Source organism: Mustela nigripes, chromosome 13, assembly GCF_022355385.1.
Source record: "Mustela nigripes isolate SB6536 chromosome 13, MUSNIG.SB6536, whole genome shotgun sequence".
Taxonomy (NCBI): domain Eukaryota; kingdom Metazoa; phylum Chordata; class Mammalia; order Carnivora; family Mustelidae; genus Mustela; species Mustela nigripes.
The window spans coordinates 140939534-141008791 of NC_081569.1; the positions used below are offsets into that span (position 1 = coordinate 140939534).

At 55.9% G+C, this 69258-nt stretch overlaps 1 protein-coding gene across 6 annotated transcripts; it reads left to right on the forward strand.

The window, feature by feature from the left end:
• Nucleotides 1–22865: 22865 nt before the first annotated feature.
• Nucleotides 22866–56260, forward strand: LOC132000264 (uncharacterized). Of its 6 annotated transcripts, none has more exons than XR_009399217.1 (8): nucleotides 22866–22963; nucleotides 25540–25643; nucleotides 25855–26431; nucleotides 26577–26618; nucleotides 28372–28485; nucleotides 32496–32634; nucleotides 41756–41831; nucleotides 55905–56260. XR_009399217.1 is itself a non-coding variant. In XM_059373989.1 (8 exons), the coding sequence occupies exons 3-8, from the start codon at nucleotides 26305–26307 to the stop codon at nucleotides 56054–56056; spliced, it is 645 nt and encodes a 214-aa protein (XP_059229972.1). In that variant the 5' UTR covers nucleotides 22866–22963; nucleotides 25540–25643; nucleotides 25855–26304; the 3' UTR covers nucleotides 56057–56260. The 6 variants fall into 6 exon arrangements, 5 of the variants coding, with proteins under 5 accessions (XP_059229972.1, XP_059229973.1, XP_059229976.1 ...); XM_059373989.1 differs by having other exon boundaries at nucleotides 32501–32634; XM_059373990.1 differs by lacking the exon at nucleotides 25540–25643 and having other exon boundaries at nucleotides 32501–32634.
• The last annotated feature ends 12998 nt before the right edge of the window (nucleotides 56261–69258 follow it).

Below are 69258 nucleotides of genomic sequence, written 5' to 3' on the forward strand. Positions count from 1 at the left end.
GAGTTGGAGGACCAAATAGCAAATAGTAAGACGATAGGCTTAAACTTAAGCAAAATTGATAATCATAGTAAATATCAGTGGTTTAAACTGTTAACAGACGAGCGGGAACTGATGCTCTTCATGACACACTGAAGTACAAAGACACACCCTGGGGAAAAGTAAAAACGGTAGAAAAAGCTATCCTGTGCTCACGCTCATCAGAAGAAAGGTGGGGGGGGGGCTCCATCAGTGTCAGACAAGGAGGGTTCAGAGTGAGGAATACCACGAGGGCTGAAAACAAGTTCGTTTTATAACGATAACAGAGTCATTAATCAAGAGGACCTAACAATCCTGAGCACGGTCTTCTAATAACAGAGCTTCAGAATACATAAAACAAAGACTAAGACTAAGAAGAGAGCCCCAGAGGAGATATAGCTGTATCTGTGATTATCGCTGGGTGTTTGGATAGCCCCCTTCTAGTAGTGGATAGAACAAGTGGGCAGGGAATCAGCACGGATCCTGCCGACGCGAACGGCGCGGGCGGCCAACTTGACGTGACTGACATTTATAGAACACTCCACCCAGCAACCGTAGAATCCACGTTCCTTTCAAGTGTGCGTGGAACATTTACAAAGATAGATCATACCCTGGCCGGTCAGACCAGTGTCCGTGTATTTAAAAGGATTCAAGTCATACAAAGTACGTTCTCTGACCACAGAGGAATTAAATTAGGAATCAATAACAGAAAGAGGTCGGGGGCGGCGGCGGGGGGGGGGGGGGATTCCCAAGCCCTTGGAAACTAAATAAGACGCTTGTAAATAACTCATGATTCAAAGAGAAATTAATAAGGAGAGTAGGAAGTGCCCTGAATTGAGTGCAAATGAAAGTACAGCATATCAGAATCAAGCGGTTGTCTCTCAAGCTGAAGTAAGGCAGAAATTTATAGCATCAGATGTCCCGGGGGTTAAAAGGAGGAACAATCTGAGATCGATGACCTCCACTTCCAAATTAATAAGCTAGAAAAGGAACAGCCAATTAAACTCCCAGTAAACAGAAGAAAGGAAATAATCAAGATCAAAACAGAAATCGGCGAACTATAAAACAGAAAAATGATAGAGCAAATCAATGAAACCAAAAGCTCGATTCTTTGGAAGATCCATAAAATTGATAAACCTCTAGCCGGGCTGACTAGGGAAAAAAGAGAGAAAATTGGGAAAATCGTTATGAGCCGTGAGAGAGGAGACAACACCTCACGGCTATCGCTATTAATAGGATAATAAGGCAATATTGTGAACAACTCTACGCCATCAATTCTGCGATTTGTATGATGCGGAAGAATTCTCTGTGAGAATCAAACTACGAAAGCTCGCTCGAAAACAAAAACAAAAACAAAACCCAGATACCCTAAATAGCTGAGTATGCATTCAAGAAATTTAATCTGTAGCTAAAAACTTTCCCACAGAGGCAGCTCCAGGCCCAGAGGACTTACCAGAGAATTCCAGCAAACATTTAGGGAAGAAATAATACCAATACTACAGAAGTGAAGAACTTCTGAAGAATCAGAGAATTTAAGGGGAAGGAATACATCCCAACTTACTCTATGAGGTCAGCATTAACCTGATATGAAAAGCCCATAAACATATTACAAAAAAGAGAAAACCACAGGCTAATCTCCCTCATTCCTATAGACGCAAAAACCCTTAGCAAAATTTTAGCACATTGAATCAAACAAATGCATAAAAAGGAAAATATTCATGAGCAAATGGAATGCTTTCCGTTAATGCAGGATTGGGTTAACATTTGAAAATCAATCAATGCAACTCACCATATTAATGCACTAAAAAAGGAAAAAAACCGTGAGAACATTTTAATGAACTCAGAAAAAGCATTTAATTAAAGCTCAACATCCATTTGTGATAAAAACTCTCTGCGAACGAGGAGTCGTCACTTCCTCAACGTGACAAAGAGCATCAATAAAAACCCTACAGTTAATATTGTACTTAATGGTGAAAGACTGAATGTTTTCCCCCTGAGAACCGTAACAAGACAAGGATGTCTGTTCTCAGCATTTATATTCCACACTGCGCTGGAGGTCCTAATCTCAGCCAGCTTCTCTATTTCAAAACATAAATAAGTAAATAAAAAATAAAAGGCATTCAGATTGGAAACAAAGGAGTAAAACTATATTTGTGGATGGCAGGATCATTTTTGTGGGAAATCTCATGGAATCCAGTACAATGAAGTCCCCAGAATTAATAGGTTAGTTTAGCAAGACGGCAGATTAAGAGATCAATATAAGAAATTGTTTTCCTATACACTAACAACAGATCATCATAAATTGAAATGAAAATGCCACTTACAATAATATCAAAATACATTCTTATAGCTAAATCTGACAAAACATGTGAAAGGTCTGCATCAGGAAAACTTCAAAACCGTTGAGAGAAATTCGAGATACAAATAAACGGAGAGCTACGCCTTGTCCCAGGTTGGAAGGCTCCGTGTTGGTAAGATGTTGTTTCTTCCCAAATTAATCAATATATCAACACAATCTCAGTCAAAATCTCAGCAGGGATTTTTAAAAACAGTAATGGATAAATTCATTCTAACAAGTTCCAAGGGGGCACCTGGCTGACTCCGTGGGTGGAGCGTCAAACTCTTGACCTCGGGGTTGTGGGTTCGAGCCCCACGCTGGGTGTAGAGATTACTTGCATAAATAAAATCTTTCCAAAAGTTAATAAAAAAAATAAAAATAAAAAGTTAATAAAAAATAGGGGCACCTGGGTGGCTCAGTGGAAGACTTCTGGATCCGCTGTAATTCTGTCCCCTGGAGATTGAGACAAATGAAAACACAGAGGGAGTGTGCCGTTTCCAGAACGCTCTTCCTTTCTCCCCCGGGTCCAGACCAATCCATATCCGTCCCCATGGGAACTCAGGGCTGGAGTCTTCTACTTTCCAGCTCTTTGCACTTTTTTCTCACAAATCTCTCCATTGGGGCGCCTGGGTGGCTCAGTTGGTTGGGCAACTGCCTCCGGTTCAGGTCATGACCTCGGAGTCCCAGGATCAAGTCCCACATCGGGCTCCCAGCTCCATGGGGAGCTGCTTCTCCCACTGACCTTCTCCCCTCTCGTGCTCTCTCTCTCTCTCTCAAATAAATAAATAAAATCTTAAAAAAAAAAAAATCTCTCCATCGTCCACCATTTTCATGGAGAAGGATGTTACCTTTGTCAACTGTGCGTTAAAACTACGGCCACCCTGCACCTAGAAAACCCCCAGTGAGCGCTGCCTCCTTTGTCTCTTTCCTTTATTCTCTGGAGATGCTGGGCCAGTGACGTCTGTGGGTCACGTCTCTGAGTGGCGACAGGGATTGCATTCCAGTGCCCAGCCCCTGCTGCCCGGGCCAACCCTGACTCCTGGGCGCTGACCCGACCTAAGGGCTCCATTCGAGAAGCGGACACATCTAGACCTCTGTGTCTGAAGAAGAAGGTCAGAGAGCGGTTCCTAAGATCACAGGGTGGTTCTGGATCCCGGCAAAGCACTTCCGTTCGGGGTGGTTTCCCCGGGGCCTTCTTATTCTCAAGCCCCTTCTGGGGGGGTTGCTGTTCTCCTGAACCGCTGGGGATCACCGTGGAGATCTGGGTGATAAGATCTGGGCATTTGGCGCAGCCCGCACCGCCCACCGCATCCTGCCTCCACGTCCCCCGGAGTCCCACCTGAGGCAGCAACCCCTTTGGCCCCTATGGACACCCTGGCAGGGAAATGAAAATGTCCTCAGATCCTGACGAACCTCCTCCCTGGGTTGGGGGCGGACACCTGGACAAGGAGAAAGGAACGGAGCTGGAAGTCAGCCCCCCAGGCCCCCCAGGCCCCGTATCTCTGTTTAGCAGAGTGGCTTGTACTAAACACAACTGCCTCTTATTTCCTCCCCTGTTAAAAGGGGGTCTGCGAAGCAGCCCCCTGGACGTCGCTGGTGCCCTGTGTGGGACCATCACATTTGGTCGCAGACCTAGGAGGGCCCAGAAAGTACTCTTGGGAGTAGGCAGGGAGAGAGGGGGAGAACAGCCTCCACAAAACACAGACAGGTTCTCTGTTGGCCAGCATCCTCTCTGGTCACAGGGAACCCCCTTCCCCCCCCAAATTGAACATGCCCCTACCCTCACCAAGCGGTGTCGGGGTGCTCTAGGGGAAGCAGCTCTTCCCTCCAAGACCACCTTCTATGCACGTCGCACCTGGAGACCCCACTGGCCCAGGACCCCTCGTGGGGCGCAGGCTGGCGGCCGTGGTTCAGAAGGGGAGTGAGGGTCACACCTTGCCCGGTCACACACCGCACATTCTTTGGCTCTGTGTTGTGTGGGCTTCTTTTTTCCCCCAACAAGAAACAAGAATTATTCCTGTAATTGTCTTAAATGTTAAAATATTATGACAGTTCCCTGATCAGGCCATTGGGAGAATTAAATGACGACACTCCAGGGAACGTCAGGACGGCTCTCGGGAGCTTCCAGACCATGCAGGAGGAGGGACAGCCCTTCTGCCGCCTGCCAGGCTCCTCTGCCTCAGTGGCCCGTGGGGAGCTGTTTGGTCCCGAAGCTTGTCATTCACCCATGCTTGCTCCTGGCATCTTCTACCCGACAGATTCCCTTCCGGGTTCTCCAGGGAGGCCTCGCGTCCTAAGGGCACACTTGCGTCTTTGAGTGGAATCTGCAGTCATAAAGGACTGGCAGGTGCCACCCTGGCTACAAGAGCCCATCGCTCTCAGCCTGCCGCACTCCCACCCCCAGCTCTCTTCCCCAGTCAGGCCCTGCACCCCTAACCCGTGGCCTCGACGTCAGTGGGTGAGGGCTCCTCACCATGGCCTGCCCCGGTCTGTGTGTCCGGGGTCCTGCGCTAGGGTGGTCTGTGCCCCCCGAGTCGGCCTGCTCGCCCGCACCGTGGGCTGGGGCCATCACAAGCCTGCGACCCAACCCTCGTGCTGCCACCGAGGGAGGCCCAGCGGCGTCCCTTTTCTTGTTTAGGCCATCACAATGTTGGAGAAGTGAAAATACATCTGGGGGACCATGGGGAGAATTCAGTGAGATAAATGCCAAGTAAAGACCCCTGCTATCCCAGGAAATCGAGGAGTTGGCCACGACCAGACGCCTGGGCCCCCCGAAGAGCTCGCCTCCCTTGTGGCTCCTTCCAGGCCCCCAGAAGGAGTGTGGAACGGGCGGGCTCTGGGGTTTGGCAATCTGCAGGCCCCTCTCCCGGCCCAGGGCGAGGGGTGGTAGCTCAGCCGGGAGGTGGAAGGAAGCAAAATGCCCCCAACAGAAGGTGGTGCTCAGGAGCTCGAGGCTCCTCCTTTAAGAGGGGGAAGTGTCACCTGTGCTCACGAGCTTGCCACAAACAGAAGGTAGGTTTTCCTTGCCTCTACCTGGTGGCCCGGTTAGCAGACATCAGAGGATGGCGGCTGGGAGGCTGGGGACGGGAGGGCTGGAGACCGCAGCGGACTGAAGCCTGGAGTATTGACCCTTAGGTGCCCGCAGGGGCCGCCCCAAGGCTGGCCCTCGCCCCTTGGCTGCTTTTTGCCCACCGTACTTACTCCTGGAGCAGAGAGATTGGGTTGAGATGCTCAAATGCGCGGGGGGCTGCCTGCTGACCCTGGGGATAAGAGGCACAGAAGGCCCCAGGCCCGCTTTCGGTGACTTCGGTCACTGGGACACCATGGAGAACGGCCAGCCAGCAGTGCCGAGGTGTGCCGGGTCCCGGTACCATGATGTGCTGGCTTCCCTGGTCACCGGTGGCACCTGCCCAGGTCACCTGGCACGGGTCGTCCGCCATTGTTCCTGGTGCTGCACTCACAGGCTGCCCATCACCAGCTGTGTGCTGGTGCCCACACATGCTCAAGGTCGGCCGGGGGCTCTGGGACCTTGAACCCCTGTGTGTCACGCTTCGGGGCGTGGGAGTCCCGCGTCCTCTACAAGTGTATTTGCCGCAAGGCTGGAGGGAGAGAAGGGGGTGGGGGACACAGAAATTGCTGCAGGTCTTTGCCCTGAAACTGTCCCCTGTGATCAGGGGGCCAGCGGTGCTTGAGATGGACCAGTTCAGGGGTTCTACAAAGCTGGAGACTAGCATTTCCATTCCCAGATCTGTTGTGTTAAGTAAATGCTACGGTTCAGGAGAGCATCATACGTTGTAAGGGTGTGCAGGAACCCACCCCTTTGGGACCCCCCCCCACACCTCTGATAGAGTGGGGTGTAGGGAGGGATACCACGCTACACCCCCCTCGGACATGAGGAACGGAGACTTTAGCCAGAATGACTTAACCCGTGTTACTCCAAAAATCTGTGGACCCCACTCTGTGGGCCCCCAACAGGGAGAGCATAGGATGAATACGTGTGCCCCCCCCAGGCTGCACTCGGTAAGTTCCAATCTTCAAGTGCCCCCTTTAAGGCCGTCTGGAGAGGGCCTACCGAGTTCGAGAAGACCCGCTGAAAGAAATACCGTATTCCTGCCGCCCTCCCACAGCTTTGTAAATGGCTCTGTCCGCCGGAGGCAAGAGTACTGGGACTAGCAAAGCACTCCCGAAGAAAGAACAGAACCACCCCTGGGTCCAAGAGTGCACAGTTCTCTTTTTCAGCCCTGGTTACTGTAAAATTGAGCTTGGGGAGTCCTGACAAGGTTTGGAACCTGCAGCATTCCCCCAAGACCTCCAAGAGCGCTGAGCCCAGTGCAGGGCAGGCTGCGGGGTGGCTAGGAAGTGAAGAGATTTTCATGCCCCGGGTCCTGAAGAGCGACTGCAGTCTGTTGGCCTATGCGAGGCAACTTCCCCTGGGCCGTGGCTCACCAGCGGCCCGCAGTCCAGCAGCAGCCAGCACTGTAACCCTGCATAAAGGCTGAGGTCCACCGCAGTTCCTCTGCTCTCCCTGCCCACCCTTACCAGACTAGGGTTTGTGCCACAGTTCACCACGATGTGCCAAGTTTCACTGGTGTTTGCTCAAATCTTGATACTTGGAGTGGCATGTGACCATTGTCCAGGTCCGGGGGACTGGTCTCCAGCTGCTCCACCTGGAGAGAGAGAGCGAGAATAATGGCAGCGGCAAAGCCTCCCTGGGTGACTTTGGTAAATTTCATCCTGAGGCAGCCCCCTAAATGCCCTGTTCCTTTAATTAAAGGAATTGCAAAAGCCAACTGAATTCCGGAGGCAGCTCCACACTCCCCTTACTGTTTTGCAAATGACTTTCTCTGCCTGAGGCAAGTCTGCCATTTCCTCTTGGAGTCCTGGGGTCCAAAGAATTGTCTCTGAGAGCTCTGGGGGAGACTTTGCACCTGAAGCATCTTCCCCAGACAATCATCTACCCCTGTGGGCAAAGAGAGCACAATCTGTTCCGGTAGGGGTCAGCGGGTTGCCTGCGGGCCGCCATTTACCCATGGTGCACCAGTTGCCCGCGGTCCGCAAGTGACCCGTAGCCCGTCGGTTCCCCGTGGTTCCAGTTGCCCACGGTCCCCCAGCTGCCTGCATTTCACCTTGTAGTCCACGGTCCATCAGTTGCCTATGGTCCCCCAGTTGTCCACATGGTCTGCCAGTAGCCCGCGGTCCCCCAGTTGCCCGCATGGTCCGCCAGTAGCCCGCGGTCCCCCAGTTGCCCGCATGGTCCGCCAGTTGCCCGCGGTCCCCCAGTTGCCCGCATGGTCCGCCAGTAGCCTGCGGTCCCCAGATGCCCGCGGTCCCCCAGTTACCCGCATGGTCCGTCAGTAGCCCGCGGTCCCCCAGTTGCCCGCATGGTCCGCCAGTAGCCCGTGGTCCCCCAGTTGCCCGCATGGTCCGCCGGTAGCCCGCGGTCCCCCAGCTGCCTGCATAGTCTGCCGGTAGCCCATGGTCCCCAGATGCCCGTGGTCCCCAGCTGCCCGCATGGTCCGCCAGTATCCCGCGGTTCCCTAGCTGCCCGCAGTCCCGCACTGCCTGTGGTCCCCCAGTTGCCCACATGATCTGCCAGTAGCCCATGGTCTCCCAGTTGCCCGCGGTCCCCAGTAGCCTGTGGTCCCCTTGTTGCCCGTGGTCTCAGTCACCCACGATCCCCCATTGCCTGCGGACTGCAATAGCCTGTGGTCCACCAGTAGTCCCTGGTCCCCCAGTTGTCTGCAGTATGCCATTGCCCGTGGCCCGTCAGTTGCCCGCGGTCCTCTGTGCCATCATCCCGCAGCACCATAACTGCCACACCAGATCTGCTCTGACCCCCCCTCCTGTCCCTTCTTTGCTTGGAGGCGGTTCTCTGTAGCACAGTTCACAGGGATTCACTACCATTCACCCTGGCTTGTGACTTTTTTTATGGGTCTCTTCCATTTGCAGGGGTGCAGGATCTCCCGGGGAGGGATCTGTATGTCATCATGTCCATCTCAGCAGTCCTTGGACAATTCTGTGCACCCTTTCGAGGACCTGCTGAAATTCTGCATTGCTGATGGCTCCTGACCTTCATCCTAACTTAGGAAAACTGTTCAGATCCTGTTCTCCTGCTGAGAGCCTATCTGAAGCCCCGATTCTCTTCCCTTATTGTTTGCATGATCCTGGCACTAGCCGGTTCCCGAGAGGGGCCAGTTCGGGACTCTCCAAAACCGGATGGCAGAGGACCGATTTCCCAGCATTGTGGTAATGAATAAATGAAATGAGTGACAGGGTACACTTACTGAAAACACTATGAACTGTGAATGTGGCAGCATCAACCCCACCAGGAACCACAAAATCCTTGACCCACAGGTGGGGCGCGGGTGGCCACACTAGCTTCTCCCCACGTCTGTGGAAGTTAGCGTAACCAGAATGGCTTTGCCTGCGCGGCTTCTGAACGTCTTGTGTCTGCTCTGTGGCCCTCCAGTGCCGGGTCCACATCAAGATAGACTCCATAAATTTTCTCCTTGGGGTCATTCCTTACCACCTGCTTGGGTCACCCCATTCCTTCCAGAAGAAAAAGACAGTCTAGAATTGAACAGACCAACTCATCGCCCAAACTCCGGGAGTGGAGCTGCCCACCCCACCCCCCTCTGCCGCCCCATAGTTTTGCAAATGGCTCTCCTCAGCAGGAGCCAGAGCCACTGGGGGCTGGCCAGATTGGCCGCAGGAATGAGATGTGTGTCACCCTTACCTTGGAGGCCAGGGATCTGAGTTACTGAATTTAGGGATCGGAGTCTGTTTGGCACCTGTAGCAAACTCTACCTTTTGAGCAAACAGAGCACAGCCCTCCCGTGCTGATGGTGGGCTTCCGGGCAGCATGGGGGCCCGCGGGATAGTCATGTCTCAGACTCATATCAGAAGTTGCCAAGAGATTGTGGGCATGTAAGAGGAGACTGCACTTGCCAGGATGGGGTCCGCCAGTCGCCCGCGGTTCACCAGTCGCCCGTGGTTCCCCAGTTGCCGGCGGTTTCCCAGCTGCCCGCAGTCTGCCGCCACACCATAATCCTGCAGCGCCGTAAACGGCCACAGAAGTCTGCCCCGCCCCCCCCCCCCCCCCACTTCCTGGCCCTTCCTTGCCTCGAAGCATTTCTCTGCAGCACAGTTCAACTGTGATTCACCACGATTCGCCATGGTTTGCGATTTCACGGATCTCCATGATTCTCAGTTCCGCGGGTTATCTACGGCCCTCGGGCAACTTTGTGCAAGGTTTGTGGTAGTTGCCGAAAGGCTGCGGCAAGATAGCTCCAGGCCCTTGGTTTTCACCTCCCCCCCATCTGAAACTCTGCATTTCAAGAGGAATTGATACTTGACTCTTAGCTGACCCTCCCCCCAGGCTCTTGGTTACTGGTGAATTATTAGCCCTCGGTGGGGGATGGTGGAGCCGGATGGGGCGCAATCTTTCCCCTTTCCCCTGGCAGGTTTCAGCCCCCTGGGCTGTTGGAGCAGAGGTGGTGGAGTCCTAGGGACCCTGCCGGAGCTTAGATATAGTGCCAAACCGGGAATCGCGTTCACAGGCGCGGCTGGAACCATGCCACGATCTGTAACCAGTTCATGCTCACCCCAACACACACGAGCATGAGTATCCGTGTGTGTGCACACACAAACTTGTTTGGCCCCCCTCCGGAGACGGAGACGGAGACGAACTTTCACCATTTCCTAGACCCAAAGGTGCAGGGACTCAAGCTATGTTTTCCTACAGGAGGAGCAATTCTTGGTCTCCTTCAGGAGAGAGCAAATTTTGAAGCAGAGCCCTGGGTTCCACTGTTCCAGAAGGGAAGGTAATAGCCATCAGAGGAGACAGAAGAGGCTGGCAAGAGAGAAGACTGGCGCTCACCGGGAAGAGTTTCTGTGCCCCCTGATATGCCCATTTCATCGGACGATGTGTTCGTGAGAACTGGGTCTCTTTCAGTGGACAAGTCACCCCTTGAAGAATCTCTGTCCCCGACCTTCCCCACTCCCTGGGGCTCTCTGCTTTCTCAGTCTCACCTGCTATAAGGTGTAGGGCAGTGCCCCAGTTTCTTTTCCTTTTGACCTTTGACCATTGACATTGACCTGTTGCTAGTGATACCAGAAGAGAGTATTCTGTGAGATCCAGCCCAGTGGCCCCCAGCATCCTATGCAAGTCCCAGGCCCCGAGCACTGGGCTCCTTGTCCCCCAACATCTCCTCAAGCTAGTGACTTGGCTGAGTCAGTGAGGAGAAGGATCTGGCTTCCACAAACTGGCCCTTATCTTGGGGCCTGCCAGACCAGAGTTGGGGAATATGGGCCAATCTCTGGGCTTCTGAGAACCTGTAGAACTGTAGGGATCTGTAGAACGCAAGAATGGAAGCTTTGGTGGATACGCTTTGGGGATAAAAGCAAGAATACAACACCATTTTGTGATCCTGGAAGTCCTGATAAATTGTGAGGGGGAAGTCTGAGCTTCGTCCCCAGGAACCCCCAAAGAACCCTCACAGCCCCTTCCCGGTGTTGGGTCAGGTGCCAGCCCCTTCCCAAGCTCTAGCAGGCCCCAAGGGCTCCTTCTCCCAACCAGGGTCATGGCTGGTCCCGCTGAGCCCAGGAAGTGGACGGGAAGGTATTCCCACGGGGAAGTGGTCTTTGGTCCCCGGGCTACTCCCAGCTGGGGTTATTCTGTCCCTTTAAGAAAGGAAGGAACTCCAGCCCTGCAGTTTTCAGGCCCCCATCCTGGTCCTGCTAGTTTGCAAATGACTGTGTCTGCTTTGGGGGAGGGGTGAGGCTGAAGGCTGCCCATCCCCCCACTGCTGCTCAGCCCCGAGGACAGAAAAATCGGCTGGGTCTGGGAGTCTCGGAGAAGGCTAGGCACTTGGGGCTTCACCCAGAGAGCGGAGGCTGAAGTCTCTTGGCACTTCTTGCTGGCCACGCTCCTCCTGGAGGGAAACGTTGGGACACGCAAATATGCAACGGGGCTGTGTGGTGGCCTTGACAATAGGATAGTGTGAATGCTGCAAGCAGGAACCATCAGTGGGCTTGTGAGGGGCCAGGTCACTCACTTGGCTGCCGCACCGTGGTTTGCAAAACCACGTGCCTCGCGTGGCTGTGCCGTGGCTTGCGGGACTCACATCACCACCCGCGGGGCCTGGGCCCCTGCTGCTATCGCCTTGGGGCCTCTGGGTCCAAGGGCAGGGCTCGCTCAGAGCCACAGTGCTGGGGAGCCCTGGAATAGCGGGTCTGGAGTTCTCTGTGCTCCAGCCTGTGGCGAGCCTGTACCTCCACGGTGAAGGACGCAGCCAACGTCCCGCCCCTCCTAGTAGTTGCCGCAGAGCTGGGTGGGAGCGGCCGCAGGCCTTAGTCTCCGGACAGGAAAACCCAGGTCGCCCGCGGAAGGTCAGGTCAAAAGGATTTCCGAATCCTTTTGGGGGTGACGTTTCCGGCCCCGCAGTGCCCCGCTCCCAGGTCAAGTGTCGGGGGCGTACGGGCCTTCTCTCATCTGCAGGGAAAGAGATCAGTAACTCCCAGACTGCAAAGCTGCGTGTCCCCCGCGTGGCCGAAAAGCTCAATTCACCGTCCTCATCTTTTGCGTGTTCAACACTCCCTGGGGGAGTGGACATAGGGGTCGCGAGAAATGTGAATGCAACGCCACGGCGGAGGAAGTGCTTCCTGGCATACATCCCCCCGGGTCTGCTGCTCACTGGCTGTAGTTCTGTGCCTCAGTCTCCTTTTCTGTAATCAGGCGCCCGAGAGCCGTTGGCTTTCCGGTGAAAATGAAATGAGCTATTAGGAGGCACAGGAAAAGCGGGGAAGCCAAGTGGTCGTTTGGCCGACCAGACACCACCACTCTCTGCACCTTCACACACTTGCCCAGTCTTTGTGCGGGGACCACGTCTAAAGGAAGAGGCCAGGCTGGGGCTCACGTGCCATCAAGCATCTGGTCTGCGCGGCCAGAATGCCCAACAGAGACGTCATGCCCGTTTCCACCGCAGACACAATTTAGAGCTGGTGAGGGGAGCTGTTGGGGGCGGGGTGGCCGTGGCATTAAAAAAAAAAAAAAGATTTTATTTATTGATTTGAGAGAGAGCATGAGCGGGGCGGGGGGTGGGGTCAAGGAGCAGAGAGAGGGGGAGAAGCAGACTCTCCCACTGAGCCTGGAGCCCGAAGCAGGGCTGGATCCTAGGACCCTGGGATCAGGATCCTAACCAAAGGCAGACGCTTCACCAACTTGAGCCAAGCCGGCACCCCAGGCGTGGCGTTTTCATGCTAAGTCTCTCAAAAGTTGAATACAAGAGTGGAAATTTTAAAAAAACAAAACAAAACCCTGCAGGCACATTTTGACAGGTCCTAATCAAAAGTTACCCTTTTGTGCTTTCTACAGACCCCGAGCCTCCCGGGCCACCACCCCTGGCTGCAGGTTAGGGGTGAGGGGTGCCAGCGAGTCACAAGCTGAACTTGGCCAAGCAAGGAAATAAAGCAAAGCCAGGCTCTGCGCAGAGTCTCACTGTGCAAGTGAATCTTGGCGCAGAGTTGGGAGGGACGAGACGGGCTTTTTTTTTTTTAACTTTATTTAGAGGGAACATGGGTTCACGAGCCCCAGTTTAGGGGGCACACAGCTCTGCCTCTGTGCTCTGCTCAGCACGGATTCCTAGAGCTGCCAGGCGGCTTGATCCCGGATCCCGGGCTCAGAGATCCTCTCCCAGCCTGCCAGGAGCACCCCCTTTGGGGATGAGGCCATCCTGATTCGATTCAGGGGCTCCCCTAGCAGACGTTAAAGTCCCTTACATCTTGCTTTTGCCTCACATCGCCTTCCACTGAGGTTGGAAAGGCAGGCACAGTGTCGCCTTTAACGTCTGGAAAGGTGATGATGACTTCTGCCAAGCGCCCAGCCCCCCTTCCTGGGGACCCCCGCAGTGAGGCTGGGGCTGGGGGGGGTCCCTGACCCACTCTCATGCGAGCTGCCTCCCGTCCTCTGCTCCACCACAGACCCTCCCATTTCTTGGGGCAGGAGGGGCACAGCGGTCCCCAATCTCTGGGGCCGCCTTCCTGGAGACCCTCAAATCCTGCTCTTAATTCACAGAACGTGCAAGGGTCCCAGGAGTGACCAAGGGCTGTCAACTGTGGCTCTTTTCCTTGGTGCTTAGACAGCCTCCTTTTTAGGGCGTGTGACTCTCTTTTTTTTTTTTTTTTTTTTTAAGATTTTCTTTATTTATTTGACACAGAGAGAGATCACAAGTAGGCAGAGAGGCAGGCAGAGAGAGAGGGGGAAGCAGGCTCCCAGCCAAGAAGAAAGCCCACCGTGGGGCTCGATCCCAGGACCCCAGGATCACGACCTGAGCCAAAGGCAGAGGCTTACCCCACTGGGCCACCCAGGTGCCCCAGGGTGTGTGACTGTTATTCGGTCCTCCAGACAAACTCCTGGGACTGGGGAGAGAGCCGCCCTCAGGTTCCACGTGGATGCAGTCTTCCCCTACAGAAAACGCTCCCAGAGAGAGAGGGTTTAGAGGTGGGCTTGCCACTGAACGAGCGGCTGGCAGCCTTGACCCCTCTGCCCCCTCCCCCCGGCTGCCCTTTTCCACCTCTTCCCCCCACCCTCTGCTCTGTTTCCTTTCCAGCCTGGTGGGAGAGGACAGCTTATACACAGTCCCCCGCACCCCTGCACCCCAGGAAGCCCCGCTTCCTGACCCCCATCGGCCCAGCTCCACTCAGGTTTCTCCAAATGAGGGCCCTCTTTGGGCGGCAGAAACCAGCCCCGAGTGTGGGCCTGGGTCTGCGCGGGCTGTTCAGGGCGTGTGTGAGGGCCCCCGGAGCGGGAGGCCTGGCCGTACACTGAAGCCTTTCAGGGACAGCTCGGGCTGGGCAGCCAGACAGTTTTGCTTGGATCTCTGGGTGGCCACGTGGCCATACGTTCAACGCTCCGAGATGTCTGTGCCCGGAGCCAGCCAGAAAAGTGACTTACGGCTGAAAGCAGGGCTTGAACGGCTTCTGCTGTGGAGAGGCCCCTCAGAGTAAACAGTAAGAATTTCTGGGAAATGTACATAAGGCCAGACTGTTGGGAAAGACGCGGGCCCAGAATTCCTGAGCCTCAGCCCCGGGGCGAGACGTACCAGCTTTTCACAGTCATCCCAGCCCCCGCCGGGCTCTGTCCTCGAGTTAAGTGACGGTTTTCTATTTGCCGAATCCTCTTCCCAGGGAGGGCAGAGTGGCTCCTTCTTGGACCTGGGCTGAGCACACTGTCTCCCTGAAAGGCAGAGGCAGGCCTGGCACATAGGAGGAGCGCAGCCCAGCGCCCGGAGCGTCCGTTGCTCTGGCCGGGGGGCTTGTCCCATCGCTTGTCACTTCATCCCCAGCAGCTAAGACAGGGCCAGCCCAGGAACCCAGAGTTTCCCTGAACAGAATGAAGGCGTGTGCAGATATCTGAACTGCCCTTCAAAGTTGATAAAAACTCAGCTAAAGAGGTCAAAACCTCAGCCGGCCTCTTTTGGGGGCCGGAGGCAGCCCACTCTGAAAGTGCCGGCCTGGCCCTGCGGCCCATGTGTCACCTACTAGGTGACTGGCTCCCCAGGGCCCCCACCGCCCCCGCTGGGGACTTTGACCCCCAGGGTCCCTCCAGAGAATGTGCAAGGCTTTTTGTGTTCAGAGCAAAACTGCGGCCTGAGTATTTCATTTTTTGCTAAGGCTCCACGGGGTGAGGCGGGCAGGACCCTCCTCCAGCGGGCCAAGGGGTCCAGAGACTTTCCCGAAGCCCTCCACCCCCACCGGTTCACAGAGGGAGAGGTGTCTTTAGGTGGGGAGCCGGTGGGAGCACACAGGCCTTTGAAAGGCGGCCTTTGTTTGCTTTTCTTTATCATCAAAAGTGCCAGGGCAGTTCCGTTTACCTAAAGGCAAGCGCCTTTAAGCTCATCCTTTCTGCAAACACCTAAAGGGTATGTTGAACATTTGAGCCCTGTCTCGGAGGGCAAAGCGTTTGCAGAGCGTAAGCCCCAGCAAGTTGGTGGATGGGGCGGACACTCCGAAGCCCGCCGTGACCTGCAGAGTTCTGAAATGACCTTCAGGGCCTGGATGTCACCCCCAGCCCCCTTGGTGATACAGTTACCCCAGTGTGTTGTGGGGGGAACCAAGCTTTTCGGTGGGCTGCGGTCTCAAGACGTGTGTGCATTCCAGCTCTAGAAAGAGCATATGCTGCAGGATCTGGCATGGACGGCGTCTCCTCGCCCGCAGAATTATTGCCCCTGCCTCTCTGCTGGGGTTGCCAGGACCGAGGGGCTCACGACTGTCCTCTGCCAGGCCTGGAGCTGTTCAGCCTCAACTAGGGGTGAGGCCACGGCCAAGGCCCGTGCTCGGCGTAGAGGGCTGTCTTGCTAGATCTGCTCCCCTGGGGGCAGTTCGGCTGTGTGTAGGGGTGGAAGGACATCACCCCCGGGACTGAGCATCTCCCCAAGCCCTCCCTGCACCCACGGTTTCCCATGTCTGGCCTCATTCAACCTTCTTAACAAGACGCTGTCAGAAAGGCAGATGCCATTATTATCCTCATTTGGCAGATGAAGAAACTGAGACACAGAGACTCCAAAGACGCCCTCAGAGCCGAGCAGCCAGTGAGCAGCAGTAACAGAGTTTGAACCCGGACTCGAGGTCAGAGCCTGTGTTCTTGCCCACCCGGCCTCACCGCTTCCTTGCCACGTGTCCACGCCTGTCGTGTCCTCCCAAGGCTAAGAGGACAGCACGGAGGAGGGGGAGGAGAAGGGCCACATGTCCTGGAGATACTTTTTATTGGGAAGATCTCTTTTCCCCCTGAGCTGACAGACTGCATCTCAGATCCCAGACTTGGGGAGCGGAGGTCACACCGAAGAAGACAGATGTTCCTTGGTGGTGCTGGAGATGGAGGGTGCTGGGCCACGGACAGGCCACGGGGCCCAGCAAAGAGGCTCCAAGTGGGGAGGCTGGTTCTCTTTTCTTTCTGGCGGATCGTGGGATCGAAAAAGCCTTGTCTCCAAACTGGGGGGTTCAGCAGCCGTGCTCCCGGGCATTTTGGAGAGAACGGTGTTCAAGGCTGTCCTACGCATGTGACAGGGGCGCCTTCATGTCCATGGCAGGCCCGCAGGGCGCACAGAACCCAGATCTTTCACTCACTGATCTAGTGATTTTACTGAATTCACTTTTTAAAAAAATTAAATTAAATTTTATTATTATTATTTTTAAAGGAGGTGGAAGTTTATTGAACACAGCACAAGGGAGTGACAGGCAGGATAGCAAGGGAGAGACTGTCTTTACTTTTTTTAAATTACTAAATAAATTGATTCTTCCTATAAAATAAAGGCAAACGACAAAAAACCAAGAAGATCTCTTTGGGCACTCTTTGTGTCCTGTAGCTGGGGACACACGGTGAATACGGCACTCATTTTTTTCTCCCCATTTAATCTAAGTAACAAAAGGAGGCATTTTATCCCCATTCTACAGACCATTAGAATGAGGCCCAGGAGCTTGAACGACTAAGCCAAAGCCACATGGGAAGCAAACAGACTTGCACCCGAGGCCTGCTCTCAGGGCCCAAACCCTCAACCACCAGGCGAGACTGGCCCACCAGAGGCTGCGAAAGAGGACTGCGTACCCCCGGCACCCCTGCCTCTTGGGGAGATGGCCCCCAATTGCCATGTCTCCTGGATGCCCTTGACTTTCCACCAAGGAGACGGTGGCTTCTGGGTGAGGCTGAGACACAGATATCACCAGGCCTGGCCCAGAGAGGCCGACTGTGCTCTCTGGAAAGATCGAGACCTTGAATGTTTAAATTGAAAGCCTGCCCAGAATTGGCCCCCTTCCCTTTGCCGTTAAGACAGGTCTTGCTATAGTCATCACTGAAATCTAGTACAAATGTCTTCTCTTGGAGCCTCTTGGGTGGGGTGGCCGTTTTTCAACTGTCAGCGATCTTTTAGTTTAAAAAGAGAAAAAAAAAAGAAAGCAAACTTTCCAGTCCTGTTCTACCTGGAATACATTTTCCTCTCGGGGGCCCCTCCCCCAGGCCTCGGTGGTTCTGCCAATACGGGAAAGCCAGCCCCCTCCCTAGCCGCGGGCAGCTGAATGAAGCAGTTCTTTGCTCCACCGAAGGAAATATTTCCATGGCGTTGGGCCAAGAAAACCCCTCGCTTGAAGCTTGAATCCGGGGGCTGGCCCACGCCCAAAGCCAGGGGGGCCGGGTGGGGGCGGGTCAGGTCGACGTGGCCACCTTTTCCTTGAGTCGGGATGTGACTGTTAATAACCCAGCCATGGCGGGGTTCTGCTCCGCCGAGATCCCGTTCTTGGCCTGCCTCATCCCCTGCTAAATGGATCTCTTTAGGCCCCTCCTGTAGGAATGAAACCAGTGAAGTTCACTTGGTTTTGTGGCTACCAGCTCAGAATTTGCCCTCCTCTGGTGCAGGTTCGAGAAAGCCCTTCCAGAAGTTGGGTGTGGCTGTAGGGCTGCCCCAGCCCTTGTGGGCAGCACCCGCCCCCCCCCCCATTCTTGAAAGCTCCATCCAGGGACTGTGCCTGAGGAGGGGAGCCCCGAGGCTCTTGGTTTGTGTTTAGTTCAGAAAGAAATTTCATAGTTGGGCGCCTGGGTGGCTCAGTGGGTTAAGCCGCTGCCTTCGGCTCAGGTCATGATCTCAGGGTCCTGGGATCGAGTCCCGCATCGGGCTCTCTGCTCAGCAGGGAGCCTGCTTCCTTCTCTCTCTCTCTCTGCCTGCCTCTCAGTGTACTTGTGATTTCTCTCTGTCAAATAAATAAATAAAATCTTTAAAAAAAAAAAAAAAAGAAATTTCATAGTTGATGTCTTGAAGGGGGATGCTCAGATGGCCAGTCATTTTGTATGGCTGCATTTTTTTTTTTTTTTGCTTAAACAAAAATGCAATTAGAAAAGCAGTACAGGCAATAGAGACATGCATAAAAGTAGAAGAAAAATCTCCCAGAGTCTATTCACCCAGAACAACTGATGGTTTTCTTGAGGGGGCTTTTGAGGGTAATTTTGGGCTATTACCTTCTGGTTCTTTCTCATTGGCTCTAATCATGGAAAGTATTGGTAAGGAACAGTGTCTACCGTCTCTCTCCCGCATACCACAAACCCCCAGAGCCAAACACATACACGCACTGCCTTGAAGCCCAGCAGCCTACCGGGAAGTAAGCTTTATCCTTGGCCTTTTGCAAAAGGCGCTGACTTCTATTTGTCTTTTAATATCTACAATTTGACAAACTCCTCTATGCAAAGGTTGAGGCTGCACCCAGAAACTCAGGTTTCCGGGAAGCGGGGCATTCCTGATATTGGTGCCCTGGGTGGAAGAGGCCCAGAAGTACATGGGCACCCCTGGTGTACGGCTCTCCATTTCCCAACCCCAGAATCACAACATCCGGCAGGGACCCCCAAGCAACCAAATCACAGGGAGTGTGGGTATGAATTGTGTTTCGATAATAGATAACTAAAAAAGCGAGCCCCTTGTCCAAGCCCTTAAATGGGAAAGACGTTAGACTTCATTTTGAGGGCAAACTCAATTTCCTGAGAGGAGCGCCTGGCTGGCTCAGTCAGTAGAGCACGCGATTCTCGATTTCAGGGCTGTGCACAGGTTCAAGTTCCACGTTGGGTGTAGAACCTACTTTAACCCTCCTGAGGGGTTGTTCGCATCAGAGCAAGGGGTCGGTGTGCATTCTAGCAGAGCCACTGTCAATTGTAAGACCCGGTAAGATGGGACCATTATTTGATTATTTCCCCCAAATCCTGACTGCTTGAGGTCTAATCTCTCACCTTCTAGGAGGCAGAGAGGTTGTTCCTGACAATGCTCAGGTGTCTGTACCCCAAAATAACTTCATGGGAAGGTCCTCTGAATTCCAGGCTGCTTCTCTGACTTGGGCTCGGGTCTATGGGGGCGGGAACGGTAGAGTTCAGAGATGTGTGATTTTGGCTCGTTGAAATTGCCAGAGGCTGGCTTTGTATATTAGCGAATAGGAACGCCCAGCCTCACTGTAGCCACTTGTGGGAAGTGCGGAAGGGGCCTCAAGAGATTTCTGGGGAACACTATCATTTTCGGGGTACCCAGAAGACTGGGAAAATCTGCTTAGAAGGGTAGCCACCCAGGAGATGCTATTTTATAAAAGCTTGCAGTGTGGTTTTTGAGACGAGAGTGCATTTACCCATGGCTGGGAGATTGCTACAGGAGGACCTTGTCTCCATTTCCTGGCCAAATCTTAGGACATTTGTACACTTGCCCACAAGTATGTACATGTGGGTAGGAGGCTGCTCACACAGCTTTTGAGGGCTCCAAAGTATGAATTAAAAAAAGAAGAAAAATGTGTGCTTTGAATTAGATCTATGTGAAAAAAAAAAAAAAAAAAAAAAGGCAACAGGGCTAAACCATGTGTCTGGGACACTGGCTCTCCTCCAGGGCCCTTCCAAGAGAGCTGGGTTTCAGCATGTACAGAAAGAAAGCGAGTCATTTCTCAAGCCTGGATTTCCTTGTCTGTTTGGCCCTATTGATATCAATCTGAGCCCTTAAATGTCCTTTTTTGAGCAAGGAAAGCATTCACGACACCACTCAGATTGAGAAACAATTTGGATCCAAATATTACCATAGATTTGGCTCTTTAAGTTATTTCTTCCATTGCTTTGGACCAATAAATATTTAAAAAGTTAGGTTCTGAGCTCCAGAAAAGCCAACAAAAACATTTAAACATATGGATATCTTTTTTTATTGTGGTTAAAACCATACTCAGTAGAGATGAGTTTACAGCAGTGTTTTCTTTCTCTCTCTGCCTTTTTTTCCCTATCTTTTTCTTTCTTTCTTTCTTTCTTTTAGGAAGCCAGGAGGATAAACATGTTGCCATGGTGTTCTGTTTAAAATAAAATACAATGGAAAGAAAAGCAGAATGATGAAGTAGCCACATGGACTGCAGGATACACCTGATACTAATTACTGTCATGCAGAATGTTCTGGAAGGCATTTGACTCGCCTGATGTATACATTCAAATCAAGCAAAGCAGGACTGGAAGGCTCCTTGGGGACCATCTTGTCCAACTCTTTCCTTTTTCCAGATGAGGAAATAGGGGCCCAGGGAGAGGCCTGGACCTCAGCCTCCCAGTTAGGAGGGAGCAAAGCGGGATTCAACCCCCCCTTCCCCCCCCCCCCCCACCCCGCGCTTTTGTCGGAAACACATAATTTCCAGGGTCCTTTACCTTTGCTTGTCAGTAAGACCCTGAAAAAGAGGAGTGGGCTTTACTGTTAAACTCTTGAGCACGGGGCTTTGGGGCTTTGGAGCCAGGGAGCCCAAAAAAAAAAAAAAAAAAAAAGAGAGAGAGAGAGAAGAAAAAACAAGAAAAAACCCCAGAGAGGCTGATTGTGCTGGGAGGCCCAACTTTCCTCCTGGGCGCCAGGCCCCGAGAAGAGATGCGCATGGACGTCTGGAGTTTCTCCTTCCTGGGCCTCCCGGGGGCACCCAACCCAGGCCGGGGGCTCCTCCCAGAGCATCAGCTCCGGTCCTTTTGGGGCTGCAAGGCTGACGCCAGGAGGCACTGTCTCTAGGGCGGCCTCCAGGGGCCCTGAATGCGTGGCTACTGACGCTCTCTGGTGGCCGCCTGGGCTCCCACGCAGGCCTCCCACGCGTGGAGGGCGAGAGGGAGCCCCCGTGACAAAGCGCACCCCTCGCCTCTGCCCCCGAGAGGCTAGCAACCGGGCCTGCCGGCGTCTGATTGGCTGCGCAGGCCTGACGACAGGGGCTCCTGGACGCTGATTGGTCCCGGGCCGCTCCGGCTGTTTCCTAGCTATTAATACTGAGGCTAATAAACGTTCTCCTGTTGACAAGGATGCTCGGAGCCATGATTTTTTGAAGCTTTCTTGACGTCTGCGGCTGGTGCAGGCCTTTCTGTCTCGCGAGTTTTGGCGGGGGATGCTAGTCTCTGGGACTCCTGGCGCGCTCCGCAGGCTGTACATTGGGTGTTCTCCCCCACCCCAACATTATCTGACCCTTTAGGGTTGGCACCCCGCGATGCCCCTAAAGCCCGCTCTGTCTTCGTCTCCCCAGCGGCGCAACCGGTCACCTATAAACGAGCCCCCCGCCCAAGGCTCGGGGTCTTCCGTGACCTGGGGGTCCACTTCCACCTCCCTTACGGATAGCTCCGTCCCTTCTTTTCAGCCCCGGAGTCTCCTGTGTGTGTGAAAGCCGCCGCGCAGGACCGCTGGGCACGGCGGGGGGCGGAGGGGGGGTCGCTCTGAAGCTGCCCTGAGACCCCCCCCCCCCGCCCCCCGCCAAGTAGTGCAGGGACCGAGCTGTTCTAACTTGATAGTCCCCGCAGGCCCCTCTGCCTTCCCCTTCGGGACCCATCGCTCATTCTCACCCCTCTTCTGTCACTAGGCGCTTCATCCTTGCCCTCCCGGCTGCCACCCACCTGTCACCCTAAGATGGATCCCCAGTCCCTTTCAACAGCATTTTGACCTTTCCGAGAGGACATTTGATTGACGGCCCTGCCCGCTTTGCCACTCGGTGCCCGGCAGAGCTGCTGAAGGCACCACCTGTTACGGATTAAATCTCATGTGCCAAGTCCCGGAGCACGAGGCCGTGCAGCTATGCTCGGCCGCAACATGTGTCGCTGCCTGTTTTCCCGGGGCGGCACGGGGAGGGGGGCTGGCTTTTCAAAGTGTCCGTGCGGGGGAAATCACCTCGATTTTGGGGGGTACCCCACGCGCCTCCACGTGGGACACCATCTTCCTCGAAAAGTACTTTCCCTAGAGGGACACGGCTCATGTCTGAATTATTATTACGACCCCGGTTTGAGGGGGGTTACCCCCTTGTCAACATGTAGGAAACGGACCCCCTGGCAGAGGAAGGGACATTGCCAGGTTCTTGTGCACAGGTTGTAAGCGGCAAAGCCCGGGACTCAAAACCCGTTTTTTTTTTTTTTTTTTCCCTCCCTGACTCGGAGATGCAAGGCTGTGCCGAGTCCTCCATGTCAAAGATAACCAATCAGAAATGGACGGGTGGGCTAGAAGGGGGTGACAGCCGCCACTTACATGTGGGTACTGGTTCTCCTGCTCGGGGCGTTTTATTTTCCGGGACAATAAGCAGAAAGCATCATTTTCCTTTCCCTAAGCCGCATCCTCTGGTTAGAGGTTCCGAAATAGTCAGGTGTGTGATGTGCCGCCCCCGGCGCCCCAGCTTTACCCTCGGCCCGCCTGAGGAAAACCACCCCTTGTCCCGTTCTCCCAGCAAATCGTGCAGCCAGAGATCGCCGTGCTCGGCGAGCGGGGCTCGGGTAGGGCAAAAAGCACCAGCGAACACAGGGTGTTGGTCATGGCGGCGAGGGGCACTGCGGCAGATTTTTTTTTCCTCCCTTCTTTGCTGCAATCTGGGTGCGGCTAGAGCAATTTGTCATAGAATCTGGGGGGCTCATTTTTCCGGCCAATCACTTTTGGAGAAATGAGCGCATTGCAGCAGAATGCGCTGACGTCAGAGACCACCCCTTCTGCGCCTCCATATAAACCCCACCCAGCCAGCCTCTAGCGCAGACGGCGGAGAGCGGAGATGGAGCGCGCCTTGGCCCGCTGGCCTCGGCTGCAGCTCCTCGGGAGAACCGGGGCGCCCACGCGAGAATCTCCCCACCTGGTGAGTGGTTGGCCATCCTTGCCTGGAAGGATGTGCAAATCGAAGACGACACCCCTTCGAGGTTGGGCTCTGTCCTCCTGGACATGCCGATGACAGACGCCGGGGACCTTCTCTCGAAGGCGGCCACCTCGCCTGGTCCCCGAGTGTCGGCGGTGAAAATTCTGTCAGGCAGAAAGATCTCGAGGCACATTTTCCTGGGGGGGAGAATCAGGGCCCTTTTCTCGTCCAGACCCTCAGCGTGAGAGTGGGCTGGGTGGTAGGGGTTTAGATGAAGCCCAGGGGACGAATCCGGTCAGATCCCCGTTAGAAGCCAGTGTACCGCAGTCACCGGGGTCCAAAACCCCGATTTTCTGTGCTCGAAGGCACCTTTAGGTTCCCGGTTGGTGGGAGATATGGCGGCGGGTGCATTAGGCATGCCCCCGAGTCGGGGGGGAAGAGCACCTAAAAAGAAGAGCCTCCCAGGTAGATGCCCCCCCAATTTTTGGCCAGGTTTTTGGTGGCCCGTAGGCGTGAGGGGTGCAGGTTCCCGTCCGCAAGGGATTGCGGATCCAAATACCCAGGTTTCGTGCAGAGCAGACTCCAGTCAAAATTTAGAGTAAAATAGCTAACTGTTAATCATCTGGTTTCCCCCGATCAGTCACTTTATTAGTGGAAAGATATGGCGCCCAAGTGCAGACCCATCAGAAGCCCCCTAGGACCAGTTCCGTAGAGAAAGGGCGGCTGGGGGGTAGGTCAAGTCACTGGGGGCACTGGCAGAATAGCAGAGTGGTGGGTTGGGGTGCAGAGAAGGCCGTGTCCTTGGGGCTGGGGGAGGCTAATCTAGAGGGAAGAGAGAAATACAGAAAAGGGGGCGTGTTGGGGTTGTCCAGGCGCTGGGAGTTGGGAAATGGGGGCCGGAGGTCGTTTTAGCATTGCATGATGGTCGTTACAAGATTCTGACATGTTGCGGGATTTTGAGTTTTGATAAAGTCGTCTTTTGCCGTTTCCTTTGTCCCTGTCAAGCCCCCCCACGCCGCCCCCTCCCCACTCTGGGCCGGCGGGCTCGAGCGGGGGGGGGGCCGCGAGCGGGTTGCTACGTGGCAGGTTTCTGGAAGGTTCTCTTGTTGGCCGCCAGAGGGCGCTGGTGGCACTGCGGAATTTTGGGGGGCGGGGTGGCGAGGGGAGGTGGCCTTTGTTCTTCTGCTGGAGGGGGTCGAGCGCGGAACTTACTGGAGAATTCTGGATTCGTTTACCTGAAGGGGAAATGTTTTAAGATCCCGGGGTTCCCTGGGCAGCCGCTGGAGCGTTGGCGCCGGGCGGAGAGGGCGTGATTCGCGCGGGCTGTGTGACTTAGGGGGTCGTGGAAGAGCGCGGACGCAGATGAGTTGGTCTTAGCGGGCTTCGGTTTTGGGGGTCTTACCAAGAGGATGTGGCGCATTTGAGCAAGACGAAGGGGTCGTTAGGTTGTGGAGTAGGTGTCAGTCGCGCGGTCTTGAGGTTCTTGCTGTGGCGAGCTGAGATTGCGGGGGGGGGGGGTGGTCGGTGGCGCTCTGGACGGTTTTAGGTGGGTTTGGCTGCCTGCGTATTATTTTTTTAGCGATAGTATTTTGTATCATGTGTCCAGAAGCCCCGCGAATGAGTGAAAACGGTGTGTCGAGAACTGGGTCTTTATAATCTTAATTAATTTATGTTTAATTGGACTTCCCGAAGGTCGGAGCCAAGATTTCTGTGTTTTCACTTAATAAAAGTGGAATCGTGTTCTGGAAAGATCTTTGGCGAGTGCCTTCTCGGTCGCCTTACGTGTCTCTGATGCAGGGTGACCCCCCCCCCCGACAGTTGGGGTGCCGAAGGGCCCCTGGACGTGTGTTGGGGGGGCGCTGATCGATGTCCACAGGTGGATTCTGGCATGCGATGGCGGGTGTAGTGTTTCGAGGACATAGTGGCCCTGCGCGATGTGCTGGTGGGGGCTGTGGCCTCCCCCACCCCAGCCCCAGACCTGTTGGGCGCCCCCCCCCCCCCCGTTCTGCGCCAGCTGTGCCCCTGGCAGCTGTGGGCCCGGCGCTGCGGGGGCGCGGGAGGCTCTGCTGCGCGCGCGCGCCGCAGGTGGCTGCGCTCCTGAGTCCTGGTGCGGGCCGCGCGCCCCCTAGCGGTCTGTGCCTGCAAATGGCTCGCGGCCCGCTAGACCTGGCTCCCGGTTGCGCATGCGCACACTGCTAACACTTGCGCTCTGTCAATCAAGTCTTCCTTACCCCCTCCCACTTCTCTCCCTCCTCCCCTTTTCAGTTCTTTCCTTTCTACCCCTCCCATTTCTCCTCTGCCTCCTCCCCTCTGCTTTTCCTCCTCCCTCTTTTCCCCTCCCCTCCCCTTCCCTCCTCCTTTCTCCCTCCTCCCCCCTCCACCCCCCTCCCCCCCCTTCCTTTCCCTCTCCTTCCATTCCCCTCCCTCTTCCCTCCTAACTCCTCCCTCCTCCTGCCCCCTCTTTCCCACGGCTCCCTCCCTCTCCCTCCGACTGCCCCCTCCCTCTCTCTGCTGTTCCTGTGCTGACCGTTAGAGGTCATCAAGATGGTTTCTAATCCGGCCCCCTTCCCGTGCCTTAGGGTCTCTTCAGGGATGACATCACCTGTTCACCTCCTTGTCTTCAAGGACCACCTCCCGAAGCTACGCTGCTGCCACGGTGCTCGCTGATCACCTCCCCCTGATGGTACCTCGGCCCCCCTTTGGGGAAGTGTAGAACTCCACCTGCCGGGCAGAATCCCCACCCCTGCCGCCCTCCCGGCACCACCCCCAGACCCATTAGCAACTAAAAGACCATTTTAAATGTTAACTGATTAGTTTTAGTTATAATTAATTTACTTAAATTTAATTACTACTTGGGCTTTTCAGTGGGGCCTCTAACCTTTGATCAATTGCAGAGGCCACTAGGAGCTCGGACCCCTGGATGGCACCAGCGTACAAAGCAGCCACTGGCAGAGACCACCCCCCCATGCCCACACCACCAGGACGAGGATGACTGAGGATGAAGAGGACCAGAACCGACCAGCCAGTTCTTCCCTCTTGGCCGAATGTTTAAACCAATGCCCTAGTGAGGGGGCATTGGTCATTAACCCCTGACCTTTGCTATGCTTATGCCTTGATGCTATGAATACTTTTCTATAAGTCTTTACTTGTGTTCACTTGCCAGCGACCTGGAGTGTTTCCCTCCCCAAGGAGTTGTCAGTCTTTCTCCGATGACAACCCCCTTGTTGCCTGTGTGATGTCCTGAATGGAAGGATCCCTTTGGGAACTTCTCAGGAGGGGGACCTGGGCCAAGGGCTCGACCAGCATCTCACTGGCAATTCCAAGGCCCAGGGTGGGCTTCTGGAATGAGCATGTGCCCTGACGCCTGGCTACCGAACTGCCAAGGGCCTCCCCGCCTCTCCCCACCTCTTCTCAGATCTCCCTGTTCTTTCTGGGGAGTGGGGACAAGAAGAGCAGCCTCCCAGGGTTGTTGTGAGTATTGAATGATACAAAACCACCGCAGGCAGGGCTGGGCATAGAGGAGGCGGTCAGCAAATGTCTGTTGAAGAGTTGGGTAGGTCGGTCCCTTCCCAGCCCTGTCACTCTCGCCTCATGCTTCTCGTTTATTCTCCCGCAGCGCTCCAGGCAGCCCCTGTCCGCGGGGCTCTCCTTGAAGCAGGTAGGGGTCCACCGAGATGGGCATTGGGCAGACCTGAGTAGGACCATGAACCTCCCATGTGGTCATGTCCAGAGCACTTTCTACGTTCTATGAGTGTCTTATTTCCGTGTCGTACACACACATGAATGAAGCAGCCACATTTACAGATGAGAACGGGTTTGACATTGATTGGAGGGATTTTAAGAGAGTCTGGGTGGGGGGTTAGGGGTGGGGTGGGGGAAGAAGAGGGGTTAGGAGAAGCAAGTGCCCCCTCCCACAGCACAGGACACGCTCACATTCACAGCAGGGACACTGAGGCTGGAGGAGTGTAAGTGTTCGGTCACATTGTTGGCAAGAGAAGGGGTCAGAGTTGGACCCTGGGTGCCCTTGCGGCCACCCCTTACCTCCCCTGGGCCCAGAGTTGTACTAAGAGCCTTTTGATTTCCAATCAGGCATTTGACAGTGGGATAGCCTGTTTGAAATCCCAGCTGTCAAGCATGGTCTGGGGAGGGTGGGGGGTGGCGGGCATCTGGGTGGCCCTGTGCGGTGCCATGTGCTGGTTCCACCTCTCAATGACTGGTGTGACCTTAAACAAGTCACTTAACTTCTCCAAGCCCCAGTCCCTTTCATGGCTAAATGGGGATTTAAGGGAAAAAAAAAAAAAAAAGCACCTGCATTTATCTACCCCACAGGGCGCTTTTGAAGACCAAGTGATGTAACCACCGTGAAAGTGCTTTGTAAATAGCTGTGGAAATTGCTAGATACTTAACTCCCAGCGTTAGGGCCTCGTTAGTGCCTCGTGCTGCACATACCCAACCCCATTCTCCCTCAGTAATAACGGCACCCAGTAGGTGCTGCGTGTGTTTGCGCTCAATAAATAAATTCCAGAGTAAATAAAAGCAGAATTAATTGAACAAACATTTTCTGGAACACCGACAGTATGCCCAGCACCCCAGGCCTGGTATGTGATCCAAAGACGATGAAAACAGGCTCCTGGAAGCTAATTGGGGTCCTCCTTCGACCCGCACTTTCTTTCGTCCCCTTTTAAGCCAACCAGTTTTGTCCGGACAAGACAAAAACAACTCAGGCGCTTTAGAGAAGCCCGGCTCCATGGAGACAATAGCTCCCGGGCATCTAAAAGGGCCTGATTGGATTATGTGGCAAATAGAAGGTGGAAGGGTGACTTGGAAGGTGACAAATGAAGTGGGCGGAGAGCTGCTTTGAGTTAATCCAGGCTATTAGGAGGGAACCTTTTGTCTTCCAGGGGCTGCCGGGAGCTTTTACCACTGGTTTTTACATCCTTAATGTAAGGACGCATAATTTATGGTCAGTGAAAACCCAGGCCCCGTGAGGTTTGAGTGGGCCTAACGATTGCGCGCGTCCTGCTCCCAATGAGTAATTAGAGAGAACATTATGGCCCCCTTTGTGGTACGCAAAGGCCTTTTGATAACCACGATTCATTTGAACCTCACAACTCCCTGTCCCGACCCGGGGCTGGCCTGCCACCTCCAAGGGGAACAGAGGTCATCAAGGTGTTCTTCCAGGTTGGGGTCCTACGGCACATTTGCACCCCTGTCACCTCTTGGGTAGTGACGGAAGAGAGGTGTCCACGCCTTGGTCTCTCCTGTCTCAGGCCTACCTGTCTCTCCTGGCACTCACTAGTTCTTTTACTCTCAATTCCTAACTTTGCTCTCTCCACAGCCGGGAGCCTCCCAGGCCCCCTCACTGTCCTCCCCTTTCCAGCCACTACAGCCTGTCTCTTTCCTTTTCGCAGCCAAGCTTCTCGAAAGACCTGTCTACACTTGCTGTCTTCCTTCCTCACCTCCAATTTCCTCTTCAACCCACTGCTTCCTGACTTGTTCTGCTCCGTCGAACGACCCTACCTCAGGTAATGACTTTTCTGTCACTTGACTCTGGACACGTTTCCAGCTCACGGACACATGGACACATTTTCATTTCTTGGCCTTCATGTGGCTTTTGGCTCTGGTTCCCTCCTAGGGGCCTCTACGCCTCACAGAATCACCTGCTCCTGGCTTCCCTCATTCTTAGCTTCTCCTTGGACCTGGGGTATCCACAGCTCTCCTGTCTGGGAGCCTGCCTCTTACCGTCTTGCAGGGTTCGAGGCCTGGCCGAACTGCCTGGTGTTGAGGCCTAGGGCTTAGTCAGTTCTTCCAAGCCACTTTTTTCTCAGTTCTGGAATAGCGTTACTACTCTTTACCTGGCGGGTCAGGTGGATGTGTCACAGGTAAGAACCAGACACTAGTCAAGGGACTGGAAATAAGGTCAATAAAATGTTCGTGAGAAAATTGGAGTCCCCGTCCGCTTTTCTGACAGGTTAAGTTCCCACGGGGCGAACCAAAGAGAGTAGAAAGACGTGGGCGGCGGCGGTGAGGTGGGGGAAGCGTAGCAGAGAAACAAAAAGTAAGAAAAGACACACTAGAGGCCCCCCAAAATGGGGAAGAGAACCTTAGAAAAAATACTGAACTTTACGAAAAACCCATCCAGTGAAAGGTTTCCTCTCGGGTCGGGTCTGGCTCAAAGAAAGTAAACAGGAAAAAAGGCTTTAAATTGATTATCCCAGTGACAAATCCCAGGAAGCTTTCAAATCAAATTGCCCCATTTTGGGTTTTTAACTCCTTCTATCAAGTTGAACCTCTTTAGGTCCCGCATCCTGGCTAAGCCCTCCCCCAGCGCCCCCCTCGCTGGTGATTAAGTCCCGAAGGTACGCGAGGCCTTTCAGGGATGAATGGCCCACAGAAAGTGCCCTCCCCGTCCCCCCCAGTGGTGGTTTTCTGTTTTATTCCACTTTCCGCCCTTTCCCCTTAATGAACGCAGGGCTAATCTTGGGCCTTGTCAAGGAAGAGGCCGCGGACGTTAATGAGGTAGCTGCTGGATTCCAATATTCGTCTCATAAGGAGCTCCTCTTTGTCTGGGGAGGAAAAACACACTGGTTATCATAATGAGGTGAGCCGGCATCCGCAGGCAGGGCCGACCAGGGCTGAGGCCACGCTTCTAATTCTGGTGCTGGAGCCCGGGTTTCATGTGCTCCTCATTTAAGGCTTTGCCTCTGTCCCAGTCAGGGGTCCATTGAGCGGGGTTGAAAGTTGAAGGCCGCTTTGGGGAGCCCGCCGCAGATAGGACTGCTTTGCAGAAAGTTCCTTTGTTTGACCCTTACTACACACAGACGTCGCAGGGGTCCTGGCCCTCCGCGCCTGGTGGATTCATTGTCCGAGAAGCCCGGGAATGGAGGGGTGCATGTTTCCTACTAGAGCACGGCCCTGACTTGTTTCAGGACTCACGGATCATGAAAGACTCCTAATCTACCTGTAGGACCCATAGAATTTTCCCAAGGTTGACACTGACCTGGAAAGCGCCATCCTCCTCAAGAAATAGATGGATATTGGTGCCCCTCCCACCCCTCAGCCCCTGGCCTTGGAGTAGTGAGGTTCGGGGTTCACCTTTGCCTCCCACGTACTGCTGCACGTGAACTTCAGAGGCCTGGGGATTTGTCAGGATCACTCAGGGAGTCCAGTGCACAGAGGGGACATGACAACTCAGATCTGGCAGCAGAACCCACAGCCCCTGCTTTTACCTGCTTCATACCTCCTTCCCACATATGTCCTGTGCCCCAGTGGAAGGGCCCCCACCAAGCTTCTGTCCTGATCTTTGAACTCCCCAGAGCCCATCGATATCTTTAGAGCAGGTATTCCCACCCCACTAAGTCTGAAAACTGCCTCTCTATGTCCGAAGTTCTGGGCTTTTCTCCCCCTAAGGCCGATCAAGATCAGATCACTCCCAGTTAAGCATCAGACTGAGCCAGACCTTCAGCCCGATGGAGAACTACAGGAGAAGGGAGGTGATGGGAGCGAGGGGAGGAGGCTCCCGGTGCTCTGTTGGCTAAAGGTTCTCTGGCATCACGGTCTAGAATTCGTGTGCTCTTTTTTTCAAATCCGCGAACCCTACTTGTCAAGCACCTGAACCACGTCCGAGGCTGTCCTAGGGACCCAGAGGTTGCCTGGGTGAGGGGGATGGGTGAGGCTGAGCACCTCTGAAAGTAGGGATCCTACCAAAACCGGCTGGTCTCAACATCCCTCCTTAAGTCCATCCTGGAGGCTCCGGACTTCTATGAAGAGGTGGCTTCCCCAGGTGGAGAAGCAGAGAATGCCTGAAGCCAGGAGACCCCCCCCCCCCCCCGCCCCATCCTGAGTTTCTGTTTTTCTCCTTTTCCTGCTCACCTCTGGTGCCCACCGCCCTCTTCCTCCTCCCATCACCCATTTCCTGATTCGGTCCTCCGGGGGTGCCCTAGGCCAGCCCATTGCTTCTTCTGGGTGCCCCAGCCTCAGCTTGGCACTAAGTGGGGTTCAGTAAGAGTATGTGGGCTGTCTGTTTGGACAGGTGAGTCCGTGAAGGAACCGCCGTACTCGAGACGCTAGGCGGGAGTCTGGGAACCGAGGAGCGTCAGGCAAACGGGAGGAGGCTGGAATTCCGTTCCTCTGAGGGGGGCCTGGGTACCGCCCTGCCCCCAAGCCCCATTTGAGCCGGGCTTTGCTGGCCCTGCCCCTTCACTCACTCAGGCGTCCATCCCGTCATCCAACAGTTGATCCTTACTGAACGAGCCCATGGCCCGGCCCCGGCTCAGCCCCAGCGTCCCTTAGCGTGTCCCTTGATGGCCTCTGCCTCCCCGGGAGGGCTGGCCGGGGGGTTGCTTCTGCTGAGGGCGGCCTCGTGCCGCCGCAGGCGCCGGAGCAGCAGCCTCTGGCTCTGGAGAAGGCCGGCAGAGGGGCTTGGAGGGTAGGCCTGCCTTGGGCCACTTGGCCCTGGCGACCTTTCATTTAAGCCCTGGGGGACACTTGGAGGTGCCCATCTCCAGGGCTCTGCCCCCTCCTGCCCTCTCTGCCTCCCAGAGATCCCACCCCCCATCCCGTAGCTGAGTGCTGACGGCTGCCCTCGCCCCCCTGCCCTACAGCTCAGGACTGATGCGGGGGCGCAGGAATTGCTGTGACGTGTGTGTGCCCCTCGGGCTCCGGCCCCCCGGGTCTCCCTCTTGAGTCGGGGTCTGTGACCCGGACCTCCCTGTCCTGGGGCCAAATGCAGCCCCTGTGCACCAGGCGTTGGCTGGGAACCTCCAGGGAGCTCTGCAGGCTTGCCCTCTGCCCGGTTGCCTACCTGCTCTGCTCTGTCTTGGTGGCCACCTTGACCCACCGGTAGCTCTGCTTGCCACAGTCTGTTGCCTGGCGCGACCCGTCTGCCCCTTCTCTGCACCCAAATCACTGGGCTCCTGGTCCTCTGGGCCTCCGCTGTCCAGCCCTCTGCCTAGCTGGTTGGTTTTCTTTGCTGAGCCCACGCCTGTGGTTACCTGGTCTTGCCTGCTTCCTTGTCCGTCTCCTGCCTGCTTGCCTCTTGGCCTTCTATAGGGTGTAAATGCCCCTTCCCCAGGTTAAGGAGTCCCTTCCCCTGTGTGGCCAGAGAACCGGTCCCCAGGGTGCACGGGACAGGCCCCTGCCGCCACGCCACCTCCCGCAGCCGTCCTCAGATGCCTCCTCCCGTGGGGGTGGGGGGGGGTGGGGGTTCGAAGTGACCGTGGCTGCAGCCAGAACTCTGTCCTGCCCCTCCCCATCCCCCAGGCCCCTCGTCTCGTCCCACGGGGTGTTAGCCACAGTCTGCCCCTGGGAGGACTGGGCTCTGCTGTGCCCCAGGCCTCACGGCCGGTGTGGGGGCTACCAACTGGGCCCGTTGCTTCTTCACCTCTTCGTGTCCCTGCTCATCTCCACGACCCGCCTCCTTCCACCGAAAACCATGCAGCAGGTGAGACTTGGCTCACTGTGTGTGTGAGTGTGTGTGTAGCTCCTCTGAAGTGCCGGCCTTGTCATAACCTTAATCTCCTGCCTCTCCTGCAAGGTCAGCCCTGTCCCCGGCACACCGAAGACCCCGATGGAAGAGGCCAGAACAGCCCCCAGACGACCACCGCTCTGCACCAGGGAGCCCGCCGAGCTGCCTGTCGCAAGTCCCGTGCCTCTCCACTTGCACCCGCGTTGGGGTGAGTGTCTTGCTTTCTTGCGACACCAGAATTTCACTAGTTTCAGTTCACACATCTTGATTCTAGAAGAGACACATTTAGCCTGGGGAGTGGGCCACTACCAAGAACAAATCTTCTGCTCCACCGACCCTGCGGCCTGGCGGGGGTCTGTAAGCCGCCTGGAGCCTCTGGGACCGTGGCCACATGGAGCCGGCACATGTGGGGCCCACCCCGGGGCCGTGGCATGCTGTGGGCCGGGCACGGTAAGTGAGGGGTATCCACAACTCTGACCACGGGCCCCCAGGAACCTGCTCGGGCCTGGCACACAGTAGGTCCCCAGTGCAGCGTGGCTAAGCACAGGAAGGAATTAAAGTACGGTACAGGTACCCTCTCTGGTCTCTGAGGCCCGGCCAGAGGGCCAGCACGGAGACGTGGAAACAGTTTCCTTGCTTGTCTGTCTGTAGAAAACCTTTTTTCCCTGAAATCCAAAGCTGTCAGTCCTCGTGAGTTCTCACACACCAGGCTTTGATAATGTCCTTTAATCACAGAGTTGTTTTTGAGTGAGTTCTTCCCTTGGCCTGTTTTCCTCACCCCTGAAATTGCGACGGGATGGGAATGTTTGTGTCTGTTTAAATAAAATCAGTAATGGTGGGGAAGAAGAAAGCGGAGGATTATAGCCGTCCAGTTCACGCCAGAACGAGTCATTTGTTTATCTGGGCTTTCCTTATTCCAGACGCATGGCTGGAGCCATGGGGGCTCAGGGCTAGGGCTCTGCTGGGGTGCCTGAGACCAGCTTTGTCTTAGGGACTAGAGGGTCTAGCAGGGTTCCCCGGGAGATCCCACGCAGCGACTTGGCCCATGTAGCAGCTGAGCAAGATGGGCAGGAAGAAAGGAAGCTCGGCCGAGGGCACTTTTCCTTTTTCGGATCCCAGGAACTGAGTCTCACAGAGGGGTCTGGGGGTGGGGGCCGTTGGCAGAGTTGGCAAAGCAGGGGGCCGCGCTAGCGAGGCTGACTCTGTCTGAGCCTGCTGTATCTCCCACCTCATGCTCCTGGGGTAGCCCCTGGGCTGATAGACGAGGCCAGTCAGACTCCGGGGTAGTCCGGTGGGAGATGGGAAATGGCCTGGTGAGGCCAACTCGAGCCCACGGAGATTTACGGAGCCTCGGGTGGGTCCCCCAGGGTTCCTGGGCCAGGTGCCAGTGCCCCTCTTGGTCCTCAGGGGTCCCCAGGGTCTGTGAGAGGGCCGGCGATGAGCAGAGCGGGGCGGGGGGCCTCCTCCAGGTGCCGCAGACCCCCAGGGTCTCTCACTCAGATTCCGTAATGCCCTCTCATCGCATGGAGCTTTCAGAGACAGGTCTGCCCTGCCCTTCTCCCCTGAAAGGGAAATGGGTTGCGGATATTACTTTTCCTTAGACCCCATCAGTGTAGGCGATGAGGGGCGGAGGCCTCTGAGCCGAGGGACCGTCTTTGCTTGTTTTTGTTCCCTAGAGAGCCAGTCGGGCTGCCTAGAGGTGGAGAGTGTGTGCCCAGGGCTGAATCCAAGGAGGGGCTCCAGGAAGGCTCTGCCCTGTGATATTTACTCCATAGTTGGCATTTGCTGAGCCGTTAGCAAGCAGGGTGACGTGGCAGAGAGAGAGGCCTAGGAGGGAAGCTTTACACAGGGCAGGATGCAGGTCGGGGGGCGGGGCCCTGGGGGGGTTGAGTTGGGTGTTGTATCTGGAGCTTTCCCAGACAGATCCACAGAGCCAGTTTGAGCCAAGTGCCCATGGTTTCTGGATTCTTCTGGAAGGACATCTCAGCAGGCCCTCCAGGTGGGCTGAGCTGAGGGGCGGAGTCACGGCGAAGGCAGGTGTCCAGCCCACTCCCAGCCTTTGCCAGCCCCTGCCCCTCATCGTCCCCAGCATGGTGGGGTGGTGTCTCTTTGGGCCTGGCTGTATCTCAGGTACACTCGTGAACGTTCCGTCTCAGGCAGAAAACACATTTTTGTGTGTGTCCCGTGTTACTTTGCGTTTTGCATGTCATTAAGCAGAAAATAAAGACTAGATCGAGTGTTCTTCTCAATTAAAGGAGTTAAAACAGTACATCATCAATAATCAGCCTCACAGCCAAACATTCCAGGCATTATTAAGTGTTGAAAGAAATGATCATTTTTGGGAAAGTTCTTTTTGTAGAGGGATTGGCCCACCCTTGAGCAGTTGGGTATGGATTGGAGTCCCAGACAGGCTAGACAGAGGGCAGAGGGCCCTGTCAGTGTGGCGGGAGCGGGTCTCTCTGTCCTGCCTCTAAGTGGATGCTCCGAGGAGGGCACAGATACGTGGGGGAGATGGTGGTCTTGTTTGGAAGCTGGCGGTGCCATCCCACTGGCGTCCCCCTGAATGGGTGGGAAACGGAGCCTAGAACAGAGCTCAGCCTCTGTAGTCCTGGAAGGACACAGAGTGCCCCCTCGGCCGCGCGTCTTCCCACCTGCAGGTTGCTTGCGGGGGGGCTCCCTGCAGCTTTTGGGGCCCCCGACCTCATGCCTCCTGACTTGTGATTCAAACCCCGAATGCATTTCCAAGCACATTTCTCCAAATAATGTCAAAACCTGGCAAGACTTACGGGCAACGGGGTGCATGTGTTTCTTATTCGTTTACATGAAGTAACTTCAATGTGTTTTTTATGAGCAATCTGACTTCCAGAAAGAGAAAAAAAATCGACCCATCTTTAATGAGCTTGCTAATGAATTTTTCCTTGAAAAGAAGGAGGCGGCTTTCCACAGAAGGGGGTGTGGAGAGAGACAAATTAAGGTTCCAAAGGGTTAAAGGGCAGTGGGTGATGGTGAGACCAGCATTGTCAGCTGAATTGAGAAGGCCTGTGGTCCTGGGGCCCCTTCTTTTTAGAAAACCCATGTTTAACACAGTGTGAGTCCATCCCGGGAGGGAGCGGTCCCCTTCCCTCCACGGCTTTAACCCCCGTCCTCTCTCCTAGAGGGGAGAACCAGGAAGCATCGCCTGGTCTCCCATCTAGGGTGTAAGCAGATGGAAAATTCCGGAAAAGAGTTGTATCTTTCCAAACGAGGTCATCTTGAGTGTGGGGTTCCCGTTTTGAAAGGGAGACACGAGTGTGGGCAGGGCAGGAGGGACAGCTCTCTCTAAAGGGCCTGGTTCCCAGGGGAACCAGCCCTGTGTCCTGAGTGGCTTGAGAAGCTGGGCTCTTTAGGGAAGTCTGAGGGACCGGGTGTTGCAGGGGCATGTGAAATGAGTCCCTGTTTCAGAGCTAGGAAAGAGTTCAGAGAGCCCTTGGGGACTCTGTTGGGAGATCTGACCCCAGAGGTGTTCCCCACCAACCCCCTGGTCCCGGCGCCCTGCCCCCTAGCAGGACAGAGCAGCACCAGCAAGAGGGGTCCCAAGTTCAGTTGGACCAAGCGGAAGCAGGTACGGAGGGGGGGCTCCCCAACTGTGCCAGGGTGAGAGACCCATCTTTGAGGAGCCCAAACATTCTGGAATTTCTAGCGCCTTCTTCAGACGCTTGTCCTGTAGTCCCATATCCCAGTCTTCGCTGTGGAAAACAGTGGAAACCACGGCTCTAGCCATGGTTTGGGGAACTGACTGATGAGAAAGTCTGCAGAAAGATCTCTCTTCTCAGCTGCCCCCTCCCCCGAGGCCCGGGCTCATGAGGGTCTGGGGCCGGAGCAGGTGCAGAGGAGCTGGGGCTGGGGTCGGCGGGCCCCTCCCCCCCGGGATGCGGGTGGGAGAGGGGAATTAATCAGGGGAGAGGAGGCTGGGGCGGGGTGTAGCCCCGGGTCTCTTAATTGCTCTCCAATTTCTTTGGGCTTAAAAACAATCCAGATGGAGACTTCTTAAGTCCTCCCAGCCCGGGGGCCGGGGCAGAGGAAGGCTGCCCACCACCTTTGCCTCCTTCTCCGGCAGTGAATAGGGCCTCTGGCAGGGGCTTAAGGAGGAAACTCTTAGCCTGGGAGCTCCCAGGGCCGTTTGAGGCGGAACAAAGGCACAGGCAGAAAGGAATGTGGGGGCGCCCCCCGCGGAGAACAGCCACCTGGGGATAATCGAGGGCTGAGTGCACAGGAGTTTTCCCAGGTCCTGTGAATACATTCTTTCAATAGAAGGTGCCTTTTCTTCAGATGAAAAGGAGAAAAGCTCAGTCACCTTCCCTGTACTGGAGTGTGTGTGTGTGTGTGTGTGTGTGTGTGCGCCCTCTGGGGCCGTGGTGGCCCCTTCCTTGTGTGTGCCTGTGTGTGTGTGTGTGTGTGTGTGTGTGTGTGTGTGTGTCTGTCTTGGGGGCCGCGCCACGCAGCCGAGAGGCCGCACAATGGCATGGTTAGTCAGTCACCCCGCCAGCGCGACCCCAGACATGCTCCTGCTCCCCAGGTCTGGGGCTTCTCTGCATGTGTCTCAGGACGCAGACTGCTTGTGCCTCTGCCCCTAAACCAGAACTGGATCAAACCGGGCCTGATGCCCTTAGAGAACACCGGACGGACAGATGGGGCTGGGGACACAGGACTCCAGGGTGGGAAGGAGGGGAGCGGGAGGAGGGTGCGAGGGGCTGCGGGCTGACCGGTGTCTACCAGCTGGTCAGGCCGCTCCTCCTCCCCTCCCGCTGCCTCCTGCCTTCTCCCCATTCTCCGGGCCCACCTGATGCTGGAGGCAGTCACGAATGGGGGGCCAGTGTCCACACTTAGGATGACGGGGCTCGGCACAGCTCACAGGCCCCGGGGCAGCATCGAGCAAGGGGACCCAGTCAGATGGAGGGCAGAATTTGCGTCAACGTGACCCCCGACTGTCCTGAGGGTTCTGGCCCCTTTGGGGTGACTGAGGCAGAAATCCCAGCCATGAGAGGAAAGGAGTCCTGGTCTCAATCTTGGCCGGAGCCTCTTGCTGCCGGCTTCTGGGCCTCAGTTTCCCCATCTGTAGAATGGGGCAGTAGCCTGTCAACTCTGTATTCTCGAAGGCAGAAGGAGCATAGGATGTCAGTCTGGGAAAGGCAAGGGCCCTGTTTCAACAGAGGGGGCGGTGGGTGGAAGGTGTGTCCAGAGAGGGCCCCCCCTCGCCTCTTGGCTGGAGGAAGGGCGCACCCCCACTACCCGCGACTTGTTCAGTGGAGAAGGTTCTGAGTGGGTGTTCTGGATACGGTCTTTTGGTGACCTGGTTCCAGCCCATGCTCAGCCCCAACATTGGGTGTGACTTTGGATCCTGTCTCTAGCTTTCTGGTCTCAGTTTTCCCATTGTAACATGGGGCAATGCAGGATCACTGTCAGCTGAGGCCCCTGAAGCTCTAGGTTCCTTCCAGGTGCTTCGTTGGTCCTCTGTGGTTGGTTGTTGGTTTGCAAGTCAGGAGATCAGAGATCGCTGGTGCCCTGCTGGCTCACCCCCTCTGCTTTAGAGAGGACACAGAGTAGAGAGGGCTGGTGCCCTTTCTCGGATAGCAGGCCCTGGGTGTGAAACCCACTGCTGCTAGCCACCAGCTTGACTAGCATAGTCATGGGTCAGTCCCCACGGTCAGTTTTCCGTGGACAGGATCCCCACAGTGCTCAAGCCCCAAGCTCGCTCCCAGGGGCTTGCCGGTGTACTCTGGGGCCAGGATGGCATTTTATGGAGCATTTTTTTCCACACGGGTAGGCCGCTGGCCAGGCCTGGAAAACTTTCCTGGGCTGTGGAGTGGTCAGCGTGCCACGAGACGGGCCCTGTGGCGGCAGTCCCAGGAGGATGCGGCTGGCCGTGCCAACCCCTGGGGCTCAGCCCGTGCCCTTTGGTCATGAGACGCTGGGCAACACCTCTTGCCGGTGCCCTCGCCCGCTGAGCTGAGAACTGAAAAAGCCATCAGGATGGCAGCTTCTGGAATAGTGTTGAGTAACCAGGCCCGTGCCAGCTGCCTGTCCCTGACCGAACTTAGAAGCCGCCTTTAGGTAGCCCTTTGTGCTTCGCCTGTGGTTGGTAAATAAATCCCCGGAGCCCTGGGCCGATGCTGTGCCTGGTTATTGCCACTGTGGGCCGCGGCCTTTGTTTCGTGACCTTGGTTGCTAATATAATACCTGGGAGCAGAAATGAGGAATCGAGAAATCGCTAGTCTCAATTAGACGAGCGGCCGCCTTTCCCGAGGCTGCCTCCACCACTCTAGCCATAAACCGTAAACATACACCAAATAGGCCCTAATTCTCTCTAATTGCCCACTCCTGTAGCAGAGAGCGGGTTCCAGGAACAGGCATATGTAAACATCCTCCGTGGTCCGGCCAAGGGAAATTAGAGGGCTGACGGGGGCCGGCGAGAGAGGGGACATGATTTCAAAAGATGTCCCAATTACCGCTCCCATTTTCATAAATGGGTCCGTAATGTCCAGGCCCCCGGTCTTCACAAAGGTACAGGAAATTAGTTTTGCGAAGAGCCTGCGTCTGTAAGGGAAGTTGTGGGAGGGCGGTCTTCACTCAACAGGTAGGAAGCCTGAGATCTGAGGCGAGGCTGATTATTTGTATAAACTACGGGCTCTAGTTCTGGAAATCACCGTTTGATTGAAAATAATCCTTTTGTGTCTCTCCCTGCTCTAAACATCCATAAGTTCTTTGTATCAAAGGCATGCCATGCCAGACCGTTAGGTCCTGTTGGCGCTGGAAAAGGGCCGCTGGCCGCTTTTAAAATCTTGATATGAGGAGTTAGATTTTTCTTTTCTTTTTAAAAAAATATTTAATTTATTTATTTGAGAGTGAGGAAACCCAAGTGGGGAGGAGGGGCGGAGGGAGAAGTAGGCTTCCTGCTGAGCAGGGAGCCTGATGTGGGGCTTGATCCCAGGGCCCCAGGATCATGACCAGAGCCCAAGGCAGATGCTGAACCGTCTGAGCCCTGGAGGCGCCCCCGGAGCTAGACTTGGCTAATCCTGGGAAGCCACTGGGATATTTCTGGGATGTCCACCAGGGCTTCCTGGATCAGGAGCTCAGGGCAGGCATTTAGGAGATGAGATCAAATGCTGGTGGCCGTGGTGTCTCTGGACCTCATAAGGAAACCTTGTGTCTTCCTTGGGCTCCAGACAGTGACTCATCCCTGTGGTTTCCCTGCCACATCTGTTACCCCTCCAGCCCCGCGCTCTGTTATCTTCGATCCTGGCAGACCCAGGGCTGGGCTGCACACAGCTTTGAACTCAGGGTCTGACTTGGCCAGCGCCAGGTCTTTGCAGGCAGCCTGGGTCTGCCTCAGAGTTAATCCAGGACTGTCAGGCGCTCTGGGGGTGGGAGGGGGCACTCATGGAGCCCCGGGGGCAGAAGCAGGAATAAAAACACAGATGCCCCAAGCGACCTGATTTCCTTGGTCCTATTAAACACACCAAAGTACTCCTCCCCCCACCCCCACTCCTACCCCTTGTTCCCACGGGAATTGGCAGGGCGGGGGGAGAGGAGGGCCTGGCTGTGTGTTCAGGGTCTGGAGTCCCAGTGTCCCCTTGGGACTGTGATCGCGAGCAGAGGGCCACCCTAGGTGCTCGCAGGCTCCCAGGGAGGGCTGGAAACGAGCTAAGGTGGTCTCCAGCTCCAGGTAGGGGGCCAGGGCTGGTGTATCACCAGGGTCTGTCTTTGGCTGTCTACCAGCTTACAACTCTTCAGTTAACATTTATTTATTTTTTAGTGACTTTTGTTTTTTTGGTTATAAAATCAACTGATTAGGGGAAAACAGGGTTTGGGAAGCTCGAGGCCGGGGAAGGAAATTTTAGGAGGATTTAGAAGCAAGAGGCGTACCCCGCGGTGTCCCCGCTAAGTCTTGGGGAGGTGTAGACAATGGAGGGCACCCCACAGGGCTTACGGCAGGGCAGGGGGAGCTGCACAGGGCCGCCTCCCTACCTTGGAGCTCCCTGCCTTCGGGCTCTCTGGCCCCACCTCTGGCTGCGCCCTCCCCACACCTCACAGCTGTAGAGACCTCATCGGGCTGACTGCCCTCCGGCTGGGGCTACTCACCCTCCGTAGACTCGACTGCACGTGTGTTTAAAGTCAACTCACTTAGAAAAATCTGTTTTGTTTTGTGTTGTTTTAACAAATAGATTTTTTTTTTTCCTTTTCCTGAGCAGCCTCAGGTTTATAGAAAAAGTGAATGGCCAGGTACAGAGCATTCCTATACCTGTCCCCATCCCCGAGTTTTCCTGTCACTGACAGCTGGAACAGCTGGCGTTGTGTGGCACATGATTAACTGGTCGGCCAGTCGTCGATACGTTGCTGTGGACTGAAGTCCAGCACTTACGCCATCATTCTTTGGGTTCCCTCTTACCTCTCGGACCGTTGGTGTGTTTTGACAGATCTGTAGTAACTTTTTTTTTCTTTTTTTTAAAGATTTTATTTATTTATTTGACAGACAGAGACCACAAGTAGGCAGAGAGGCAGGCAGAGAGAGGGGGAAGCAGGCTCCCTGCTGAGCAGAGAGCCCTAGGTGGGGCTTGATCCCAGGACCTTGGGATCATGACCTGAGCTGAAGGCAGAGGCTTTAACCCACTGAGCCACCCAGGCGCCCCTGAAGCAACTTCTGTTACTGAACTCAATTTTTTTTTTTTTTTTTTAACTTTAAGGCAAATGCTTGAAACATAAGGTTTGATGTGCCTGGACACAGCTTGTCACAGTGCTGACTGAAAGGTGCATGTAATCATTAAAGAGGAGGCATCTCTGCAGGCACCACGGTCTTCTGTCCCCTGACTGTGTGCCCCAGTTTGAGGACACACTGTCCATTCAAGACTCCACAGCCTGTGGTCCCCAGCCTGCTGCTCTAGTCCTACCCACGTTCACGCCCTGCCCTGTCGACTTCGGCCCGAGGACACGCTATGTCTCAGCGCTGCTCTTCCTCCATGGTGGGATGCCCTTCCAGGGAGTCTGCTCTGCACCCTTTTGGTGTTCAGATCAGCTGTCACTCGCGCGCTAAGTTTTTGGCACCTAGTTCCATGCGTCGCACTAAGCCAAGGGCTCTTGGGTCAGGAGTCGCATCCCTGCCTCTGGGCCTGTGTCCGTCCACTCTGCCGCCGCTGAGGCTGGGGTGGGGAGCTTGGTAGGTGAGTGGGCCCGCGAGTGTGTACGGAAAAGAGAAATGCTTGACTTCACCAGTTCCCCCCTTGCTGGGGAGTTGGGGAGTCCCTGCTTTAGTTGGGTGAGTTTCCAACCAGTGACCCTGCGCGCTCTGATTCCAGCTGAAGACCCCATCCGGAATCCTCCACGGAAGGAGAGACCTTCACGCGCCACCCAGCACCCTCCGGCGTTCAAATCGTAAGTTGCTGGGGTGTGGGGGACACATCTGTGGGCTCGTCACTGAGGGTGGGGGGGCTGCTGCCCAGAGCACATGGCCAGGCGAGGCCTGGGTGGGTGGGGCCTGGTGAGCGTTGGCCAAGGGGCCGCTCACGGGGAGGTGGGTGCCCAGTGAGGCAAACTGATCGCAGACCTTGGGCGGGGGGCTTGTGTTGTAAGGCAGGACCCCCAGCCTCCTTGTGTTGTCTCTGTGGCAAAAGAATTCTATAGGCGGCTTCGAGTGCCGGACCCCCAAAGAATTCCTTCTCTCTAGCTCCTCTCCATGAATGGCCCTTTCATTATTGAGTGTCCCTTTGGCTCTTGTGCCCCAGGGCAGACTAGGATGGAAGTGCCCTTGTGAGCTGGGGGGCCCTTCAAAGGGCCGAGGAAAAAACGCGGGCCGAGGGACCAGCCTCTCAAACGGGCTTCCAGCTCCAATGACCTTCGCTCACCCCCTTGAAATGTCTGGAAAACAGAATGGGCAGATTTTCTGTCTTCAAAGTTTCCGGCTAAACCTCTTCAAGTTCTTTATTGTTTGGGACTGAGACACTCAGCAATGGTAATGGGTAGTTTCTTTTGTATTTGCCTTGAAAGGCCAAAATATTTTCATATTGCTACAGACAAAGCCGTCTATTTAGAAATGAACGCCATGTCTGTCGTTCCCGCTGGGGAGACTGTGTACAACGTGTGTGTGTGTGTGTCTCTGTGTACTCTGGGGTCTTGAAACAGGTTTCTCATGGGGATGGCCATTCACTGGGGTCCAGGGGGGGATGCGTCTGCCCTGCCAAGGGGTTCTGGGGAAGCTGGCCCTAATTATATATCTGTCCCGGTTGGTCTAGGACGTGTGAGCCCTGGGGGTGGTGGTGGGGGTGGGGGGCAGGCCGGCTGCACTAACCTTGACTCTGCCTGTGCCTACATCTGCCATGTGTATGTGTTAGGGACTGTGGCTTGTGCCTCGGTGGTCAGCTTGGTGGGAGCAAAGCAGGAGGGTCTGAGATACGGTCGGTGGGTGTTCTGTTTCTCTTACTGGGAGGTCATTTCACGGGTATCTGTTACCTGATCCACATAAGGGCCCGTGGCTGGATGAGTGAAAGCAGGGAGGAGTGCATGAACACATAACCAGGTAAAGAAGGGAGCAAGCCGTGGGGGAGTGCAGTGACCGAGATCCCGTGTGACACGAAGGCCGTTCATCTCTGAGTCAGTGAAGTGTGTAGTCAGTGTGTAAAGAGAGCCACTCGCCAGCCGACACCCAGTCACCACAGACCCAGACATGGTGTGGGTCTAGGTGGGTCATCACACGAGAGGTGTGAGGCAAATAGACAGTCACTGAAGTTTACCAGGAAAACAATAAGATGTAAATAGGAGAGCCGAGGACCCAGGAGTGGAGACGCAGAAGCCAGTAGCCACAGGGCCGTGTCATGCACTTACACACCCTCTAGGAGGCTAGATCTTCTGTGAAGTGCTCTGATCAGGAATGATGGCGATGATAACGCTCCTTCCAGGCGGGAAGAAGCTTCTGGAGGTGATGGGTAGGTTTAGGACAAGGATCTCGATGACAGGTTCATGGTGCGCGCTTCCCTCCGGTCTCACTGGGGTCCTGTACGTGGCTTTTGGTGTGTCAAAGCACAATTAAAATGAAAGAGCCCAAGGAGAAGGTCACTGAAAGGATTGCCCCAGCCCTGGTGAGAATGGGGGGGGGGTCCCATGAAAATGAAACAGGTACGGGGGGGTGAGGGAGCAGGCAGTTGTCGGGGGAGAGAACACGGCTAAAAGTAAACAGTAAATGGATGGGAGAACTAGTGTTTTCTTAAATTAGGGCAGGCACGAGTATATAAGGAGGAGCACATCGGTGATCGCAGACCAGGCGTTACAGCAAGTCTGCAGGGGGCCTCCTGGCAGAGATAGATAAATCAGCAGCCAAGAGTCTGAAGAATAGGTTAAAAAAGAAAAAAATAGAGAGAGAGAGAGAGGACCCAGGACACCAAAGAAGTGAGTTAACTTTTACCAGAAGTTTTCTAACTCCAGGCACACGTAAATGAATAAATACCGAAATAAAAGAAAGCCAAGAAGAGAGCGTGACTGGTGGAAACTCCTGGACCCGGATGGGAGCGTGGTGCGGGGGCTTGTGGTGTCCCCCAGTCCTGGGAGCGGAGTCTGTCCCGGGATAGGATACAAGGGAGAATAAAGTAAAATATCCAAATTAAAATCAAGCATAGAAGGAGAAGGAGCAGGCCCCGAAGTCCAGGAATGGGCGCACACTCCCGCGGGGAGGCGGCGGTGGGACTCGGGGTGCAGGGCTGTCACGCAGCAGAAGTTAGAGGGAGTCGGGTGCCACAAGCCAGGGTGCTGTCCCAAGTAAGACGTCTGTAAATCAGCAAGTAACTCAGGACCCAGAGAAGGCGAGGGGGCAGAGTGAAGGGGAGCCGGGAACGGGGGCAGCAGGGTTGTCCTTCATGTATCTCATCGGGGCCCCGGAGCCCCTGGAGAAGGAAGGCAGGCGAGTGGAGGGGGGAGCAAAGCTGGCATTGGAGGGAAGGACCGCTCTGAGGGTGGCTGGCAACCACCCAGAGAGATGGGGCCAGGGCGAGATCCGTGGGAGGGGGTGGGCTCGAACCATGGACGGTCATAGGTCCGGGCGCTCACATCCATTACTGGTGGAACAAGTAGCTGATAAAGAAAAAGAACAGGAAGGGAGAATGGTCGGAAGGAAGGAGCCACGGAGCCTCAGAGGTCAGGGATGGCCATTTGCAGGAGGCATCAGGATTCAGGGGTCTGCGCGACTGAGTCTCAGAGAGCGAAGGAACGCGAGAAAGGAGAGAGGCAGAGAGACGCAGGAGGACGGGCTGGGGTTGGGGCGGGCGGTGGGCAGTCGATGAGCCGGTACGCAGTTCTGTGTAGACACTCCTGACTCTAGGGGCAAAAGTGTAGTTGCTTAACTACGGAGAAGGCCTGGAGGGATACGTGAGCGCTCCAGGGAAGGGGCCGAAGAGAAAAACAGGTTGATGTTTTCTCAGCGCAGTGAGGAAGGTGTCTGATTTCCAGCAGAGTGAAAAGGGGTGAGAAGGATTGAAACAGTGGGAGGAAAACAAAACAAAACAATCAAGAAGGGGAACAAGTTAAAATTAAAAAAAAAAAAACAACAACTATGAAAAGTAATAAATCAATAGGTCAAACAATGAAGTCTAGGAGAGGGAACTGGCTTAGCACTGATCGTCCACATTCATTCAGATCTGGGGCCCCAGAGTTATATAAATGATAAAAACGTGACCGTCCATAAAGAGACTGACCCACGACCCACGAGAGACAGAGGCCCGCACAGGGGAAGACCACGAGCAGACGGCGTGAGCCCGGAGTTACGACTGATTCAAAACTGGGCTCTGGAGACAGGGAAGTAAATCCTGACCCGAATCACCAGGGCGAGGAATGAATGAACAAAAGGAAGCCTCACGTCCACGGGCGCTGCGAAGGCTCCGGGCGTCACAGATGACGGCTAATCCAATTCTGTGCACCTGAGGTCCATAAATAAAAGAATAAATATTGAAATTAAAGGGTGACAGAAAGAATGAATGGACCCAGGGATGACTGAATTAGATGGACTACCAGGAGAGCACTGCCCTTGGGACTGTCCCTCATCTGACTCTGGGCACCTGAGCACCTCCCCCGCCCGCCCCCCCAAGAGCAAAAAGACCCAGGGACCCAGCCGATGAGGGGAAGAGAGGGGATGAGGGGAAGAGAGGGGAGGAGAGCCGAGGCAGAGGGGAGGACTCCGGAGACGGTCATGGCCGGTGTGTCCGAAAGAGCAGGGTCTGTTAGGATTAGCCATGAGCTCCTCAGTCCTCAAGGTCCATGAGATTGATCAGTCCCTGTTTCTAGAACAAGAGAAGTGGAGGGAGTGGAAAAAGAAGTAAAAGACCAAAAATGGAAGATAATAAACGTGAAAACAACCACAGTGACCAGTGGAGAGTTGGGAGAGCTTGTGTGACGAGCGATTATATATAAGTAGTTCATGGACACGCTCCTTAAATAGATGAATGCGTTACTCCCCTCAGAGCATAAACGAAAAATAAAGGAAATAGCTCGCCCGAGGACGAGGCTGCGCCTTCTCGCACCTCCACGAAATAGATGCAGCGGTGGCTGGAGAGGAGAGAATAAATACCTGCGTGTAGTCGCTGGCTCCGGGCCAGGAAGGGAGCTGGCGGATGGGCGCGGGGCGTGGTGCTTGGTGTGCACCGGGTGGGAGGCTCACCCAGGGGGCTCACCCAGGGGGCTCACCCAGGGGGCTCACCCAGGGGGATGGGGGAGCTGGATTCATCTCCCTGCGGGCAGGAGTGATGGAAAGTCAGGAAGGTGAGATTTGGGAAGCAATAAGAGAAAGGAATTGGGGGAAAAATGCGAGGTGAGCACCTAGCTAAGGGGTGTGAAGTGGGGTCTGCACACCCAAGGCTCGCTCTGCGGAGGACCGCAGAGGAGGAGCTGGAAGCGAGGCGCGAAGGAACGAGGGAGGAGGAGGAGGAAGGAAAGAGGAAGGGGGGAGGCAGGGGTTCCTGGGGCCCGGAGTCCAGCTCGGCACGTGTGCTTGCTGTGCGCACTTGGCCCGCCACGGAGTGCTGGGCTATGTCCTGGCCCCACGGGCCGGTTCCCCTCCTTCCTCCGACCCTCCGTGTCCCCATCCGTAACTTGGGGGGGCCTCAGCTTCCCGCTCGGATGAATCATGGGGTCAGACGCCCACCCGCCTGTGGGCAGTGCCCTGTCCGTAGCCATGGGGAGGCGGCAGGCTCTGGCCGGGGCCTTGCAGAAGGCTGCGTGAGCCAGGGGTGGGGGGCCAGGTGGGGGTCTCAGCCCCTCCCCGGGCTGGGTCACCTGTGAGCGAGGCTCTTTCCGCCAGGGGGCAGCAGAGGGCAAGGGAGCAGGAGGCCCTGGAGCTGCCCCTGGGCTGCAGTGGGGTGTATGGGGGCTGGGGGGAGGAGGCGCCCCGGGCCAGGAGCGCCTGCGGAGGTTGACCCAGGAGCCTCGGGACCCAGGCGCCCAGGGGCGGGTCACCAGAAACCTTGTTCATGAAACCTTCTGGAAGGTGCCCATGCGCCCTCCAGCCTGGTCTCGCGGTGGCCTCTTGCCTTTCTCAGTGCGGGGCAGGTGCGCCTCGGCCCGGGGTGCAGATGTGGTCCCGGGATCCCGGCCCCTTGACATGGCATCCCCAGAGCCCGTTTCAAGGCCTCCCTGTCTTCTCGCCTGTTCTCTGATGTCTTCTGTATTGGGCAGCGATTGCGTTGGGGTGTGCGTTGGGGTTGTCCTCTCTCCTCCTGACCTGCCCTCGGGGCCCCCGGCAGGTCGGGAAGGTCTTGTGTACTGACATCTCTGACCCCGGGGCCTCCGGGGTCTGTCCGGTCTCCTCTCTCTCTGTAGTGGACAGGATTTGTGCAGTTGTGTGTTACGTGCCTGTTTGTCTGCGAAAACTACAACCCAAGTCCCTGTTGACCTCAGTGTCCCTTCGGGACGTGAAACCAAAATTGGATTTGTGACAAGTGCCCTGAGCAGGAGGGACCGCCTAGGTGCCGGGCAGGGAGCACGGGGACACCAGAGGGGCGGGGCCGGGGCGGGGCGAGGGCGGTTCCCGGCACTGGGTGGGGGTACTGCTGCTGGGGGCGGGGGGAGCCATGCTGAAGGTGTACACTAGGGGCAGTGCAGGGGGGCTCAGGATTCATAGCTGTAGAGTTCGAGATAGGACGTGAGGAGGGAGTGAGGGGGACTGGGGCGACTTCCACGCCTCTCGGGTGGCCCGGAATGGAGGATGGCATTGATGCGCCTGGAGCTATCTTCTGTGCCTCCAGGACCACATGCCTGGGCCATGGGAGCAGGGCCACGTGGGCCTAATGCTGGGGCTGCAGGGCTCAGGAATCTGGGGGCTCTGGGCTCTGCCTTAATTGGCTGGAAGCCTGGGGGCCTGCGCTCAGGAAGCCTGAGGCACCTGCTAAACCAGGGACGCCCCCCCCCCCCCCAAAGAGCTTCCCTGACCAGCCCACATGTCACCATGTGCACTAGGGTGGGGCAGGGCAGGGGAACCTTTCTGTGGTTATTTGAAGTCAGTTGAGGTGCAGGAAGGCTTTACAATGTTGGGTGTGCAGGGAGGCGGAGGCGGAGGCGGAGGCCACAGCCAAACGCCTGGAGGAGGCAGAGGAAGAGGAACAGACCTCTGGGGGAGCCTTCTCCCCGTGTCAGAGGGGCTGTGGAGGGGTCCCAGGGGCTGGAAATGAGCCAGTGGGAGAAGCTCCAGGGAGACCCGCGGGTGCCCTGATGGGTGTGTGGTTTGGGATCCAAGCAATTGTTCTTGGGAATGCAGAAGGCGTGAGGGGTGTCAGGTCAGGACCCTCAGAATCTTTGGCCCTTTAGAGTTTTAAATCTGATGTTCTAAGGGTCTCCACTTCTGGGGTGCTGAGATTCAGGACAGGGCTTCCCCCCTGATGCCCCCCACCCCAACAGGGGCTGCAGGAGTCAGAGTGGGGATTCCCGTGGGGCCTCCATTGTTCCCGACCCACCCCCGAGCTCCGAGTTGGGATCTCCGTGCTCCCCTCTAATCAGGGCACATCTTCAGTGTGTTTTTCTTTCTTTTAACTTACTAAAACAAGAGCCAATTTTCTCTCTTGGACTTGGACGTTTGCATGCACTCCGTGCACAAATCCTGCCCCCTTAGACTCCTCTGTGACTCCCAACTCCCTCCTCTGGAAGCTCAGCCCCAGGGCTGGCCTTCCAGAGGCTGGAGGCTGGAGGCCGGAGGCCGGGCCTCAGGGGCAGACAGGCCAAGGCCCCCCTTGTGTTCCTAATGTAAACGGTGTGGATGGCACATGACCTAGAGCAGGAGGTCACCCATCACCCTGCCACGTCACGCCGCTGTCTCTTTCCCCTTCTCATTCTTGTCTGTGGGCATACTTTTTTTAAAAAATGGACATCCTTTTTCTTTTTTTTTTTTAAATAAGCATTCAGTTTTGAAACCTTTATACCTCGCCTTCTTCACCACATATATCCTGCATTTTCCATGCAATGTTTTTTGTCATCAGCGTTTTTCTTTTGTCCATAAAAAAAAAAATCATCGCCTCCCTGGCTGTGTTGCGTCCCATTGAGCGGTTATAGGTCATCATTTGCAATGCCTACTTGCTACTGTGATGTATAACTCATCTTTTTGTTTCTTCCCCTAACGCTCTGAATCCCACCGCGGCGAATGGCTTTGCGCACATCCTCTCTCATTCTTAACGAATTGCTTTCCTTCACCCCGAAATGACCATTGCTTCATGGCATGCCAGTTTCTCCTGCTAGACTGTGAGCCCCTGAAGGGCGAGGAGCTTGCCAGATTGATCTTTGTACCCCCAGTGCCCGCCATGGTGTGGATGCCGCGTGGTGGATGGATGGGTGAAAGCGTGAGTGCTGAATGTGACTGGCTTTTCTGGGGTCGGGCTGCTCGAGTGAAAGGCAGGAGAGTTTGTGTGCGTGTTGACTGATTTCCGAGGGCCTAGAGCATTTTACAATGTCCAGCAATGTATTAGCATTTTGTTAAGATATTGCTAGTTTCTCTCTGTTAAACAGTGCTTTTCTGTCATTTTAACTTGCATTGCTTTGATTACTAATGAAGGTTGAGCATTTTCACGTATCCTTGTTAACCAATTGTATTTTCTCTTCTGTGAACTGTTTGTCCAAGTCCATTGGGTCATGGCTTTCTGGTGAGACTGGTCAAGGACGGATGGGAGGGGCTGTAGTGAGCCCTCTGTCACTGAAGGCATTCAGGGGGCAGGCTGGGCAGACCCTTGATGGGGGTAGTTTAAAGGGGATTCACATAGCAGGTGTGGGGTGGGTCTAGATGGTCTTGGAAGGATGCTTCTTCCTGGAGATGGGGGGTGGGGACATTTTCCATTTGGCAGCCTGACAACATTTAAGATCGCATCCCCTGGGTGGGTTCATGCATTTATGACTTACAAACTATACCGCACCCTCTGGAACGCTCATGGGACAGGAATAGCTCTTTGATCCTCCGAGGTCCAGAGAACCATGCCCAGCATCTCGGGCCATGAGCTGGTGACTTCCCACCAGCCCTGACACCCAGCCCTGTTTCCTGTTGAGGGAGCCAGCCCCCTGGACTGTCATTTACCCCCTCGTAGGGAATCAGGAGGGGCCATCAGCTGTCCTTAGCATTCCCAGTGTCCTGTGATGTGTCAGCAAATGCCCCTGAGTCCTTAGACGGATGGGACATACTGGATCGGGGTTGGTGGAGAACCCTTCAGGTTTTCTTCAACGGGGCGATTAAATTCTGTGATCCAAGGAGCAGGTTGGACCCCATAGTCTTCTTGGGTTTCTGCTCGTGCCCCACCACAAACTAACCTGGGCTCAAAGGCCATCGAGACCATTTGGGGAGGGTATGTCACCCACGGAGGGCTTGCCCTCCCTTCCAGAACGTGCCCTGCTGCTTCCTACCGAGCCCTCTACTACAGCACTGAGCGCTGTTTGCCTGCGTCAGAATGAGTCACGCACCTGTCTGTCCCAGCGTCGAGGCTTGGGAGGCCAGCGGTGACTGCCAGCGTTGATTTAACCCATCCGTCCATTCATCTGCGCACTTGGCCTCCATTTCTTGACCTGGTGCTTGGGCCTCTCCCTTCCCTGAAAGCAAGCCTTTTCATCTTGGGCGGGCTGTGCAGCGCCATGGGCTGTGGTCATGAAGCGAAACACCCTTATTAGAGCTTTCTCCTCCGGGGTCTCTGCTCTGAGCACGTCCCAGCTGGACTCATCTGCCACCGTCACCCACACCGCTTTCTGTCCCCATGGCGCTTTCCCAGGCATCACCCACCGCGGCGGATCCGGGGCCGGGGTCCGAGAGGGCCCCCCGCTGGTGAGCGGAGGAGTCCTCCCCGGGCCGCCCTGCCTGGTGCATGGTCCCTGCCACGAGCTTTGCTTTCAGCCTCCTGCTTCTCCACCAGATGGCAGTGGTTGTAACTCACCCCTTCATTCCTTCATCACTTCATTCCTTCACAGTCCACACCCCATTTTTTCAAGTTAGCTGGTGCTGTACTGGAGCTGGCTCCCAGGGACTCATCCCGATGATCTTCTGGAAGAAAAGACGAGCCCGTCTGCAAGGGGCCGCGTCTTTGTGTCAGCACAAGGCTTGACCCTTGGCTCAGCTCCCCCAACTTCAAGACCCAAGTTCCATGGGAAGCTTGATTGCCCTCCCTGACTCTGTTCCTTACAAAACTAGGTTGATTGGTAATCAGCAAAGTGTGTCCCCAGGTGTTCAGAAATCATAACCTGTGTCCTTAAGAGGCCGGAGTGACGGCTAGGGGGTCTGAGATGGACGGCTGCTTCTGGCTGTGAGCTGGCTTTTAAGTCATTAAGAACCCTGGTCTTGCCCGGTGGTGATCCTAGAGCCATTCCTGTCCCTTTCGAAATTAGTTAATGGTGGGTTCTATTTAGAGAAAATTGGGAGAGATGATTGCACACGGAGGTGACCGGGTTCATGCCCCGTGCGGGGGTCTGCTTGGAATGATCTGTTGGCGGACCTGGGCATCTAACACACGCGGTGCTTCGCAAACCTGGACATGGCCCTGAGTGTTGACGCGGGTCCCCGGCTGGGGGGGACCCCAGCCCCCTTTAGCTCACTGCTGCCCATATGGAACAAGGCAGAAGTCTTGGGGCCTCTGCTTAGAATTCTGCGGTTTATTCATTGCATTGGAGAGAGGGCGTAGTGGGCAAAGCCAGGACCCCGGAGCTGGACAAACGTGTGTGGTTTAAACTGACCGTGACAACTTGAGTCTGTCTTCTGGGGGGACAATGGCACCCACCTCGCAGGGCTGTTGTGAGGATTCTTGTAACCAAGGCTTTGAACTGGGTTTCTGACCAGGCGGTGTGCGTGCCCCCGGGGGGCTGCTGGGGGTGGATGGCAGGCCGAGGAGGGGGTAGCCTGACTCAGCAGGTTAGCAGGAAATCGCTCTGCCAGACGGACAGCGGGCATCGTGGGATGGGGTGCTACGTTGGCGTGATGTCGTGGGTTAGACAGAAGTCATTTTGGCAGGGACCTTTATGTCAGGGGGATGGGGGCCTCTTTGGGCAACACCCTTGCCCCCCTGGGGTACGCGTTCACGCTCGCCTCTGTAAAAGGTTGGAAGCACCCACTGGGTCTAGCCTACCGCTGCGTCTGGCCTGTGGGCGGCACTTAACACACATCCCTCCTTCCGTAAGAGATCTCTCCTTAGCAGGGCCTGCCTCCCCGCCCCGCCTGGCTACCGCCCACCGAAATATATTAGGTACCGGCCATCAAAGACACTGCAACGTCCCCTCTCTCATTTACCAACATTTGGGCTCAAATGCCAGCAGCCCGGGTGCCTAACACAGTACCAAGCCAGTGGTAGGGGTCACCTTCCATTTTTGTTGACTGGACGCATGGGTGAATGGCCAAACCACAAACTGTAACCAAACGCCAGCGGCAGATGTTAAAACCCTTCCTAAGAGCTTCTATTTCACTCCTGATTAACCTGTTAACAATTGTTGTATTGTATCTTACGGACTTCTGTATGACGTGTGTTGTCGGAAAGCCAGGATTCTCGTTTGGGGTGCCGTGTGATGAAACTTCAGCCGTCTGTGTTCTGTGTTACAAATTAGAACCTGACAGACCCCCGTGTGGTGGGGGGGCACCTAGCGAACTGGGCAGGGCTGAGCGAGTCACTTCTCCTCTCTGACCCTCGGTCTCCTTTTCTCTGCTGGGTCACCAGAAAGCTCCTTCCACTGGGTGGTTGTGAGGCCAGGGGCTAGGTCCATTCCAACAGAGCTGATCCAACTCTGGCTCTCATTGGGAATGGTCGAATGCTGAGGGTTGTCTGGAAAGTTCCGAACCTTTGCTGGTTGTGTTTCAGCAGTCAAAGGAACGTGTAAGACAGAGGCTGAGCGGTCTGGTCTGCAAGCAGTTAGCGAGCTGGCCCAGGGCGAATACTGGTTTGATGAATGAGTGACGGCTTTTTTCCTGCCTTGGAGCCTCCCCCTTGTCCCACTTTCCATCCTGACTGCGGCTTCTCACATGGAGGTTGTTGCTGCCTGGGGAGGACTGCTTGGGGCTTTGCTGTACCTGTCGACTCCATGTCTGGGGCGTCTTCTGCAGACGTCTGTGTGTGCCCAAGGTCGAGTCTGCCAGGCAGGAAGAGGGACATCTTCTTCTGCCCTGCGGGGGAAAGGCTTGTGTTCCTTATTTCCTCACACACCCCCCCCCCTTCCCTCTTTCTCTGGCTGGAAGGTGGAGAAGTCAGTCTGCCGTCTGGTCTGGGGGCGGGGCTGTTAGCCGCGCCACCCCACAAGCTTCCTGCTTGACTGGGGTGTGGGCCCAGTTTCTGGATGAGGGAGCTGAGATCAGAGACAGCAGGGGATCAGAGCCAGGCTGAACGGTGCCCTTTGACCCTGGCACCCAAGCTCTCCCAGTGACTGAGGCCAGCCTCTGCTGGCCCGCGTGTTCTTGACCCCTGGCAGGGGTCAATTGTGTTCCAGAGCTCGGTTGGCTCCAAGTGGGACTTGGAAGCTTGGCTGCATTAAATGAGGTTTTAGGAGTCATTTTGGGGCGGAGGGTTATCTCAGGAGACCCCTGAGTTTCTTGCCTGGTCCTTGTCTCCTGCATGAGGGGAGAAGCGTTCTGCCGCCCCGGGTGGGTTGGAGTTCTGCACCCCAGCCTCTCTCCTGCCCCGCCCTCCCCCAGCAGAAGCCGCCCTGGTCCCCCTCTCTTTCTGCCTCCTGCTTGCACAGCCTCGGTGGGCAGGACCTGGCCATTCTTGACGGCCCTCGCAGCTGGCCACCGGGCCACTTCTGTTAGCGTTTTTTTTTTTTTTTTTTAAGATTTTATTTATTTATTTGACAGACAGACAGAACTAGGCAGAGAGGCAGGCAGAGAGAGAGGAGGAAGCAGGCTCCCTGCTGAGCAGAGAGCCCAATGCGGGACTCGATCCCAGGACCCTGAGATCGTGTCCTGAGCCAAAGGCAGAGGCTTTAACCCACTGAGCCACCCAGGCGCCTCTTCTGTTAGCCTTTGACTGTGAGGTCTGGCCTCATGCCAGACCTGCACCTGCCGCCGGGGGCACCAGCACCAGCTCCCCCACCCTCCCCTCCCTTGGGCTTCGCTGTGGGGGCTCGCGCTGGGTCGTTCTTGCCATCTGGCCCGTGGACATCCCACATCCTTGAGAACATGTCTGAGCAGGGTGGGGTGGGGGGGGCCCTGCCTCCAGGCTCCTGAGGGACCCCATGGGAGGGACAGGTAGGTAGGGCCCTCCTCCCAGGGGACTCTGTGTGCAGGTGTCTGCTCCCCAATGGGCCTCAGGCTCCTGGAAGCTTAGGCCTTTGTGTGACCCATTGTTGGTATTCCAACCACCCCTAGAAACGGGCAGGACTGGGTCCCCATTTCCTGGGGGCAGGTGAGATCTATGCTTCTCTGACCCTTCAAGGCACTAGTAGGCGCCTAATAGATGCTCACGGACTGATGAGGCAGGGTTTTTCCTGGGCGGGAAGAACTGAATTGACAGCTAACAGGCGTGTCGAGTCCACACTGTTTCTTTAGGGGGAAAGTGTGTTTTCTTGGCAAAGACTCTTCAGGGCAAATCCCGAGGGCCTCCACGTGTGGTGGGGGTCTCCCCCGCACCGCCCGGGGAAGGTACAGCCCAGAGGAGGGTTCCTCCCGATGGAGATGTCTGTCTTCTGCACATTTTTGGATGTATTTATGTCTAGAATAAAACTTTGTTTGTGCTGTGAACCAGGTGTTTCTGGAAACGTGGCCCTGGGTATCGCCCAGGCCAAGGGAGGCCCTGGTCCTGCCCACACCCTCCCTGGGACTGTGGACGTGTCCCCCTGAGATGTCTTTGTTCCCACTGTGGGTGACAACCTGTAAGGCATGGGCCAAGTCTGAGATGCAGCTGTAGGCACCCCCAAAGAAAGGGGGGATTGGACTCCAGACCTAGGTTCCTTTCATCCACTCTCACCCCCTAAAGCGCGGTGCCTGGGCACAGGTTGAGGGACAGGACTCTCTAGGTTTTGCTCTTTTGAATTCTGGTCCTGGCGCCACCGCTTGCCAGCGTGGTGGCCTTGCGCAGGTCACTGGTACCCCGAGTCTTGGTTTTCCCACCTGTAGAATGGGTGCGGAACAATAGAATCCGCTCAGAGGACGCCGGTGAGCCCCGAGTGCAGAGTGCGCCTTGCTGCATCCCGTATGCTGGTTCCGAGAATCAAGGCCGGGGTTCGAGGCCACTTTTGGGCGTGGATGATTTTTGCTCCCTTGTACCCTGGAAATAGTCACATTTCCCTGGCACGGTTACTGTGGGATTCGATGACATTGTTTCTGTGAAAATAAATGCTTTGTTACCTGGCACACCGGAGGCCTCACCCCTTGTTCTCCGGTGGGCCCTGGGTCTGACCACAGTGCCCTGTGGCCTGTGGGCACTGGTCACCGAAGCCCTGTGCTCCCCAGAACCGTGGCGACCCGAGTGACTGGTGTGTGGTGTGGAGGACGTCAGGGAAGCACCCGGCCGGCTCTGGGAGGCCGGGGGGGAGGGAAGGGTTGGCTTTTAAATACAGAGATTTAACAAGGTTTCGGGGGGTGGCGTGGGTGGGGGAGGTGGGATCAGGGAGAACTTCCAGGAACCCCCAGAGGAGGGACAGGCTGATATTTTAGAGAATATCCAAGTTTAGTTGGCAGTGATTTGGGCAGGAGAGCTGGGTGGTGTTCAGAAAGGCCAAGTGATCTGGAATCCGGGGGTGGTGAGGTAAGGACCTGCAGAGGTCACGGGTGCAGGAAGGTATCAGGTCCTAAGGCTATGCTTCTGGAAGTCTCTGCGGGTGGGGGAGCCCAGAGATGGAGGGGCACTAGCTAGATGGGGGTGGAGCAGGTTCCTGGGTGCGGCAGGGAGCCGGGGGCCTCTCCCTGTGTTGTCCATTGGCGCCCAGTCCCGGGGGCTGCTCTGCTCTCCTCGTCCCCCGGCCTGCCTGTCTGCATGAGAACTCTTGTCAGCCAGTGAGACGGGGAGCGGGCCCCTTCATCTGCACCTGTGTCTCTCTCAGCCTCCGCAGCCACAGGGACACCCTGCACACGTTCCCGCGGGACAGGCCGGACCCAAAGACTCTGGACCAGGGCCGCCCCCTGCGAGCAGGGGCAAGCCCTCCTGGCCTCTCCTTGCGTAGCCACCCGTCCTCTGACTGATGGACTTCACTGATCTGAGGCTCAGACACATGGGCTGGACCCCTGCCCACCCCTCAGGAGCCCTGAGACTTGGGGGAACCGCGGAGCGTTCACTGGCCCACACCTGAGGACACCTACCTCACAGGGTTGTTGTGAGGAGCGAGCCATGTGGTTTGAAAGCGCCTGACCTGGGGCTTGGCACACCCTATTGTGCTCTCAATAAATGTGTTTCTTGCCTTAACAACAGCAGTGATGGGTGTGCTACTAATATGAGGAGGGGGACTGTCGGGGGTCCTGTCTGGCTGGGGTGCTTTCCCCCCCCAGGGTGTGTGGTGGGCGGGGAGGGCGGGGGATCCCATGCTGACCTCCTGTGGCTGATGCGTGTTGGGGTGCACTAACTCGGGTGGGTCCCCCTCCTTCTAATGGTTTATGGGATGCCAGTTTCCTTTCCAGAAAGGAATGTAGCTGGGGAGTGGAGGAAGTCGGAGCGGAGCGCAGTTTGGGGGTCCCTAGAGCCCTCAGGCTGCAGCTCTTCCTCCCCTTCTCCGGCGCTCCTCCCAGGGTCTTGCCGGGGCCAGGCAGAGCCATGGTCCTGCTCGAGCTGACGGTGAGCGTGAGGCCAGCCGGGAGCTGACCTGGGCCGACGCTCACCGCACAGGATGGTTACTGAGCTCAGCGGGACCCAAGGAGGCTGCAGGGGTGGACCCCCAGAAGCAGCCGCTATCCCCACCAGCATGGGCACTGAGCCTGGTGCCCCCGAGACCCAGCTCAGGAAAGTCAGGCTGTTGGCTGAATGGTGACTGAGAGGAGCAAGGGCAAGGGAGCTGTGGACCCAAGTCCCCACCGAGTCCTGGGGTCGGCACACCAGGCTTTGCCAAGGAACAGGTGATCTGGACACGCAACCAGTGGAAAAGGAGAGGCTGACCTCTACCACTGCCGCCATCAACATCAAAAACATCTCCACTGCCACCTCCCTCACCTCATTCTTCCTCCTTTACCTTCTGGCTCCCTCTTCCTTCTTCATCACCTTTTTCCTACCTTCTCTCCCTCCTTCCTCCTCCTCTTCCTCTTTCTTCTCTTCTTCCTCCCCTCTCCTCCTCCCCTCCCCACCCCCACACAGGGAGGTGCCCCAAGAGAACTACAGGAGAGTCACACCATGAATGCATGGGGCTGAGCATGGCCCCTTTGCAGAAAGAAAGAACCACCTTGGTGCCCATGGCCATGTTTCAGCCAAGGAGACTTGACTCCAGTCCCTGATGGAGATGATGACACCCACGGCGCAGAGTATGGGCCAGGAAGCATGGAGACAAGGAGAAGAAGGCTTCCAGAGTGTGTCCCACTGAGATAAGTCCATCCCAGCCAAGATGGGGCCAAGGGGCCAGGAGAGTCCTGCCCATGGTGGACAGACCCCCCAGGTTCTGGTGACGTTCAGATGTCCACGATGGAGGGCCCCCTTGATGTTCCAGAGCCAAGACCACCGCTCCAGCCTCTGATGAAGCTTAGATGTCCATGATGGAGGGTACCCTTGATGTTCCAGAGCCAAGACCGCCACTCCAGCCTCCGATGAAGCTTAGATGTCCATGACAGAGGGCCCCCTTGATGTTCCAGAGCCAAGACCACTGCTCCAGCCTCTGATGAAGCTTAGATGTCCAAGATGAAGGGCCTCCTTGATGTTCCAGAGCCAAGACCACTGCTCCAGCCTCTGATGAAGCTCAGATGTCTGTGAAGAAGGGTCCCTTTGATGTTCCAGAGCTGACACCCCCAGTTGTTGTGATGCTCAGATGCTCAGAGGTCTCTTTGATGTTCCAGAGCTGAGACCCCCAGCTCCAGCCTCGAGTGATGCTCAGATGTCCATGAAGAAAGAGCCCCTTTGATGTTCCAGAACCAAGACCATTGCTCCAGCATCCATTGAAGCTCAGATGTCCACGATGAAGGGCCCCCTTGATGTTCCAGAGCTGAGACCCCAGCTCCAGCCTCTAAAGAAGCTCACATGTCCATATGAAGGTTCCCCATGATGTTCCAGAGCCAAGATCCCAGGTCCAGCCTCTGATGAAGCTCAGATGTCCATGATGAAGGAGACCCTTGATGTTTCAGAGCTGAGACCCCAGCTCCAGCCTCCCATGAAGCTCAGGTGTCCATGATGAAGGGCTTCCTTGATGTTCGAGAGCTGAGACCCCAGCTTCAGCCTCCAGTGAAGATCTTGCATCCAGAATGAGGGTCCTTTTGATAGTCCAGAGCCGAGACTGTATTTCCAGCCTTTGATAAATCTCAGATGTCCATGATGAGTGGCCCCTTGATGTTCTAGAGCCAAGACCTTAGCTCCAGACTTCGATCAATCTCCTGCAGCCAGAAGGAGGGTCTCCTTGATGTTCCAGAGCCGAAACCCCAGTTCGACACTTCAGTGAAACTTGAACATCCAGAATGAGGGTTCCCTTGATGTTCCAGAGCCAAGACCCCACCCAGCTCCAGACTTTGATGACATTTGGGCATCCAGAATGAGGGGTCCCCTTGATGTTCCAGAGCTGAGACTCCAGCCCTTGCCTCTGGTGAAGCTCAGATGTCCATGATCAGTGGCCCCCTTGATGTTTTAGAGCCAAGACCTCAGCTCCAAACTCCATTGTGGCTTGTGCAACCAAAGGAGGGTCCCCTTGATGTTCCAGAGCTGAGATCCCAGTTCCAGCCTTCGATGAAACTTGGGACATCCAGTGTGAGGGGGTCCCATGTTGTTCCAGAGCCAAGACCCCAACTTCAGCCTCTGATGAAGCTCAGATGTCCATGATGAAGGGTCCCCTTGATGTTTCAGAGTTGAAACCTTAGCTCCTGCCTCTGATGAAGCTCAGACATGCAGAACTTGGTGAGAAAGCCTCAAGGCTTTCTTGGACAGGACTTTGCTTGGGCAGGACTAGGTGTGTTGAGACTGGAGATGGCAGAGGGGACTCTGCTCTCCACCCATGGCCTGCAGCTCTCCTCATTACACCAGAGGTAGCATTTGGATCCCATAGGAAGCTGGGTTCCAGATGCATTAGGAAAGATGTGGAGTGGGGACTCCTGGCAGGAGGAAACAGTGTTAGGAAGAGCATGGCAGACGAAATCATGGATTGTGGGTGGCTACTGATGACGAAGCTTGCCCGTGAGAGGGTATCTGTGCAGCAAAGCACTGTTTTATGCCTTGTAGCTGGGCTGGATTCATGGCTGGCTGCACACCAGCCTTGACCCACGGGGCTGCCAAGTTGGCTGGACCCTGGAATGTAACCCAAGCTTGTTTCTGCGGCTTAGCTCCTCTCCCAGGGGAAGGTGCTAAACGCCCACTCGCCAGACCGGCAGGAAGCTGTGACCTTGGGGTTGGTCAGATCTGGTTGCCTCTTTCTAGCAACGGAAGCTCCATTGAGGTTGGGACTAAGACAGGGCCAGGCCATCACGATGGGTTTGAAGACAGCATGGGGGGGTGAGGGGCACCTCCAAGTACATGGGGACATGATGGCAACTTCCCAGATGGAGCTGCCTTATGGGCTAGGACTCTGCTGCAAGGACCTTGATAGCTGTGGTCCTTCAGGAACTCAACTGACACCAGACTGTCTGCTAAGCTGAAGAGACATGACAATGAAAGAGATCAGGCCAAAAACATTGACTTTCTCAGAGCCATGAGAACTCCATGGAGTTGAAGCCATGGAAAAGTGTCAACTTCGGGAGGAGAGAATTCGTGGTCTCTGCATGTGAGGACTCTGAATCTCTAGACCAGGAGATTCTGAGAATTCGGTATCATCAGTCATGCCACCGAGACACCGCTCCAATAACATATCCCAGAAACTGACTTATTTTATGCAGTTGGAGCCTGCCGGAAAAGGGAGCAGCTAGTAAGAGTTCTTGAAAAACACACCCTAACGATGCCAACATCATTTTGGTGCTATTTCCTGGAAATTCATTAGCATTTGGAACTATGCACACAAAAACTTCTTTTATGAGTAACTGGAACTCTAGACTTGGGACGGAGCAGAGGAGAAATGTCATCTTAGGAGACGGCCCTGCCCTACCCCCACCCTCATTTGGCCAAGTTATTTTAGGAGGTTTCCAAGAACAAGCAATTATTAGAATCACTCATTGCTGATTTCCTAGAAGTCCCCACAACAAATTCAAAGCCAAATGCAAACCGGGTGAGCCGGCAGGCTTGCAGCGCTCGTGAGGAAATGTGGAATCTGCTATAAAAAGTCATCTGTTTTGGGGAGTGAGGCTCAGAGTAGGCGTTAGGGGTGGATGGGTAGAAGTTCTGGGTCATCAGGCAGAGCCCCTGATGTAGGGTCGCTTAGAGACTCCTGCACGGCTCCTCCCAGGAAGGTCATCCAGCTCGGGGATGTTTCCCAAGTGTGCTGGGCATGTGCTGGACTCGGGGAGGAGATGAGTTTGACACAGCCCCTGTCCTCCAAGCATGAGAGGCCGGCTTCCAGATGCTACCGTAGTGGCCTCAGTGCAGAAGGCTTCCCTTGCGTCAGGGTTAGATGGCCCTGAGAGGTCTCCCAGTTAGCTCCCCTATTTTCCGGATGGGGCCCAGAGAAAGGTTGCTTCCTTGGTGTCTGTTAAGACCAGTCCTCTCTCTGGAGGTCAACGTTCCCTACCGCAGACTGCCTCTGATTTTACTGAGATTCAGGAAAAGCCCCAAAGGCTGAGTGGGTGGTCCACAGTCAAGCATCAAGAGAGAAGTAGGAAGCCTTGGTACCGGAGCTCCCTCCTCCTCAGGCAGAATGACTGCGGTTGTGACAGCCTCCAGGGGCTCAGCCCCAAGCTCCATGCTAGAAAAGCAGACCAGAGGGAGTGAGGATGCTCTGGGGGTTTCGGGGGGGCATGGGCCAGGAGAAAGCCCGACTAGAAGTCTAGGGAGCCAAGCCCAGTCACAGTTTGCCCCATACCCTCTTCAGGGTCTCAGTTTCCCCATCATTCACTTTGTCCTTCTTTTGCTTGTTGGAGCGGCTGTCGCTGGCCAAACAGATCAGTGACAGGGAGTCTGGGGCTGCTTCCTTCCCCGGAGGGACCCAGTGTGGCCCCAGACTTCACTGACGCTCCTAGCTCAGCTCTTAGAGGAGGCAGGGGGCTACTGTTTTCTCCCCAGGGATGACCATTTTCCCCTTCTCAGTCTTAACCACCAGGTACCATTCTGGAGTAGGGGGCTGGGGTGAGGCAGCGTCAGGTGGGCCCGGAGCAAACTTCCCGCAAGTTGTGCTCGCAGCCAGCCAGCCAGCGAGGGGACAGTGTTCCTAATAGTGTCCTCCGTGTACTTCTCAGGAGACACTTAGGGCTCTAACCCTCTCTGCACTCTGCAGTCACGTGGGGGCTTAGGAGAGGCAGTCCAGTCCCAGTAGCAGCAAAAGCCCCCCTATGGAGACGGGGACCCCCACCCATGGGTGGGTCAGGAGGATAAATGAGCAGGGCACCAGCCGGCCAGCCCAAAGAGTCAGGCCAAATTCAAGCTAAATGTTCTGCAATCAGCAGAGGAGGGGGGACCCCACACCCCAGAGAGGCATTTATTAGGCTGCTTTGGGGGATCTGCATTTCGCAGACAGCCCGCAGCCCTGTAGCTGCCTTCCTGCAGCCGAGGGGCCTCAAACTGGGGTGGGTGTGGGGCGGGCTGGGGGCTGGTAGGGTGTTGTGGAACGTTACCTCTATACCTGCACTTGACAAAGCACTTTATTCGTTTGCTTGGTGTTGGCTGATGGTGGAGTTGAGTGGAAGTGTGCCTGTCGGGGGGCTGGGCGCTCCTGGCGGCACCCCATGTCAAGATGGACGCCCTGGGCTCAGAGGGGGTAGAAGGCCATTCTGGGGATACTCCCATATCCATAGAGGGGGACAGGGGCTTCACCTTCCCGGGACGGGCTGTGTCTCTGATGCCGTGGCTGGGGCCCTCCGTGCCCAGCACTCAGAGGACCACGCTGCTGGGAGGGGAGCCCCCCAGCCCAGTGTGCCCCAGAGCTGACCTTCTGGAATTGGATTCCCAGCCTGGGAGGTGCCTCCCTTCACTTAGAACTGACGGTGACCCCAACCCCAAAGAGTCAGGCTCTAGCCGCCCCCCACCCCCAGCCTTTGCTCACGCCTCCTCTGTGTATGCTGCCTCTAGAGCTTTCCTGCAGCCTGGGACCCTGGTCCAGGAAGTAGTCTGTACCCCTATACCTACCCCAGCTGCTGCCCCAGCCCTCCAGCACAGGTGGGCACTGGGTCAGTGTTGGGGGACTGCCCCAGGTTAGGCTCAGGTGTGGTCCTGGCCCCGGGAGGGCTCAGTGTGCAGAGGGTCCCGGCCTGATTGGGGGGAAGATGTGTGCCCGTGCCTGCTTGTGTGTGCCTGGATAGGTGTGTCTGTGCATGCACGTGCGCGTGTGGGAGTGTGCATGCGTGTGAGGGTCTGTGCTGTGTGTGTGTTTGTGCGCGCGCGCGCACATGGGTGAGAGACAGATGGTGGAGGGTGACTAGAAGGGAGAGACAGATTGGATCTCTCCCTAAGCCCTGCGTGCAGAGTCCCCAACTGCTTTTCCCCCAGACCCACTCCCACCCTTGCCACGTGCCCCCTGAAGATTTGTCCACAGCCCATCTCTGTGTCCGTTTCTGCCACAGCAGGCAGGAGAGTAACAATCTTGGCTCCTGCCCCTTTCCCCCCCCTTTCCCCCCCCCCCCCCCCGTTGACTCTCCCTAGCAATGCTGGTCATACATCCGGGGGATTTTGTCCCCTGTGAGCTGTGACACCCCCTCTTACCAGCTCTGGCCAGCAGACACTCTCGCTTCTGTGTCCGGGCGTGGACCCCTCCCCTCCCGCAGCCCCCCATCTTCTGCCCCTTGGCCAAGGGCTCTAACCAGCTCCTCCATACCAGCCCCTAGACCCTAGCCTCGAGGGCAGCCCACAGGGTAGTTGAGGCATCTCACAGAGGGAGGGACAGGAACTGGTCGAGCGAGGCGCTGCTGGGTCCTCTGCCAGGCCTGCCTTGCCGCCTGCCCTGCCGCCCGGGGCACCTGCCACCCGTGCTGCTGGCCGGGGACCTCAGGACCAGATGGGGCTTCCCAGACCTCGGCGGATACGCCCCGCCCTTGACAGAGCCTCGAACTGGAGCAGAGCCGTGTCCCCGATGCTGCAGGGATGCTGCAGGATCCAGGTCAGTTCCCGCCATGCCTCGCGGCATCCGCGCCTTTACCCTCCAGGTGCTGCCTCCACCGGAGATTCAGTCTGATCGTCGTGACTCGATGAAAAAGTGCCAAGAATGACATTAGACTTTGTGTGTGTGTGTGTCCCCGATGGGTTTGCCGGTGAGCCCGAAAGTGGGAAAAATCAAATGAGCCTTACCAACAGCCCTGAGCTTTTGAGCATTCTGTAGATGGTACGTGTGCTCCGCACGCCCACCGCGTATACATCATAGAGCACGCGGAGGTTATGTCGTTGCAACACTTGGAGCTTGACATTGTTACCGGTTCAGAAATGGCCTGGGGGAGGATAGGGAGGGGGTCCGTGGCTTTTCCAAAATTCCTTGGTGGGGCACGCAGGCAACAAGGCTCACTGAGTCCTGCTCCAGGGCGACCGCTGCTCCTCACCGGCAAGGTTCTCGGCCTTCGTGAGTGTTCTGGAAACTTCACATGTGCATTCTGTTGATGACGTGGGCACGGTGGGGGTGTTGTGAGTGTGGTGGGGGTATCGGGCCAGACGCCGGGCTGGGCTGTGGTTGTAACGGCTCTGGATTCATGTCCCACCTTGGCCTTCAGAAGTTTCCAGGTCCCCCCGGTGGGTCCTGGCTTCCTCCCCCTCAACCTCTGAACTTTCGGGGGGGTGGGCGGTTTCCATGCCACGCATATCTGTCACTGCGGGCTCCCTCATCATGGCTCCTCACCACTGGCATTGTTTCACTGTCACCCGCGACTGCTGGGCCCGAGGCCCGGGCTCGCGTCACCTCCACCTGGCCTCTGTCATCCCGGGCACAGCCTCTCATCTCCATCACTGCGGACCTGGCCATCACCCACCCATCCTCCGCGTCACCTCCATCATCCACGCTTCGGGGCTCCCTCTGGCCGCCAGGGCCTTGTACATGGTAGGCTTTCATTCATTCGTTTGCACATTCGGTGAAGGTCTACTGTGTGCCAGGCCCTGTGCCAGGCATCAAGTAAATGGACATTGCCCTTGGGAGTGCACGCGTCCGGGACACGTACGAGAGCCGGCGGATGACAGAGAGCCTGGGCTCAGGCAGCCTGGGGACGCGGGGCAGAGAAGAGTGAACGTGACCTGGGGGGCTGGGTGGGGGGGGGGAAGGGGATGGGGCGGAGGGTTCAGCCAAGGTCCTGCTGAGTGGGGTCTGGAAGGAGAGGGCACATGGCTCTCTTTCTTCCCTGCTGGTGGCTGACATCTCGGAAATGGCGCCGGGAACCCAGGAGCTCGCCACTTGTCCAAGGGGTCCCTGCTCCTAGGCCCCAGTAGGGCTCCTGCTCTCGACACCCCGTTTTCGGGGTCAGCACCCTGGCCATGCCCTTTGTTGGAGATCACTCAGTTCTACCTACAGCCATTGCTGGTCACTTCGGTCCCTTTCCAGAGGGGACAGTGGCCGCTTCCCTGAGTATCAGATGTCGGCACTCAGAGGGTTAAGAACCAGATTCTGGGCTCTTGCCACCAAAGTGGCTAAGCCCTGGGGTGGTTTCAACGCAGGGTTTCGTGGCCGTGGAGGAGGGGTGGTTGTTGGGGCGGGGAGGGAGTGGGCTGCATGTGTGACTGGCGTTCATGTTTCTGGGGCGAAATCAGGAAATGGCGGACGAGCAGTGCCATGTTTTTGTAAAGCAAAATGTATTCCATTGGAAAAATCTGAGTTCTGCCCTCGGTGCATTGGGGATGTTACGATGTACTTGTGTTCTCCGAAACAGTGGTGGTCCGGGATGGAATTGTTTTGTCTCTCGGCTTTCACGCTTGTGCTTGGCCAAGTGTTGGTTGTCACATACCCACATTGGAAGTTTCTAGGTCTCGGAGAGCCAGAATCTTGGACCTTCGGGTGTCCATGAAGACCCTATGGATGTTTTGGGTGGAGGGAGCATGGGTTTGTGGGGGGGGGGATGGTGACTCAGCGGTCTTAAGGGTCCCCTTCAAAACCGTGGCCTGCCCCCCGTGGTGGAGGGTCTGGGGGTCTTTGGGTGCTACGGCAGGGGTGTCAACGTGGAATTCTACCTTCGGGAGAATGATCTTGTCTAACTTTTAGGATTGTTGGGTGGCCCCTTTCGGTTGGCTTCTGAATCCCAAGGAGTGTGGTGTGTGTGGACTGCCTGGGCCTACCTGGTGCCCTGGGCTCCCTCCCTCACCCCAGTCCGCCCATCCTTTTAGGGGCTCACCACTTTTAGGGGATGAATACCACTCCTGGTTCCTTCCCGAGCTGACGCGTCCTCACCTGTGTGTCCCTCTGAGCCCCTCCCCTCTCCTCGTCCCACTGAGCCTCTGATCCCTCCTGTGCCACATTGGGCCCCTCCTCACTCACCTGTCATGCTGAGCCCCTCCTCCCTCATGTGTCGCATTGAGTGAGTTCCTCCTCACCTGTCACGCTGAGCCCTTCCCCCCCCTCATGTGTCACACGGAGCCCCTCCCCCTCCCCATCACACGGAGCTCCTCCCTGCTTATGTGTTATGCTGAGACCTTCGCCACTCATGTGTCATGCTGAGCCCCACCTCACATGTCACGCTGAGCCCCTCCTTCACCCGTCACTTTGAGCCACTTCTCACTCAACCTGTCACACTGAGCTCCTCCCCCATCGTGTGTCAGATTGAGTTGCTCCTTCCTCCTGTGTGACACTGAGCCTCTGATCCCTCATGTGCCACATTGAGTCATGTCTCACTCTGATGTCACATTGGGCCCTCTCAATCACCTGTCACACTAAGCTCCTCCTCCCACATGTGTCACACTGAGCTCCTCACCCCTCATGTGTCACACTGAGCCCCACCTCACTCATGTGTCATGCTGAGCTCCTCCTCTGTCATGTGTCACACGGAGCCCCTCCTCCCACATGTGTCACGCTGACGCCCTCCTCCCTCATGTGTCACCCTGAGCCCCACCTCACTCGTGTCACGTTGGGCCCTTCCTCACATACCTGTCACACTGGCCCCTCCTCCCATACATGTCATGCAGAGCTCCTCCTCCCTTGTGTCACGCTGAGCCCTTCCTCTCTCTCACGTGTAACGCTGAGCCTCTCGTCACTCACCTGTCACACTGAGCTCCTCCTTTGTCATGCATCACACTGAGCCCCTTCTCCCTCGTGGACCACTCTGACACCCTCCTCCCTCATGGGTGACGCCGAGCCCCTTCTCACTCACATGTCACACTGAGCCTCTCCTCCCACATGTGTCACAGTGAGCATCATGTATCATCCTGAGTTTCTCTTCCCTCACAGGTCACACTTAGCCCCACCTCAGTCATGTGTCACATTGGGCCCCTCCCCCCTCACCTGTCACAGTGAGTTCCTCCTCCCTTGGGTCACCTTGAGACCTCCTCTTTCATATGTCACTGATTCACTCCTCACTCACCTGTCACACCTGACACACTCATGTGTCACATTTGGCTCCTCCTCTGTCATATGTCACCTGGACCCCCTCCTTCCTCATGTGTCCTGCTAACACCCTCCTCCCTCACATGTCACGCTGAGCCCCACCTCACTCACCTGTCACACTGGGCTCCTCATCCCACATGTGTCACACGGAGTCCCTCCTGCCTCACATGTCACACTTAGCCCCATCTCACTCACATGTCACATTGGGTCCCTCCTCCCTCACCTGTCACAGTGAGTTCCGCCTCCCTGTGTCACTCTGAGCCCCTCCTCCCTCTTGTGTCACACTGACTCACTCCTCACTCACCTGTGACAGAGCTCCTCCCCTCTCATGTGTCACATTTGGCTCCTCTGTCGTAAGTCATGTGGACCCCCTTCTTCCTCACGTGTCCCACTAACCCTCCTCCCTCATGTGTCACGCTGAGCCCCACCTCACTCACCTGTCACACTGGGCTTCTCCCACACATGTCACACTGAGTTCCTCCTCATCACATGTCACATTGAGTTTCTTTTCCCTCATGTGTCACTCTGATGCCCTCCTCCCTCATGTGTGATGTAAGCCCCTCCTCACTCGCCTGTCACAGATTCCATCCCACATGTGTGACACTTCACCACTCTGCCCTCATGTGTCACGCTAAGTCACTCGTCCCTCACGTATCACACTGACCTCCTCCTCTGTCATGTGCCACACAGAGCCCCTCCTCCCTCATGTGTCACACTGACACCTTCCTCATGTGTCACCTTGAGCTCCTCGTCTGCCATATGTCACACTAAGTCCTTCCTCCCTCATGTGTCATGCTGACACCCTTCTCATATGTCATGTTGAACCCCACCTCACTCACGTGTCATATTGGGCCCCTCATCCCTCATGTGTCACAGTGAGTTCTTCCCCCCTTGTGTCACGCTGAGCTCCTCCCCCCTCATGTGTCACACTGAGCTCCTCTTCTGTCACGTGTCACACCAAGCCCCTCTTCCCTCCTGTGTCACACTGAACCCCTCCTCACTCACTGTCACACTGACTCTGCTCACTCTCCCGTCTCACTAGGATCTCCCCCCTCATGTTTCACTCGGAGCCCTTCCTCTGTTGTCGCGTGTCACACAGAGCCCCTCCTCTCTCTCGTATGACACTGAGCTCCCACCTCATGTGTCATGTTGAGCCACTCTTCACTCACATGTCACACTGACACTCTCCTCCCACATGTGTCACACTGAGCCCCTCCTCCCTCACGTGTCACACTGAGTTCCTCCTTGTGTGTCATACTGAGTTCCTACTTCTTCATGTGTCACACCGAACCTTTCCTCTCTCTTGTGTTACACAGAGCCCCTCCTCCCTCACATGTCTTAGTGAGACATGTCTCAGTCATCTGTGACATAAAATCCTTCTCTTTCACGTGTCACACTGAGCCCCTGGTCCTTCACATGTCACACTGACTCACTCCTTACTCACCTGTCACACTGAGCTCCTCTTCTTTCCTATGTCACACTGAGCCTCTACCTCATGTGTCATATTGAGCTACTCCTCATGTCACACGGACGCTCTCCTCCCACATGGGTCACGCTGAGTCCCTCTTCCCTATGTGTCACAGTGAGCCCCTCCTCATTCACCTGTGGCAGATTCCCTCCTCCCACTGTGTGACACTTAGCCCCTCCTCCCTCACATGTCACATTGACCCTCCCACATGTCACACTGAGCCCCACCTCCTTCACATGTCATGGTGACACCCTCCTCCCTCAGGTATGGTGCTGAGCCTCTCCTCCCTCACATGTCACCAGAGCCACTTCTCACTCACCTGTTACACGGAAGCCCTCCCTGTTCATGGGCACACTGAGCTCCTCCCCTCTCATGTGTCACATTGAGACACATCTCACTTGTCACACTAAGCCCCTCTCCCTTATGTGTCACGTGGAGTCCTTCCTTGCTCATGTGTCTTATTGAGTCCCTCTTCACATGTCACATTGAACCTGCCCCCTCGTGTGTCACACAGAGCCTTTTCTTACTCATGTGTCACATTGGGACATATCTCACTCCCTTGTCACACAAAACCCTTCATATGTCACATGGAACCCTCCATCCCTTATGTGCCACACTGGGACACTCCTTCCACATGTGTCACATGGAGCCCCTCCTCCCTCACATGTCATGCTGAGCCCCTACCTCATGTGTCACATTGAGCCATTCCTCACCAGTCACACTGCTCTCGCATGTGTCCCAGAGTCTCTCCTCCCTTATGTGTCATAATGAATCCCTCCTCGCTCACCTGTCACAGATTCCCTCCTCTCACATATGTGACACTTAGCCCCTCTGCCCTCATGTGTCGCACTGAGCCCCTCCTCCCTCAGGGCCACACTGAGTTCCTCCTCCCTCATGTGTCACACTGAACCTCTCCTCTGTCCTGTGTCACATGTAGTCCTTCCTAACTCACCTGTCACACTGAGCCCCTCCTCACTCACATGTCACACTGAGCCCACCCCCCTCATGTGTCACCCAGAGCCCCTCCCCCATCATGTGTCCCATTGAGACACCTCTCGCTCACCTGTCACCCAGAGGCCCTCCTCCCTCGAGTGTCAGGCTGAGTTCTCCTCCCTCACGTGTCCCATGGAGCCCCTCCTCCCTCACCTGTCACACTGAGTCCCCTCCCAATGTGTCACACCGAGTCGCTCCTCCCTCAGGTGCACTCTGAGCCCTTCCCTACCTCCTTGCCCT

Excerpts from the sequence above, each read along its gene's own strand:
- LOC132000264 (XM_059373988.1), top strand. The coding sequence starts at position 32,019 with ATGCCCCTTCCCCAGGTTAAGGAGTCCCTTCCCCTGTGTGGCCAGAGA. Across the intron at positions 32,635-41,755 it reads CCACTTGCACCCGCGTTGGG|CTGAAGACCCCATCCGGAAT; the intron begins GTGAGTGTCTTG and ends CTCTGATTCCAG. Across the intron at positions 41,832-55,904 it reads CACCCTCCGGCGTTCAAATC|CCTCCGCAGCCACAGGGACA; the intron begins GTAAGTTGCTGG and ends TGTCTCTCTCAG.